Source organism: Chenopodium album, chromosome 27, assembly GCF_948465745.1.
Source record: "Chenopodium album chromosome 27, dcCheAlbu1.1, whole genome shotgun sequence".
NCBI lineage: Eukaryota > Viridiplantae > Streptophyta > Magnoliopsida > Caryophyllales > Amaranthaceae > Chenopodium > Chenopodium album.
The window spans coordinates 35,443,745-35,501,329 of record NC_137860.1 but is presented as its reverse complement, the minus strand read 5'-3'; the positions used below and the strand labels follow the sequence as shown (position 1 = coordinate 35,501,329).

General features: G+C 35.0%; 7 protein-coding genes and 1 non-coding gene across 9 annotated transcripts in view; 6 read left to right on the top strand and 2 right to left on the bottom strand.

The window, feature by feature from the left end:
* Positions 1–470: 470 nt before the first annotated feature.
* Positions 471–4,399, top strand: LOC145620568 (protein SCARECROW-like). Its single transcript, XM_081675262.1, has 2 exons — positions 471–2,605; positions 3,700–4,399. Exons 1-2 carry the CDS (start codon positions 477–479, stop codon positions 4,163–4,165), a joined length of 2,595 nt encoding a protein of 864 aa, XP_081531388.1. The 5' UTR covers positions 471–476; the 3' UTR covers positions 4,166–4,399.
* Positions 4,400–5,991: 1,592 nt separating this feature from the next.
* LOC145620303 (beta carbonic anhydrase 5, chloroplastic-like) lies at positions 5,992–10,243 on the top strand. Of its 2 annotated transcripts, none has more exons than XM_081674947.1 (9): positions 5,992–6,125; positions 6,470–6,540; positions 7,562–7,723; positions 7,840–7,888; positions 8,049–8,162; positions 8,264–8,317; positions 9,151–9,242; positions 9,372–9,477; positions 9,575–10,243. In XM_081674947.1, the coding sequence occupies exons 1-9, from the start codon at positions 6,081–6,083 to the stop codon at positions 9,770–9,772; spliced, it is 891 nt and encodes a 296-aa protein (XP_081531073.1). In that variant the 5' UTR covers positions 5,992–6,080; the 3' UTR covers positions 9,773–10,243. The 2 variants fall into 2 exon arrangements, with proteins under 2 accessions (XP_081531073.1, XP_081531072.1); XM_081674946.1 differs by lacking the exon at positions 5,992–6,125 and adding an exon at positions 6,194–6,371.
* Positions 10,244–19,106: 8,863 nt separating this feature from the next.
* Positions 19,107–23,457, bottom strand: LOC145621147 (uncharacterized). Its single transcript, XM_081675878.1, has 3 exons — positions 23,055–23,457; positions 22,613–22,734; positions 19,107–19,735 (listed from the first exon to the last, which is right to left on the bottom strand). The coding sequence occupies exons 1-3, from the start codon at positions 23,338–23,340 to the stop codon at positions 19,571–19,573; spliced, it is 573 nt and encodes a 190-aa protein (XP_081532004.1). The 5' UTR covers positions 23,341–23,457; the 3' UTR covers positions 19,107–19,570.
* Positions 23,458–25,186: 1,729 nt separating this feature from the next.
* On the top strand, positions 25,187–28,726 carry LOC145620232 (uncharacterized). The gene is made up of 3 exons (XM_081674869.1): positions 25,187–25,466; positions 26,018–27,301; positions 28,301–28,726. Exons 2-3 carry the CDS (start codon positions 26,064–26,066, stop codon positions 28,308–28,310), a joined length of 1,248 nt encoding a protein of 415 aa, XP_081530995.1. The 5' UTR covers positions 25,187–25,466; positions 26,018–26,063; the 3' UTR covers positions 28,311–28,726.
* Positions 28,727–33,296: 4,570 nt separating this feature from the next.
* On the top strand, positions 33,297–33,378 carry TRNAS-AGA (transfer RNA serine (anticodon AGA)). The gene has a single exon. It is a non-coding gene; the product is annotated as a tRNA-Ser (tRNA).
* A 6,420-nt stretch (positions 33,379–39,798) lies between these two features.
* Positions 39,799–41,963, top strand: LOC145620774 (peptidyl-prolyl cis-trans isomerase FKBP12-like). Its single transcript, XM_081675483.1, has 5 exons — positions 39,799–39,957; positions 40,309–40,342; positions 40,482–40,543; positions 41,202–41,254; positions 41,729–41,963. The coding sequence occupies exons 1-5, from the start codon at positions 39,870–39,872 to the stop codon at positions 41,828–41,830; spliced, it is 339 nt and encodes a 112-aa protein (XP_081531609.1). The 5' UTR covers positions 39,799–39,869; the 3' UTR covers positions 41,831–41,963.
* A 4,740-nt stretch (positions 41,964–46,703) lies between these two features.
* LOC145619539 (transcription factor bHLH143-like) lies at positions 46,704–50,600 on the top strand. The gene is made up of 4 exons (XM_081674252.1): positions 46,704–46,871; positions 47,795–48,444; positions 48,554–48,713; positions 48,807–50,600. Exon 4 carries the CDS (start codon positions 48,825–48,827, stop codon positions 49,968–49,970), a length of 1,146 nt encoding a protein of 381 aa, XP_081530378.1. The 5' UTR covers positions 46,704–46,871; positions 47,795–48,444; positions 48,554–48,713; positions 48,807–48,824; the 3' UTR covers positions 49,971–50,600.
* A 6,321-nt stretch (positions 50,601–56,921) lies between these two features.
* Positions 56,922–57,585, bottom strand: part of LOC145619397 (root phototropism protein 3-like) — a 3,732-nt gene continuing 3,068 nt past the window's right edge. Inside the window, exon 4 of the mRNA XM_081674080.1 lies at positions 56,922–57,585. This exon is cut by the window's right edge and continues 98 nt beyond it. Within this exon, the coding sequence (XP_081530206.1) occupies positions 57,123–57,585 (463 nt within the window). The 3' untranslated portion in view covers positions 56,922–57,122.

The window sequence follows — 57,585 nt, the reverse complement described above, 5'->3', positions numbered from 1 at the left end:
TAGGCCTTGTTCTTTTGAGCTGTTGAGGTCTGCTCTACTTAGAAACTCAAAAGAACAAAGCCTGAATCTACCGACCTGCTGACAAATATACCGAACTTACTTTAGTAGGTAATTTGAGTAGTAATTAATATAAACGAAAACAAACTAGTTGATGAACCTCATCTAAAATCCAAAAACAAAAAGAAAGCAAGAGAAGTGAATTTTGAAGAGGACAAAGATTATTCTCAAAACAACCCAAATATAAAAACAAGTAAAAAAAAAAAAAAAAAAAGTAATATTAGGAGTTGTAAGAAGGGTACAAGAATCAAGAAAAAGGTAAAGTGAATTCCCATGTTAAGGATGCCAAATAAAAAGAGTCTAAGAAAAATGGCGACAATGAGAACACATCCATTTCAATTACATCTAAATCTAATCTAATCTAATCTAATCTCATTTCTCTCAAAATACAACCACTCTCTCAATTCTCCTCTTTCTGTATGGCTGCTTCTTCTACCTTCTTTCCTGACCCTAATATCCTCTTCAACCCCTCTTTTTTGTTCTCTTCTTCTTCTTCTTCTAATGTAAATAACAACAACAACAACTTCTTCAATAATAATAATAATTCAAGTAATAATAATAATAATAATCTTAATCATTTTCATTCTTCTTCTTCAACTTCTCCATCTTCAAACAACTACTCCCCTTTTCTTTCTAATTCTCCTCATCTTATGTCATCTCCTATGAATAATAATAATAATAATAGTAATAATCAAGCTAATCTTGGTTGTGATTCTTCTTCCTCTAAGATGGTTCGAAAGCGAACCGCTTCCGAAATGGAACGCCCTTCTTCTACCCCCACTGAAGTTTCTGATCATCGCTTCATTTCGCGACAACTACACCACCAGCAGCAACAGCCGTCATTGCATCAGCAGCAATTTACGCCCGTCAACGACCCCGCCGTGTTTAACCCGACCGAGGGGTCGTTGACGGATCAACAACAGCCTCTTGTTTGTGGATTCTCTGGGTTACCTTTGTTTCCTCCTAGTAATGATAATAATAGTACTACTACTACTAATAGAAGTAGTATGAGTATGAGTAGCTTTTCGGGTTCGGGTTCGGGTTCGATTGTGGCGGGTTCAATGGAGGATCCAGGGTGGATTGATGTGGTTATTAAGGATTTGATTCAGAGTTCGAATTCAATCTCTATTCCACAATTGCTTCAGAATGTTAGAGAGGTTATTTACCCTTGTAACCCTAACCTTGGTGCTGTTGTTGAGTTTAGGCTTCGCTCTTTGGCGGACCCACTTATTGCTCCACCGCTTCAACCACCGCAACAACAACTACCACCTCCTCCACCTCATCATCATGCTGTTTCTCATTATCAGAAACAGCAACAAAATCAGAATCATCAACAACAATCCGGGTTTTCAAGGGTTAATAATAGTAATAATAATAACAATAGTATTAATACTAGTAGTGTTGCTAGTCAACAACCTGGGTTGCATAATAAGGCTTATTACAACTTGGGTGATATTGAGTATTTCTCATCTCTTGGTGGTGGTGCTCTTGAGTGTGGTGGTAATATAAGCTGGGGAGGCGCTCATACTACGCTTCCCCCTTCGCTTCCGAGACCACCGCAACAACAACCGATGAATGAAGGTTGTGTTGGTGGTGGAAGCTCAAACCCAATTCATAACCAAAACCAAAGCTCTCACCAGCCTGAGACAACGACAGCTCAGGCTGGTGAGGGAATCCTGGATCAGAATCCCGAGAATTATTTGGAAAATTCTCGGGATTCTGACCCAGTGGTGGGGTCATCATCCGCAGCAAAGGTGGGGACTGAGGAGTCCCCATCCGGTGCTGCGACCCCACCAACTCCCACGCCTCCGCCATCGCAACAAGTCACCGCGGTGGTGAAGGCGAGGGAGAGGGAGGAATTCAGGCAACGACAAAGAGACGAGGAGGGGCTACACCTCCTCACACTCCTACTCCAATGTGCCGAAGCTGTCTCGGCAGACAAGTTTGAGGATGCTAATAAAATGCTTGTAGAAATCTCCGAATGGGCCACCCCATTCGGAACCTCGGCACAGCGTGTGGCCGCCTACTTCTCCGAGGCGATGTCGGCTCGCCTCGTTAGCTCTTGCCTTGGCATCCACACTGCATTGCCTACAATCCCACATTACCAAAAACTAGTTTCAGCCTTTCAAGTGTTCAATGGAATTAGCCCCTTTGTCAAATTTTCACATTTCACAGCTAACCAAGCAATCCAAGAAGCCTTCCAAAGAGAAGAGCGTGTTCACATTATTGACCTTGATATCATGCAGGGCCTACAATGGCCCGGCCTTTTCCACATCCTTGCTTCCCGGCCCGGCGGGCCTCCATTTGTTAGGCTTACCGGGCTCGGTACGTCAATGGAGGCCCTCGAGGCGACCGGGAAGCGATTATCTGATTTCGCCGAGAAATTGGGGTTGCCATTCGAGTTTATTCCGGTGGCTGAGAAGGTAGGGAACTTGGATTTGGAGAGATTGCATGTTAGTAAGAGAGAAGCTGTTGCTGTGCATTGGTTGCAACATTCTTTGTATGATGTTACTGGGTCTGATACCAACACTCTTTGGCTATTGCAAAGGTAAAAATTGATCATCCTTCTTTTTAACATAATATTACATATAATTATGATTAATATAAAGTTTTGATCACCCCTTTTTATCTTAACATGAATCTAAAAAGTGTATGATGGGGATAGGATAAAGTAAGAATGAGTTTAAAAGTACTAATTTGGTTATAGTATGAACTATGTTAAAATGATTGTGTATTAGTAGTACTCTAGTTGATATTATAATATTTACATTGTCCTACATAATCGGGAAATTTGGTAACTTTTACTCTTATGTGATATAAACCTTTATGTTAAAGGGGGCATGAAAGTACTGTACTTTTTAATATTTGATACAAGTATAGATTTTGCTGGATTACTTGTAGAAAATAATTGTGTAAGCAAATTTACCGCTTTCTTTCATCATCCGTTAGGATGAATTAGGTTGTGTAATTCTGCTTATAATAGGTGCTCGATCGAGGTTTCGAGGGAAAATTAAGTGTGCTAGCGAGAGTATGTTGTTCATGCATTAGTACTTTAGTAGAAGGTTCTGAATTTGATTTGCTAACTAGTTTGAGGCTATGGAAGATTGATGAGTCCAAAGCAAAACTTGAAAAGTTTTGACATGCTTTGAATTTCATCATTGTTTTTGTGTGATTCTCTACATTATTGTTTGGGGCATGCATTGGACTTTTTTGGCCAATGATTGTTATTTGCCATCTAATTAGCATTATTGGTTACTTTTTGTTTTCAAATGAAGATTTTTCTTCCCTATCTAAACTATTCATCAAAAAAGGGTATGTAATGATGAAAATATACAATAACTCATGAATTAGAAAGAAAAATGGTTGTGGTAAGATGTTTTGTTTGTGTCAATGACTACAACGCCTTTGATCTCATTGTGTTTGTGACATTTGTGTGCTCCTAAAGTAGACCTTTTAGGTATCTCATCCGATTTTGAAACTTTAGAGGTTACAAGTATATTACATGAAGTATACAAGAAGTCTTCTACTTATGTTAATCATGTAAATTTCGAAACAATAATAACAAATAGGTGTATTAAAACCTACTAACTTTATAATGTTGTGTACATGATATACTAAATGAATGTGACATTGTGCTTGCAGATTGGCACCAAAGGTTGTGACAGTGGTAGAGCAAGACCTAAGCCGAACAGGTTCCTTCCTAGGGAGATTTGTTGAGGCAATCCACTACTACTCAGCCCTCTTCGATTCCTTAGGGGCAAGCTATGGGGAAGATAGTGAGGAGAGGCATGTGGTGGAGCAGCAACTGCTCTCTAGGGAGATCCGTAATGTTCTAGCAGTGGGTGGGCCGTCTAGGAGTGGAGAGCCAAAGTTCGCGAGTTGGAGAGAAAAAATGCAGCAGTCCGGGTTCAGAGGGATATCCTTAGCAGGCAATGCAGCTGCTCAGGCTACCTTGCTTCTCGGCATGTTCCCATCTGATGGATACACTTTGGTGGAAGACAGTGGTACCCTTAAGCTCGGGTGGAAGGACCTTTGTTTACTTACTGCTTCGGCATGGAGGCCTTCTCATGCTCATACAATGAGCACCGTCTGTACAAGGAGCCAATAGCTCTTTAGACCGTTAGAGGGATCATTCATGTAACATACAGGTTTGGGGTTAGGACTCGAAGATGTCGAGATCATAGTTATAGCTTTTCTTTTTCACCGAGTCATGTCGTTAGCTAGCTTTCTTTGTTAAAATGGACTTTAAAGAGCTTATATGTTTTACTTACATCGAATGTATGATGCTTTTTGACGTTAAACTTTTGCTTGATATATAATCCTTTCATTTTTAATGTCATAATTTTTCTAGCTTCTTCAAAAACTGTGATTATCAAGTCAACTTGGTTATATTGAAAATATACAGATTTTGGTTAATTTTAGAGTAATTAATTTAGATTAAAAGAAGTTTAACCCCATTAATTCAGGCGTAGGGATATAGATTAGCTGAAAATTTGGCTTGTTCTTGAGGATTGTGTATTGACGGCTAAGTCTATAAAATGTTTCTCTAGTGTTACATTTCAAGAGATTCTTTCTCTAGATTTCCCAAAACATTTATACTCCGTATAAACTTTTATCAATACTATTATACTAACCAATATGTCATCATCAAACGAGTTTTAATGAATTTGGCAAAACTCAACAAAGTTTACATGACTGTTGTAATTTTATAGATTTAATTTATTTAAATTTAAAAAACATTTTTTTGGAAACAATTTAAAAAACATGTATGAAGTACTATGTCTAAAATTTCCTTATAATACTCAAGCTAAAGTATATTGATTGATTTTTTACATGAAAAAAATTAGGTATATTGATTGATTGATATCATCCTCCAAATCAGCAGGCAGTTAGCATTAGGCTCTAATTAGATCAGTTCGATTCTTGTTTACATATGGTTCATACTATATACGTGACATTTTTTTTTCATGTTAGCATTAGGCTCTAAACTTACGGCAACCCTCCTGTATTCTGGCTTGGAACCGGCATCGAGTAAACTCACCTCGAATATCTTTCATGTTTCATCTAAGCATGTAGAAACTCCAAGTTTAATGGACTTGTTTAGCTATAAAAGATGGTGGAAGTAAAAATGAGTAACATAAACATAGTGCTAATGACTTTACTAGTGTTCTGTGTTCATATCTTTACCAAGCATTATTTTCGTTTTGTCAAGCTACAGAGTACTCAGTTTTGGTTTTTGGACTCTATGATATATGAAAAATGGACAGCCCAACTTGATGAGGATTGGGCCTATTAAATTGGGCCTAAACTTATTGATCCATTTTTCATCTGTTTGGCTTTATTGATTTGTAAGTTGTAACTCATAATTTATCATGGGCCAAATTAACCCAACTCAGAATAACCTTGACCTAGTGTGCCTTCTAGAGTTCATGCTTTCACATATAGGTTTAAGAAAGTAGCTGCTTCAGCTTCAGCCACTCGAATTTTCGATATTCCTTTTTATTTCTCATCAAACGAATGGCAAGATAATGGGACAAACGTGACATTGAAGCAAATAAATACTCGTAAAATATATAAATGAGTTTTCGAAGTGATCAAAGGCAAACATGAAATATCACCTCATGTATAACTCTATCCGTGACAATTTACTTATTTCATAGTTATTTGAGACTTTTAAGAAATGTAAAAGTAGAGGAAAAAAATACTCATAAATGAACAAATGTGAAAAAAATTACTCGTACTGAGTACTCATAGTTTAACTAAAACACGCATAAAAATTTTATGAGCACATTGTGTTTAATAATTCAACTGTTTTCGATTATAAACATTACTCATATAATTTACTCCTTTATTTTAAGCTATAATATTCTCCAATTCCCCCCATATGTTTAAAAGATTAAACTCGACTCGTACATAAAACGAGCCAAACCAAACCGAGCCGTTACCACATACTACGTAAGAAAGAGCAGACTGACATTGTTTTCTCCGTCTTTCTTGGAGAAAACTCGATTAGCAAGTAGAATATGATTAGATCTGATAACCTACCAAAATCACATCTGTCTTCTTCTGTAATTTCTCTCTCTTCCTTTTTTCTTTTTTTTTTTTTAATTTTTTTTTGATTAATTTTATGAACGAAGAACAACGAATGGGCAACTCTCACACCACTTCTTATTAAAGTTTCAAATTTTATTCTCCCAAATGTCTGCTACCACTTCCACTAATTTTCCTTCTACTTTTTCTTCTCTCTCTTCTTTATGGCTTCTCTTCGATCTCTTTCTCTTCCTTCATCCCTCGATTTTCCCTACAATTCCACTGTAATTTTTCCCTTTTTGTATTGTTCCCCTGTTTTTTTGTTCTGGGTTGATTGTTGATTTTTCTGATTGTGCTTATTTTTTGGGTTTTTTTGATGCAGATCTTTGGTTCCACTTTGAAATTGGGAGAAAATGAGCTCTCCCATTTGAGATTATCGACTAATTCTTCCAAGTAATCACTTTCTCATTGTTTGTTTTTTGTATTTGGTGCATCATTTGCTATATTACTGTTACATTATAGGTTGATTGTTCTTTGGAATTTCCTTTTTGATTCACGTTATTATGGGATGTGATGCTACACTGAGCTATTGAATTGGGTTAAGAAATTGGGTTATAATTTGCTTTTATGTGACCTGTTGGATTGATTTTGATGCTCACATGTTGAGGTACGGTGTCTATTATACACTCGAGTGTAAAATTAATTTAGTTTACGAGTAGGAGAATGTGAGAGGTTGTAAAATTACACCTGGGTTTTTGATGGAAACTGCCAAAGTCAAGATTTTTCTTCTTAAGAACTGAACTTTATTGCTAATGAAGAAAAAAAAAAAAATTAGTGGTTTTTGGAGTTTATCACAATGGGTTGTATATCAACTGCTAACTCTTGGTCCATGTTTGGAAACAGATAAAAAGGGGAAAGGGTATTATTAATTATTACCAATTTTAGTTGTTTGGTAAAACTAAAATAGAAATCCCTTGTATCAAATCAAGAATTGAGAGGGACTGCTGCCCCAAATATTAGTCAACGTCATTTTTGAAGTAACTAGAGCTTTTGAGTTTGCTGTTTTAGTTTTGTCAGTAGATCTTGCAATAAGCTAGCTCATACCATTGCCAAGTCTTTTTCTTTCTGTTGCGAAAACTTTGGCAGGGATGGAAGCTTCCCCCCCCCCCCCCCCCCACACACACACACACACAAATTGTTATACCTTGTCTATTGTAAGTTTTGTAACTTGGTTGTTGATACCCAGATTTCGATTATGTCTACGCAATATCAGTTAGTCATATACAAAATTGCTGTCCAAGTACATTTTTATGTTCAAAATTGTTTCTTGTCAGTGAAATGTCTTGTATGGAACCTGTTTGTTTTATAGATCATATGGTTTTTAGAAGTATTAGTACCCTGATGTAAATTGAGCATCTTTAGCTTAATTGAAGACATTTTTCATGTTGGAACTTGCTTTATGCTCACATTACAGGATTAATCCTGGTTTGAGACGAAAAGCTTCGAGGATATCTCTGGAACTGACTAAAGAGGCTGGGAATATCAAAGAAAACATGCCAGAAGAAACTGTGAATGGTTGTGATCCATTTTGTACCATGAAGCAACGGTTTTTGACCTTCAAGAAGGAAAAATACTTGTAAGTGTAATTGTGGTCTAACTGCTTTTTCTTTTTCTTAAGAAAGTACCAGTAGCTGGGGTTTTTTTTTTTTTTCATACTTCAATTTGTGATTTCTTCTTAATTTGAATATGTAGGGGAAACATAGAACACTATCAGAACCTTGCTGAGACTCAGTCGCCCAAGGTATGTAGTGCTTTCCATTAATGGACTCTTTTTTAAGGAACATGTTAGGTCAAATAACTTTCCCTATATACATTATGCGAAAGTTACTTCGACAGTAATTTATTTTCCACCTAGATTAAGAACTGAACATGGGACTGCTAACTGACAGTTTTGGGAACAGTTTACAGTAATTGCTTGTGCAGATTCTAGAGTTTGTCCTTCTAACATCCTTGGATTTCAACCTGGAGAAGCTTTCACTGTTAGAAATGTGGCCAATCTGGTGCCCCCTTTTGAGGTGTTGTGTTTGTTCTATTCATTATTAGAAAGTTTAAAAGGGTATATTGTAAATATGTGAGTTCCATATTGAATCTGATTTTGACTTTGCTGTTCATGCAGACTGGGCCCTCAGAGACAAAAGCCGCGCTTGAATTTTCTGTTAATGCTCTTGAGGTAAATTGCTGAGTTCTTTTAATCTTGAACCCGCTGTTTGAACTTAAGTGACAAACTTCTATTAATATGAACACTGGAAGACAAATCTTGATCACATTGTAAAGTAGTGAACAGTGTCCCTGCATATGCCTTCACTTGCACTATGTTTGGATAACAATAAACCCTTCCATTTTTCTTTCTGAAGTAGAAGCACTTTAGCACTTTGGACATAAAAGATCATTATGCTCCCTAAATTAGACCTTGCAAACAGGTTGTTTGTGTTGGGTTCGTTAAAGTTGAGGTGGGTATCTTTGGGTCATAAACTCATAATGTAATTAATTAAGGTCATTAAGGCTATTTTGAATTGGGTCAAATTTAAGTTTATCGCTAATTAGCTTAACAATTCAATGTCTCATATTACTTTTGGTGTCAATTCGGATCAATAAAGTTTGTTTGGGTTGAAATCAGGTTACATTGGTTCGACTGCAGTTCAGTTGGTCTTGTAATCACATACGAAGTATGTATCAGTAAGTCTAGCCTCCTTAATACATAGTATGTAGAAGCAATTGAAAGTAGCCTCTATCTACCCCCCACCCCACCCTTCCTAAAACCCTCTCAAAAAAAAAAAAAAAAAAAAAAAAAAAAAAAAAGTGAATTGCTTGACTGGAGCAGGTTGTGTGAAAAAAACTAAGTCCTCTGAACAGATTTGGAACAAAACCAAAATCTAATTTCCATAAGTCCTTGAAACAGCTCCATTCTTGGATAACTTGATGAAATCTCCTTTACATCTGTCAATTCTGTCCTAATAAGGGTCTTCTGCATGAAAGTCTGTTAATTGTTTTCTCATTTTTCAGGTTGAAAATATTCTAGTTGTTGGCCATAGCCGCTGTGGGGGGATCCGTGCCCTCATGAGTATGGAGGATGTAGAAGAAGAAGAAGACTCAAGGTTCCAGGTCTATCTAAATATTATTTTCCATGCAAACCTAAAAAAAACAAATTAAAAGAAGAGAACATTTGTCTTTAAACTTATAGTATTTAGAAGTGTACTAATATTCTATTCTTTATTACTTACTAGGAGCTTCATTAAAAGTTGGGTTATTTATGGCAAGAATGCAAGGGTTAGCACCAAAACCGTGGCTTCCAATCTACACCTCGACCAACAGTGTCGACACTGTGAGAAGGTGGACCACATTGACAAACTTTGATTTGATATGAATAAAGGTTTATAATTTTCAACCTGAATTTGTTTGCTAACTTCTCTGATTTGTTCTTTGACAGGAATCTATCAACCATTCACTAATGAACTTGCTTACATACCCTTGGATCAAAGAAAGAGTTGCGAAAGGTACACTTTCTCTTCATGGGGGTTACTATAATTTTGTGGATGGCACATTCGAAAAGTGGACACTTGATTACAATCATAATGTTGAGGACGGTCATACATGTTCTGTTAAATCCCGGGAGTTTTGGAGCTGATTTGAGCTTCATTTCCACTGCAATTCTATTCATTTCTTTTGTATTAATCAACTGTATTGCTGTATAACTAAGGTTTGTCTTTATAAGCTTTGTGATTTTAATATTCTTAATGGGAGAAAGGACTCCTATTATGTACATAGATCCTCTCTCGATACTGGAGAGGTCATGTACTCCTACAATAAGGGGGGGTTTATAGCGGAGATATTGCACTACCATTATAATCTCCCTCTTCAATATATAGTAATTTGGTACTATTACAAATTCTTCTCCTATATAGCATTCTTTCCAGTTGAGTGTGTGGTTTGTAAGATATAGTTGTAACTTATTTATAGACAAAAGTGTGATTGTTAGGGCATAAGATGCCAGTTCTATTAAGTTTTCAAGTTGTTGTTCAATCGGAGATTCATGTAATAAGTATTTTGAGAAACTTACGACAAATTTTCGTTTTAAGCAGCTACCATTTTAACGTTATCTTTGACTCCATTCATTTCATTGTGCTGTATACACGATAAAATATCAGATTGTTTTGAATGCAGTTACTCCATATGAGAGAAGGGACATACTGGTAAGAACAACTCTATTTACAGGTTTGATGCACCAAACAATGATTTGGACACACTGAATCAGAATTTCAGATACTGACTATTGGCATATGTCTTTACCTTGCCATTACACATATTTGCTCCGAAAACATAGATGAAACTCTCCATTGTTGGACCCGTGGAGATGCTCTTGTAAAACACAGTTATGACTCTTATGAGCTTATGACTGATGTTTGTGTAGGCTATTTCTTTTGTTATTACTAGGTTAGGTCCCGTGCCATGCACGGTTATTTTAATTACTCCATGTTTTCTTTTTACAAAATAATTTATGACATACAAAATAAAAAGTTAATATCTTTGTAGAATAAATTATATTCTGCCATAATTATATCTTAATAATCTTATGTAAAACGATTATTTATTTCCTTATTAATCCGTACTTAATTGCGGAATAACATAAGAAAGGTAAATATTATTGCTTGTTTATTTGGTTGACAAAAAAAAAACTTTTCTTTTAAATAACTTTTCTTCAGGGAGGCAGTTGCACATTGTCAGTTGGAAGATTTAGGCTACATTGGGCATGACTTTACTTGGTCTAATAATAGGGGGGGTTCGGAAAATGTGCAAGAAAGGTTGGATAGGTTCCTTGCTACTCGTGAATGGAGGGATTGCTTCTCGGGTTCCTTTGTTTCGCACCTTACTAAAAGAAAATCTGACCACCTCCCGATCTTATTGTGTGTAAAAGATGCCCTTCATCCCCAAAAAAAGAAGAAGAAAAAAAAGCAGTATCGGTTTGAAGAAATGTGGTTACGTGATGAAAACTGTGCCCAAATTGTGTCTGATGCGTGGGAAAGGGGGGGAGATTTATGTTCTAAAATTGCTTTCACCTCTTCGAGTTTGAGTGCTTGGAGTAGAGAGAAATTTGGGGACTTTGTGAAGGAGTTGCAAGCTTGTAAATCGCAAATGGAACATCTCATGAAGGAGGAACAAACAGAAGATGTCATAGCCCAAATGAGAGCTATTGATGATAGAATGGATGAGCTTGAGAGGAGGGAAGAAATGTATTGGAAGCAAAGGAGTAGACAAGATTGGTTGAAGCACGGGGATAAAAACACCACATTTTTCCACACGAAGGCAAAGCAACGGTTAGAAAGGAACAACATAAAAAAAATCAAGGATGAGGCAGGAAATATTTTCGTGGAGGAAGAGGACATTTCTGAAATTTTTGTGAATTATTTCAAGGACTTGTTTGCTGGGAATAGCCATATCGAGCCCGAACCTGTGATAGAGAAGGTGTCTCCCATCGTCAGTGATACTCAGTGTAGCAACTTGATGGCCCCTTTCAACGCTGAAGAAGTACGTGTTGCATTGTTTCAAATGCATCCGACAAAGGCTCCCGGCCCTGATGGTATGTCTGCAATATTTTTTCAGGAATTTTGGGAAATTGTTGGCATGGATGTGATTGAAAAAGTCCTTGATATTTTGAATAATAATGGTGATGTAGGTTCTATTAATCAGACTCATATTGTTTTAATTCCGAAAAAAAAAAGAATGTGAGTCTCCTGTTGATTTTAGACCTATTAGTTTGTGCAATGTAATGTATAAGATAGTCACCAAAGTTCTAGCTAATAGATTGAAGCTAGTTCTTCCTTTTATTATTCATGAGTCGCAGAGTGGTTTTGTCCCTGGGAGATTGATCACTGATAATGTGTTGGTTGCGTATGAATGCTTTCATTACTTGAGGAAGAAAAAAAATAGGAAAAAAAGGTTTCTTAGGTCTTAAACTTGATATGAGTAAGGCCTATGACAGGGTTGAATGGGTGTTTTTGGAGAAAATGATGCTGAAATTGGGGTTGCCAGATAATTTTGTTCGATTGATTATGAATTGTGTGAGTTCTGCAGAGTTCGATATATTGGTAAATGGGCAGCCGTCAAGATGTTTTAAGCCTAGTAGAGGGCTCAGGCAAGGTGACCCTCTTTCACCTTTCCTTTTCATCATGTGTGCGGAAGGTTTGTCGACTCTCCTTCGGGATGCCGAGAATAAGCAATTGCTCCATGGTGTTAAGATTGGTAGGCATGTCGATCCCATTAATCACTTATTTTTTGCGGATGATAGTCTTCTTTTTGTGAGAGCGACAGAGGAAGAAGTGGATAATGTGCTTAATATTCTTTCTACTTATGAAGTGGCTTCGGGACAGAAACTGAATATGGACAAGTCGGAAGTGTCTTTTAGCCGAAACATTGAGCAAGAACGGAAAAATATGCTTCAGATGAAGTTATCTTTTAAGGCTGTCGAAGGACATGACAAGTATCTTGGGTTACCGACCTATATTGGTAGTTCGAAGAAGCAAGTGTTCCAAAATATTCAGGATCGTGTCTGGAAAAAACTAAAAGGGTGGAAAGAACATTTTCTTTCACAAGTAGGTAGAGAAGTGTTGATTAAATCAATTGCACAAGCCATTCCAACATATGCTATGCAATGTTTTCTCATTCCGATGAGCATTTTGAATGCAATTGAAAAGTTGTATCGGCAATTTTTTTGGGGGCAAAAGGCGGAGGAAAGGAAAATGTGCTGGATTGCTTGGGAAAAGCTATATGTTTCCAAGAATGAAGGAGGCCTTGGTTTTCGAAACATGAAGAATTTTAACATGGCTCTTCTAGCAAAGCAAGCATGGCGGATTATTTCTAATGAAAATTCTTTTGCAGCAAGGGTGTTGAAAGGAAAGTATTTCCCCCATTCTGATTTTTTCAATGCCAAGTTATCGCCAAATTCCAGCTATACATGGAGATCAATTTTGGGTGCCAGGGATTTACTTGAGAAGGGTGCTAGAAAATCAGTGGGTAATGGAGCCACAATCCGTATTTGGCATGATCCGTGGGTACCAAATCTTCCTGCTTTCAAGGTAACTTCTACACAACCCCAGAATGTCAATGTGCCTTATTATGTTCGTGATTTATGGGTGGATGGTTCTTGGAATTATCAGTTGCTTCGGGATAATTTCAATGCTGTGGAGATGCAGGAAATATGTAATTTGCCAATCCCTATTCATGCTAGGCCCGACTCATGGATGTGGCATTACACTAAAGATGGTCAATATTCTGTAAGGAGTGCATACAATCTGATCACGCTAGAACAGAAAAATGAGAAGCCTTCCACCTCGACCTCAAGCTGCAGCTTCGACTGGAAGGTGGTGTGGAATGCTGATTTGCCTCCCAAGATCAAGAATTTTGCGTGGAGGGCTGTGAAAGGGGCAGTGGGTGCTCGTGAAGCACTAGTGAGAAGAGGTATGCATCTTGATCCAATTTGTCCTGTGTGTGGGGAAGAAAGTGAGAGTGTGCTGCATATGCTTGTTTTTTGTAAAGAGGCAAAGCTCCTTTGGTATTTGTCCCCGCTGCGTCTGGAGGTTGGCAGTTTTATTGGTAGTACTTTTGGTGAATGGTGTATGGCTGTGCGTGAGAAACATAATGACTTGCTCTGGTGGAATGTGTTTTGGAGTCTAGTTTGGGGCATTTGGCTTCGTAGGAACGATTGGTGTTTTAAAGGCTGGAAAAAGGAAGGGATTGAGGTAATACGTAAGGCAATTGGGTTGGTGGGGGACTTTGAAACAGCTCAAGGAAATCCATTGGAGGCTGCTGCTCAACCGAAACTGAATGATAGATGGTGTGCTCCAATGCGTGGGGTGATCAAGATCAATTCAGATGCTTCCGTCCCTAAGTCGAGTAATGTGGGATTGGGGGGAATTATGCGTGATAATATGGGGGATGTTATGGCTGCTACATGTTTGCGAGTTGAAGGTAAGTTTGGGGTTGATATTGCCGAAGCTCTTGCGATGAGACATGCTCTTAGCATTGCTATTGAGTCGGGGTTTCGAAGAGTTTGTGTGGAAACTGATTGCCTTAAACTCCATAGCCATGTCTCGAAAGGGACTACTCCTCCTACAGAATTTGGGCTGATTGTTCATGATATTCTGCATCTTGCCAATAGCTGCCAGTCTTGCTCTTTCACTTTTGTCAAAAGAGGTGGAAACCGAGTAGCTCATGAACTTGCTAAATTAGCTCTTTCCTTTGATAGATTGAGAGTTTGGCTTGAAGAAGTTCCTAGTAACATTGCTGATTTTGTATTGGCTGACTTAAGCCTTTTGAGTAATTAATAAAGTTCAGCTCTGTTCTCGTCAAAAAAAAAAAAAAAAAATAAAAAAAAATTCCTTAAATAAATCTTTTCTAATTATATTAAATTAAAAACAAAATACTAAGGACACACCAGGACATGACACGTGTCAATGCTGGTGTGTCTTTTAGTATTAGTTATTGATACCCTTAGATTGGTAGTTCAACTGTCATAACTCTACCCTTGTAGAGAAACCTGTCTTTGTTTTCGTTTTTTTTCATGTGGTAGATTCAGAATCATTCCAAGATTTTGCAAATGTATGAAAACCAGAGTATTCTATTCTTGGAATTTATTAGTGAATAATGACTATTCTATTCTTGATAGAGGTTCATTCCATTGCATTGCATTATTAAATATGGATACTTTTCCATCTTGAAAAGAAAAGAAAAAAAAAAAGGCTTCCAATCATTTCATTCCATTGTGAATGAAAATCATAAACAATCAAAGTAAAAAATGTCCAAATTTAAAGGCTATAATACACGTTTTTTGAGGAGTTTTAGAGGTTTCAGGACTCGGTGTCGAAAAGTCTTGAGAAACTAGGGAACACATCTCGGGGTCATATAATGTCGTTCGGAACCATATATGACCATTAAATGTTGTCGTAAATGTCCGTGGTATGCTTAAGTTTATGAAATCGGTGCAAGTTGTAAACTGATTAATTGACCGTTTAAAGGCTTACATGATTGTTCACCCACCCAAATGGACTCTCGGAGGATATTAGTGAAAACGGTAAACATTTCGGCAAATTTTATTTCCGGGCAAAAAAAAGTAAAAAATGTCCAAAATTGAAGGCTATATAATACATGTTTTTTGAGAAATTTTGAAGGTTTTGGGACTCAGTGTTAATGCCGTTTGGAATCATATATGACCATTAAATCTTGTCGTAAATGTCCGTGGTAGGCTCGAGTTTATGAAATCGGTGCAAGTTGTAAACTGGTTAATTGACCGTTTAAAGGCATAATGGAAGGTTCCACCCACCCAACTGGACTCCTAGAGGATTTAAGGAAACATGGTAAACATTTCGGCAAATTCTATTTCCAGGCGAAAAAAAAGTCAAAATTGTCCAAAATTGAAGGCTATAATACATGTTTTTTGAGGAATTTTGGAGGTTTCGGGACTCGGTGTCAAAAAGTCTTGAGAAACTAGGGAACACTTCTCGGGGTCATATAATGCCGTTTGGAACCATATATGACCATTAAATGTTGTCATAAAAGTCTATGGTAGGCTTGAGTTTATGAAATCGGTGCTATTTATAAACTGGTTAATTGACCGTTTAAAGGCATAATGGACGGTTCCACCCACCCAATTGGACTCCTGGAGGATATAAGGAAACATGGTAAACATCTCGGCAAATTTTATTTCCGGGCAAAAAAAGTCAAAAATGTCCAAAATTGAAGGCTATAATACACGTTTTTTGAGGAATTTTGGAGGTTTCGGGATACGGTGTCGAAAACTCTTGAGAAACTAGGGAACACATCTCGGGGTCATATAATGTCGTTTCAAACCATATATGACCATTAAATGTTGTCATAAATGTTCGTGGTAGGCTTGAGTTTATGAACGGTGCAAGTTGTAAACTAGTAAATTGACCGTTTAAAGGCATAATGGACTGTTCCACCCACCCAATTGGATTCCCGTAGGATATTATAGAACATGGTGAATATCTCGGCAAATTTTATTTCCGGGCGAAAAAAAGTCAAAATGTCCAAAATTGAAGGCTATAATATACGTTTTTTGAGGAATTTTGGAGGTTTCGGGACTCGGTGTCGAAAAGTCTTGAGAAACTAGGGAACACATCACGGGGTCATATAATGCCGTTGGAACCATATATGACCATTAAATGCTGTCGTAAATGTCCGTGGTAGGCTTGAGTTTATGAAATCGGTGCAAGTTGTAAACTGGTTAATTGACCGTTTGAAGGCATAATGGACAGTTCCACCCACCCAATTGGACTCCTGAAGGATATAAGGAAACATGGTAAACATCTTGGCAAATTTTATTTCCGGGCGAAAAAAAGTCATAAATGTCCAAAATTAAAGGCTATAATACACGTTTTTTGAGGAATTTTGGAGGTTTCGGGATACGGTGTCGAAAAGTCTTGAGAAACTATAGAACACATCTCGGAGTCATATAATGCCGTTTGGAACCATATATGACCATTAAATGTTGTCATAAATGTTCATGGTAGGCTTGAGTTTATGAAATCGATGCAAGTTGTAAGCTAGTTAATTGACCGTTTAAAGGCATAATGGACGGTTTCACCCACCCAATTGGGCTCCCGGAGGATATTAGGAAACATGGTAAATATCTCGGCAATTTTTTTTCCGCTCAAAAAAAGCCGAAAATGTCCATAATTGAAGGGTATAATACACTTTTTTGAGAAATTTTGTAGGTTTCGGGACTCCGTGTCGAAAAGTTTTGAGAAACCAGGGGACACAAATCGGGGTCATATAATGTCGTTTGGAACCATATATGACCATTAAATGTTGTCATAAATGTCTGTGGTAAGCTTAAGTTTATGAAATTGGTGCAAGTTGTAAACTGATTAATTGACCGTTTAAAGGCATGAAGGATTGTTCCACCCACCTAATTGGGCTCCCGGAGGATATTAGTGAACATGGTAAACATCTCGGTAAATTTTATTTTCGGGCGAAAAAGTCAAAAATGTCCAAAATTGAAGGCTATAATACATGTTTTTTGAGAAATTTTGGTGGTTTCGGGACTCGGTGTCAAAAAGTCTTGTGAAACTAGGGGACACATCTCAGGGACATATATTGTCGTTTGGAACCATATATGACCATTAAATGTTGACGTAAATATCCGTGGAAGGCTTGAGTTTATGAAATCGGTGCAAGTTGTAAACTGGTTAATTGACCGGTTAAAGGCATAATGGACGGTTCCATCCACCCAATTGGACTCCTGGAAGATATCAGGGAACATGATAAATATCTCGGCAATTTTAATTTCCGGGCAAAAAAAGGTCAAAAATGTCCAAAATTGAAGGCTATAATACACGTTTTTTGAGAAATTTTGGAGGTTTCGAGACACGGTGTCGAAAAACCTGGAGAAACTAGGGAACACATCTCGGGGTCATATAATGCCATTTGGAACCATATATGACCATTTAATGTTGTCATAAATGTACGTGGTAGTCTTGAGTTTATGAAATCGGTGTAAGTTGTAAACTGGTTAATTGACCGTTTAAAGGCATAAAGGATGGTTTCACCCAACTAATTGGACTCCCGGAGGATATTAGGGAACATGGTAAACTTCTTGGTAATTTTTATTTCCGAGCGAAAAAAAGTAAAAAATGTCCAAAATTAAAGACTATAATACACGTTTTTTTGAGGAATTTAGGAGGTTTTTGGACTCGGTGTTGAAAAGTCTTGAGAAAGTAGGGGACATCTTAGGTTCAATTTTTATTTACGAGTGAAAAAAGTCAAAAATGTCCAAAATTGAAGGTTATAATACAATATCAAAGTATGATAGTACACTGTGTTTTATAATAATATAAACAACCCATTTTTTTTTTTACGAGTATTGATGATACAGTAAGTAATGATTTTGAGAATAATAATCAACACCAATGAAAATGAAGAATTTCCAATATCTTAATACGACCTCAGTATGCCAAATTAGTGATTAATTGATTATTGAACCGTCTCTTGCAACTCTTTACTACCAATGCAACTTAATTCCGAAATAGCCAGATAGTTAAACCTAACTCAATATGAGGGCTTTATAGACCTATTTGTAGGCATTTCGTGGTTCCAAATCAATTTATATTACTTTTGAGGGACACCCCACACATTTCTTCAATTTTGAATTTTTTTTATTTTTTTATCCAAAATTGGCCATACACGTGGATTATAATCTTCAATTTTAAACAAATTTTGACTTTTTCGGACCTAGAAAGAAAAGAGTTTGGGTTGCTTCCCAAGGATCCTATGGCATCCCGGGATTCCGTATTGGTGGTTGAAACTGTCCTTTTTGCCTTTTATTATCAATTTGATCGTATACAATTTACACCTTCTTACATTAACTTCATATCACCACAAGGCTTTATATGACCGACTATGGTCATATATTGGTTCAAATAACATAATTTTACCCTCGGATGCATCCGATACAATCTTGAGATATTTCGACACCGGGTTCCAAAACCTTTAAATTTGGATGGTTATATTTTGTGTATGACAACCTTTGGACATTTTTAAACTTTTTGATCGATCAACCAGAAAAAAGAGGTTATGGTGCTTTCCATTAACGACTAGGACACCCCGAGAGGCCAATTGAGTGGTTGCAACTATCTACTTCGCCTTTAAATCGTCAATTTAGTCATTTACATACATGTCTTCCTTTGGCAACTTAAGGCCACCATATGCCTTTGTGTGATCGACTAGTGGTCATATATGGTTTTAAACAATATTATATGATGCAGAGATGCATTACATTTACTACCATCTCGAATGTTTTTGACAGGAGTTTTGAAATCCCTAAAATTGGTCCAAAAGCTTGAATTTTAGCTTTTAATTTTGGCAAATTTGGACTTTTTCAAACCCAAAAAAGAGAGTTTTTTGTGTTTCCCATACGTAAGTTGTCAACAAAGGGTCCAACCTGCCACTAGGTAAGAATTGGACTACCGCGACGGACAATATATTATAACAACATGAACACAATAGTCTTGGAATAGGAATTTTCGGTAAAGATGATATATTCTACTCGTAACATACTAACATGCAACGTTGGGCACTGAAAATGCTGGTGTACAACGAATAAGTTCTTTTTTCCCAAGTAGCATGCTGGTGTACAACGAATAATTATTTCAAAGACCAAAGTATTACATGCAGACGTAGTAAACAAACTGCAAGAAGAAACAAAATATAGCAAGTCTGGTCCACTACTGAAAGGCAAACATGTCAATTCCAATTGGTGATGCAACAAGATGGAACAAAGGGTTAGCCCACGGCGGTTGCACATAAGTAACAACACTACACGTACCAAATGTTCAATATATGACTCTCAGCCCTAACAGCATCTAACAGCAGTTCATAAGAAAATGTAAGAGAATAGGTCTTAGGCAGGTTTTCAGGCTGTTGTTTTATTTTTCTCCGCTTCAAGTCGTTGCAACTCTGCAAGTCTCTGAGCCCAATCTCTATCTCTAGCAACTGCTTCCATCTTACGTTCAATCCTTTTCTCCCTTTTCTTGCGATTTGCCTCCTGCACTTCAGCCTTTCTCTTCTTTCTTTCAGACTGCAAAATATGAAGCACATAACTATTGGCTCTGAATATTATATAACAGAAAACAGCAACAAACCTGAGGGTAGAGATTCCCCATAGCACATATACAAGCAAAAAAAAAAAAGCCGACCAATGTTTAACACTAAATTTTTTTTTTATCCCAATAAGTCATGAACTTTGAATTTGGCTACAGATGTTATACATTAGCATATTGTCACTGAGTATTGAATTCTCACACGAACTTTAGGCTAGCAGTAAAGATGACTAAAAGTCTAAAATACAAAAATCAAAATAACAAACAGCAATAAACCAAAGTGAAAATATGCCTTAGCCCTCAATCATACGACAATAATATCTATACCCTAAAGAACAACTGAGAGGGCCAAGCAAGAGTGAGGGGAAAGCCGTGAAAGACATGTATGCCATAACATGCAGAGGACAGCCTATTTACAGTTTCTGTCCTTCCATGTTTGATCATGTTATGCTACTCGTCTCTTAAGAGCTGATGAAAAAATCCAAAGTGTTCCAAATACTTTCCACTGGTGTATAACACCTAAAAAAGCATTCCAATGGAAGCAATTTCTTTGTGGTCTCAATGCTTATAGGGTTTTGCAGCTAATTTAGACAAGATTTTCCTGCTACTTTGAAAAAGATATTGCATTTATGGCTTACAGGACAAGATAGCCCTATGTTACCAGTTGACCACTGCAATGAATCAAAGGGAATCACCTCAGCAGGCTGTGCGAGTGTATGAAAGGAGGCGCAAACAAGGTATGGGGCAGGTGCACAATCACAGGCTGTCACAAGCAGACAAACAAGGGAATTCTCCACTAAATGGTGAGGCAAAAGGGCTGCATTCACCTTGCGCAGAACAGGACAAAACTCTTAATGATTAGGTTACTTGGGTAGGAGAGGCTTGGTATAAAAGGAAGAGGAATGTAATAGAGCAGACTTATGTTGAGAGAAGTAATATTAAGTAGCAGTAGAATAGTAGTGTAGCCTCCAAGGTAGAGTCTTTCACCATTGTAATCGTTAGTTTTAAATATCAATCAAAGAACCAAGCTTTATCTCTATTTTCCTCTGTTTTCTGTCATCCTTTATCCATTGAATATCGTAGTCTATAGCAACCACTTGGGAAACAAGAGACTTCTATCTAATAATCACTATTTAAGTTTTTTTCTTTTTCCTTTTGGGGGGTTGGGGATTTCTTTGTCAATGTTGGAAAAGGGTATTCAGAGCATTAAGTATAGGTTTTATCAAGGATGATAAATCGAGGGTGATCATATCTTCATATGCCCATGGCTGATTTCCAAAAATTTTAACAGAAATTTCTACCTGCCTTTGAGCTTTTAAGGACCTCACCATGATATTACATAAGAAGGTCCTCATATGAACAACCTTTACCATTTGTTAAGGGTACTTATTCTTAGGTCTCATCTGATCTACTTATCTAAAATACACGAATTGAAGTCTATATAACAACCCACATTCACAAGCATACAACCATTGCTACTCCATGTTTGCATGTCCCCCAAGCAATCTAAAGCTGTGTTTATGAACCACTCTTTGAAATATACTGCAATTACTAGGGGGCAAGATTCCTCAAAGAGGCACCCTACATGAAGAGACTCTTAAGTGTGCTTATTATAATTTAGACCTTCCAGAAAATTAAGATCAAAGGATAAAACAAAGAGACTCCTTATTGCAGGCATAATCCATCTTACTTCATCTTAACACCCATTTGCAACTGCCTTTCCAAAAAAGAATAAACAAATGCCTCTCAGGTAAGCAAGCAAATTAATTCCTAATCACCCATATATCAACCTATCACTTGCTTACACAGTTAGTACAGTAATTCCATCTTTCCCACAAGGTATGGTCCTTGATCAAAATTTCAAAGCAATAATCTAATCAAGCAGACAAGCATCATGAATATCAGGTGTTAGAGTGGGCACATCTGCTTTGGTCCTAAAACAGTCTCAAAACTGCCATCAACTAAAAGTATACCTTATCAATGTACTCATTCAATTTAGTGCCTACACTTTTCCTAACTCACCACCACTATCACAGGAATCCATCACATGACCACCAACAAACACAAAGTATAAATTTAACTCTAGAAACTGCTCCAAGAATATACCACATGATGACAGAGAAACACTTTGATAAGGTTTCTAAACTCCTCGTGGTGACAATAATTAGAAACAACTATGATGCAGACCATGCAGTCATGCAGATCTTAATCCAGGAGGTTGGAAGTAAATAAATAGCAAGCATTATCAAAAACCATAACCAACAAAATCTTAAGTTACCATTTTAGTTCATTCGTTCATCAGCACTGGTAAACCCAGTCAAAACACCAAATGACTGTGATTCAAAATCCAAATGGAACTTCGTGACCTATATATTGTATCAGATAACTCAAGTCGAATGTTTACTCCAACTCAGCAATGAACTAATCACTAGATTCCAAGTTTCCAGCTAATTAAAAAGGCTCTATTACTAGTCAGATTTGTTGGAATTTCAACTCCTCAAGAATAATGTGTTCATAATCCAAGAGTTTGACTTACAAATTTAGTGTAGCTCTATGCCAGAAGAAGTTATAATGTCTAAACAAAGTTCCAAAATTGTTCTCATAATGTGACGAGTTGGTATTCCAAGCTCCACTATGGTTCGAGTGTGGAACCTTTACAAGGATGTCAAATGACAGCCAACTAGTCCAGCATAAATGGCATACACTCGCACTTAATATTTTCATCTGGGAGGATCCTTCAGCCTCACTCACACTATATCATTACTTCTCAATCAATGACAAAAGGTTTCTCATATTAACAACCGTCTTAACAGTATAAAAATGCAAACAAGCAAAAGACCACTAAATCACCATACCTTGATAAATTCACGACGTTGCCTTCGGCGTTTCTTCTCATTCCTCAACTTGACACTCCCTTCATTGGGTTGACTTGGTGGAATAGCCTCCCCAGGTACATGTTTAACCCAAGCATATGGCCCTACATTACATTTCAATCAATTGCCATTTCATAATCTCACCACAAACTAACAAAAGCAATACCCAATTAGCAAAAAAGATTCAACATTCACATAATAAAAATCAAATAACTCAACTAACATTGCATCATTCATCAAATAACTCTACTAATCAAACAACCCCATCTAAAATACCACCTCATTTCAATCAAATTACCTTACAATACAACATTCAAGAAGAATCTAAATCCAAATTGAACCAATACCCATCTCAAAAATCAAAAAACCCTAATCAAATTTAACACATTTTTCCAAAAATTAAGAGAAAACAAAGGAAACCCACCTGGAGGGCGGAGGCTAGAGCGCTTGCGGCGGGAACTAAGGCTTGGGCGGCGCTTGGGAAATCGAGGATTGGTTAAATGGTCGTAAGGTTTGGATGCGAGAGAAGGGAGAGAATCTAGATGAATTGAGCGAAAAATGGAGTGCCCAAAAACTGGTTGAATTTTAGGAGAGAGAAATTTGGGGAGAAATTGAGAAGATAATGGTGATTGAGCAATTGAAGTTGAAGAATGAGATGATAGTGCTCTTGAAAGAGGACGAATGAGAGATCTTAGGGTTCCAAACCCCATTTTTGTTGCTTCGTCTTCTACCTTTGAGTTTTTTCGATCTTGTAAAGTTGGGGGTTTTCTGTTAAACCCTTCTTTGTTTAGTGATTGAGTGAGTGTAATGGACTAATGGTAATCAACTTATGGCCCGGATTTGTAACTAGCGGGTAGCCGGTTGTTAAGAGTGGCTCGGTGTTGACTTTTACACGATTTTTACGTAGTATAAGCAAATAACTGTATATTGTATGCGCAAAATGTAAAATAATGGAATGAGATTAACATGAATATGGTTAATAGAGACATTTATGGACATAAATTGATTGTTGAAAAAGAATTTAAAATCGATGGTTAAATGTCAATAAAAAAAAACGATAGTTAAAGATTTCCTGTGACATTGTTAGTATTAGTATGTACTCATACCAAATTCATGTCACTGGTGGTCTTTAACTACCAAACTCTTGATTTAGTTAAGGTTTTGGAGGGGCAATTTAACCTTTAATACGGAGTGAGAATTTAATTTACCAAAAAAACTTGCAGTCCCATAAATAGCTTGTTTTAGATGATAAGAAACGCCTCGGCTTGCATGCTATTATTTTTAAATCGAGTAATTGATCAATTAGGTACTATTTTTAAGTCATATTGACCTCAAATTTGATCCTTAGGAGACAAGATGACCCATAAACTTTAAATGAGCAAGTTTATCAATTTGAAAGTAATGGTACATTTTTTTATTAAGTGTGACCTCAAATTCAACTTGTAAGGGGAAAAACGTGTGACCTGAACTTTGCTCCGGGTAATACTTTAACCCATGGGTTATAGACTTAGGGCCTGTTCACATTTACTTAATTTCAGTTCAGTTCAGTTCAGTTCAGTTCCAATCAATTCAGTTCAGTTCAGTTCCAATCAGTTCAGTTCAGTTCAGCTCTTAATTTCTCTCTCACATAAAATATTCATTTCAGCTCAATTCAATTCACTTCAGTTCAGTTCAGTTCCAATCAGTTCAGTTCAATTCAGTTCAGTTCCAATCAGTTCAGTTCAGTTCAGTTCAGCTCAATTCAGTAAATATGAACAGGCCCTTATAGTATTAGACGCTTTACAAGACCAAAAACTTTTGCATGCCCCCAGTGTATAATAATTTTATTGTACATCGTAATTTTTGCGAAAAGTGACCCTTTTTCTTAACAAAAGTGACCCTTTTTTTTTTCACAAAGTGACCCTTTTTCTCACAGAAGTGACCCTTTTTTCTCACAAAAGTGACTTTTTCTTTTTCTCACAAAAGTGACCCTTTTTTCTTACAGAAGTGACCCTTTTTATCACAAAAGTGACCCCTATTTTACAAAAACGCACTAATATCCGCCGATGTCCCTGCCATATCCATTGGTGGCGGGTTGCATCTTTGTCATTGCATTTACATTAGCAACACAGTAATTGCAGTACAAAAATTTAACAAAACAGAGAGATATTTTCTTAAAATAGAAAAAGAATTAATCGCTCAAAATGATAATGCAATGCGTCTACAAATCCAGAATTCAATATAACATAAGTAATTAAAATCAGAAGAAAAAAAATTACATACAGGAAGAGGTTACAAAATCATAAAAGGCGAAAGAAATTTTGAAAAATAATCAAAATACCTCCATCATGAACTTTCAAAACAAGCATTTTAGCTTAATTAATTCGGAAAAATCAAAATCAGATCAAGTACTATTAACTAAATAACAAAAATCAATAAATAGAAAAGGAAAAAAAAACCTTTGAATCTGAAGACATATAGTGATAAATCATGGAAGATGAAGATAAAATGAAAGAGTAAAGAAAAAGGAGAGAGAAGAAAAGTAAGAGTAGAGAGAGAAACTGAAAGTAGAAAGAAAGATCCAGAAAATGAAAAATAAGGAAGAAGGTGCTTACTTTATTTGAGCTGATTTACAATAATGTTACGGGTGTGTTATAATATTTGTATTACAAGACTTGTAAATTTTTTTATTTGACTACACTACGATCTAAAAAAAGTAAAAAATCTAATCCTCATTAAATTTCATTTTTTGGAGCCTCGCTTATACGCTGCACCTCTCTCACCATTGAAGCGTACTCTGAGTTCGTCTTTGAAGCGCATCTGAGTTTTTCTCTCCTCCATTGAAGCAGCTTCTGAGGTAAGATTTTTTCTCTCTCCGTTTCAATTATCGAATAACAATTTCACAATCTAGGGTTTTGTTTCAATACTATCGTTAATTTAATTGTCTGTATAGTCAATTTAGGGTTCTTCTTAGGTGAATTTTTGAACTATAGGTTATAATTACTGATGATTATAAGGAGAAATTTCAAGTATGAGTTGTGTAATTGGCTCAGGGATTGGGCTAGACCTTTGTTTTGCTCATGTTCATTGAATTTGAGGTGGGTTTGGTATATTGGCAGAAAATTCCCCCTTTTTTAGGGTTCAATGATCAATAGGGGTCTAGACGTCTAGTGTTATACAAGATGACTTCTTTGATCTAATTAGCCAATTTTAGGTGTATTTTATGCTTTGAATTGTTGTAATTTCGTTGGAACTAATACGATCAAGTCATTCAAGCTTTGTTGTGACGGCGTTTGTATCCGATTATTCGAAATTTGTGTGATTCTGGTTTGCTTTTATTTTTCGTGCCGGTATTTGGGTGTTTTAGGTAATAATAATGATATTGATGTGGTTTTCTTGGGTATGTAGGTTGTGTGTGAGAGAGATAACAGAGAGAAAGTAAGAGAATCTGCAAATGGACCTTATAAAACAAGAGATTATGAAAAAGAGACAGGCTCTCTCTGCAGAGAGGCCAGAGTCGGGTGGGAAACGATTCTTCAAGCGGTCTGAGATTGAGCAAAAGCGCCTTCAGAAGGTTCGTGAGGAGGAGAAACGTGAGCTCGAGGAAAAATCTGTTCGTCAGCAGCAATCCTCCTCTTCCTCTGCTGCTTCCACAGCCTCACTCCTTGATTTAATATACTCTACCAAACCGAATACCGATTCCTCCTCTAAGAGTGTAACCTTGACTACTGATGAGCAGAACAATATTGATGAACTAAAACTTTCAAAACAAGAAGTGATTCGCCGTCTTCGGCTCTTAAAACAGCCCATTACCCTTTTTGGAGAAGATGATAATGCCCGTCTAGACAGGTACAAGAATGTCCTGAAGACGGGAACCTTTGAGGTTGACAGTGATGTGACGGAAGGCCAGACAAATGATTTCTTGCGAGATATTGTCGAATTGAAGAAGTGGCAAAAGACAGGGATTATGACTGACCGAAAGAGGAAAAGTGAAGATTTGGAGGATGGAGAGACAGGTAAAGGAGATGAGGACTTGAGTGGGGAGGGGGCCTCTTCTGGAGTTGATGCTGATAAGGACATAAAACTCATGAAGGCGAAATTTGAGGATTTGTGTGAGGAGGATAAGATTTTGGTATTCTTCAAAAGGCTGTTAAATGAATGGAGACAAGAATTAAATGAAATGCAGGATTTGTCAAGGCGGACTGCAAAAGGAAAGCAGACGGTTGCCACTTTTAAGCAGTGTGGTCGATACTTGACTCCATTGTTTAAATTCTGCAGGAAGAGGGCTCTTCCAGACGACATCAAGAAATCGCTAATGTTTGTCGTGGATTGCTGTATGCAGAGAGACTATCGAACTGCTGTGGATTGTTATATTAAGCTGGCCATCGGAAATGCACCATGGCCCATCGGTGTTACTATGGTTGGTATCCACGAACGTTCTGCTCGGGAAAAGATTTATACCAATAGTGTTGCCCATATCATGAATGATGAAACCACCCGTAAATATCTGCAGTCTGTCAAACGGCTGGTGACTTTTTGTCAACGCAAATATCCAACTGTGCCATCTAAATCAATTGAATTCAACAGCTTGGCAAATGGTAGTGATTTGCAGGCGCTGCTGATGGATGAGCAGCATTTGGAAGAAGGGAATCACGTTTCAGAGGAAAGGCTTCAGTTAATGCCTGCTCCAAGGTAATAGCTCATAATCATGTTGATGTCCTTACTTGATTAGAATGCTTTCTCGATAGATTATTGTCATGTTCTGTCTGTCATATTGCTAATATAGTTATCTTGTTTCTATTTTTTCGACATGGAATTGTTGTGTGAATTGATCAGGCCTGCTTATAGAGATGTTTGAATCTGCGTTTTGCTGGTTATTGTAGCAATGAAGTATTATTGATGCCAATCACTTGGCTCAAGGAGTCTGGCATGGGACTGTGGTTTCAATACTAGGTTGGGGTGTTTTAATCGATGCTTTGCTCGTTAGGATACAATAGTGTACATAATTGATAATTCTGCTTGATCTTTTCATTACCTCTGACTCTCTGCTCATAGGTTTTTCCGTTTTGATACACAGCATTGAAATGATCTGTTCAGTGTAATTAAGGATAGAAAATTGTGGACACCTCATATGATGGAGCTGAGTATGTTTTGCAAATGTCTTGAGCAAATCAATTTTTTGGGCTACCATAGATTTTTTCCCCCCTTGTGTGTGTGTTTTGTTTTTGTTTTTGTTTTTGGTTTTTGGTTTTTGGTTTTTGGTTTTTGTTTTTGGTTTTTGGTTTTTTTTTTTTCCCTGGTCATTCTGATGTCGGCGGTGTTTGCTTCCCTTGCAAACGCTGAAAGAAAAGAATTTAGCCAAGTTTGTGAGCTAATTTATCTCTCTTTCAAAAGTCAAAGTGTCTTATAAGGTGAAAGTTACATTCCACTGGTTAGTTACTTTGTAGTTGGCTGTTGTTTGACTTGGAAGGCTTCATTTTGAACTTATAATGAGCTCCCATGGTTATTTCACAAGTTCATTAATATCATAAGTTTGCTTCTAATTTCCAAGACTAGGTGCAGCATAAACCTAGTTCTTAATGCAAAGTCTGTTCAGTAGTGAGGTCTTGGCTTAATTGTAAGTCCATGATATTAGTTTGACACCAAAGGATCCCATGCCTTCCATCCTTAACCGCCTTGTTTTGTTTTCAGTGACGAGTGAAGAATGGATCCTTGCAGTAGCAAGCCAACTGCTATACATGAACCCTTCTGATCCCGAGGTGTCTGATGATCATCGTGATCTGCATGAACATTTTGGCAAGTATCCTGGTATTATATGAGATACTTCTACTTTGCCTCAAGCCTTGTCTGCCTGATGAACTGATTCTTTACAAGTTGGTGTAGCTCCTGTCCAACCTTGTAATTCGTACTTGTCACTCTGTCTTCACTAAAGTCTGGTGCATCAGTAGCTACAATGCAGCAACAGTTATCAAGTGAACATGTACGAAACCAAATTTCTGATGCTTTTCAAGTTTTATATTGTATTGTGTAATCTCTGTTCCCTTCTTGATATTGTTATCTGACTTAATTGTAAAATTAATACTTTTCATCTTCAAATGATCTAAGCACTGGATGTTATCATAATTTCTACTCTATATAATCAGATGGCTTTTACGTGCTTCTACTTAGTCTAAATTTCTCAGGGTGCACATCAGGGCGTGAAATCAGTTCTTGTAGCTAACAGCTTGAGCTCAATAAATTTTGGAACTTTCTTTGTGCGCTGTGTATGAACCTGAACATAGGATTGTCTATTCATTTATGTTCATGAACTTTTCTGTTTGTGCTCATGAACTACTCACCCATATAACCTGCATGAGCAATAACTTGATAAGATCATTTGTGTTTATTTTTAAAAGATTAGTCGTGTGTCATAGTTTTGGTTAATATTTGTGCACAAATATGAGATTCACTTAAGCTTATTGTATCTGGTTTAATATAGTTTTCCGATTGTTTTGAGTTTAATTTTGATGATAAGTTCAATGAAGGTAGACTTCGTATTACGTATCTGTACCATTGGGAGTTGGGGCATATAAAGAGCTTAGGGTTCTAATCTCAAATTCTCATTTCATTGATGTTGTGCAAGGGGAAAAACTTGGTTGTTTTGACAAAATAAAAAGTGCTGAAAATGGCATTAGTTGCTTTAATTATTCAAGAAAGAGGTGTACTCTTTCTTACAATACTACCTACCCTGTAGATAGAAAGTGGGTGCAAAAGGCTGGATATGAAAGGAAGATTTCCAGAATCAGTTGAACTAAACATAATTTCTTACACGAAGCAACCTCCTGGCTCAATATCTATAAAATCCCTACATTTGCCAAAGTAATTTCATCATACTTAGGAGATAAATCACCAGACACCAGCTTCTGCAACTAGTAATCGTTTTACGAAGTATTTTGCTTTTTTGAGTCATGGCTTACACTTATCAGTTTCTCCTCCTCTTACCAATTTTTCTCATAGCCTTATTATCCCGTATGAATGATATCAAGATTCATGCAGATGCTCGATATCTAGCTGAGATATCAGAGCTTCCACAGCCTGAGATGCCCTCATTTCCTGATTTAAGCAATGTGGAATTGCCTCCATTACCTGATCTCTCTTCTCTGCAATCTCTTCAGTTGCCAGCGATTCCTAATTTGCCTGAATTTTTCAGGAACCTCAATCTGCCACAGCTTTCCAATCCCTCTTTCCCTGCCTTCCCGGGTAATTCTCAAGAAGTTCCAACTCCTACGGTCACCAAAGCTCAGTCAACCACAAACCCTTGAACCAGCATACTAATGTTTATCTGTTGGTCAATCAGAAAATCGGACAATGTTTATACGAAGTATTTTCTTTTGGTTTAGGACAATAGGTGTTCATGTACTGATATAAAAGTGGATTGTGACAATCAATTAATGTTCGGCTTTTTGCCATATAATTCATTATTTATGTAATCTGTATGTTATTAATTGGTTTAATAAGAGCAGCTTCTTTGTTTCTGAAAATGTTTGTTATTCAACTGGCATCATGCAAGACATTATGTCATTATATCAGTTAATATCGTAAACTTATCATAGAAACCGTTTCAACATCTCGAACTTTAAAGTAGCTCTTGATCACAGGCTCACAGAGCCACATCACACTTCTTTATCTTCTGTTTCACCTAGTCGACTAGTTATGAATTTAAACCCTGTCCTGTGAGGTTAACAGTCTATCCCTGAATTCATCTTGTTGTTAAGCTGTTTGTGCAAATTCAGCATCATCCGGTTTCACGTTTTCTCCTTCCTAGTAATGTGCTACCATGAATGTGAATCAACTTTTTGGACTTAATGATCATGCACCTATGCTTATTTACAATCTAGGGAAAAATCCTTAAATTATTTTGTAGGTTGTGTAAGTAACTATTCGGATGTGATCCTGCTGTGCCTTTTGCAATTCTAGTGCACCCTACAATTTGGGTTCAGATACTTATTACTATTTGGGATGCCTGAGCTTAGAAATTGTCACGTATATCTTGACTTAATTGGAGTGCCGGAGAGAGGATGTGAAAGAGACTACTATTTTGACAGATAAAGAGTGTTTCAGTGAAATCATGACGAATCCTTTATCAAGGTGTGTAACAATCTGAGAATTTATTCTGGGAGGGAGTTGAAATTCTTTTGAACAATCATGTACCTGTTATCAGTTGGATTGAGAAACTGAATGAAATTATAACCCGTATACAACGTATGTAATTTTTATTAATATTAACATTACCCCAACATGTAGACGGTCTTCTGAAGATACTCAGAGAAGAGGGGTTGAATATCGTGCAGTTTTGCACCTATGATATTAAGGGTTCAGCTGTTCTGTATAAATTTTGCTCTATGATGATAGAAGTACTGTTAGTTTCCAACTTTCTGCTCAATCATGCTTACATTTTATGCAAATTCTAGACTCGAATTGTAGATCTTGCTTGGTGGTTACTCTCAAGAAAGATTTTTCATAGAATTAATTAGCCTATCATCTATTCATCTGTATTTACAATCCAAAATAGATTTTCAATAGGCAACATAAATTTCTGCATTAGAGAAGTTCAACAGACTGCAGGATCATCACCAACTTACCCTTTATTTCTCTTCAAATACCTGCAACAGATGAGAAATTCAAGTAAAAGTTATAAAATACATGTTTGGACAAATTATTCAGGTAGGAATTATTGTATGATTTCTTGATTTCTAACAGACGGAAAAAACAGTGCTTACAGCAAAATCAGGAAGAACAGAAAGTTAAAGAAGTTGATAGCAGAGAAACAAGTCAAATCTACCTCTTTATGATGGCTTTAATTAAAATTTGGTAGTGTGAAACAAGGAGTTGAGCTAAACAATACAATTTTCTCAACCAACAGCTTTTCGTCTTCTCTTCATTCACATCATTCGACTATATAATCCTACCTCTGACAATACAAAGTTCAGTAACTTTCCTGTTTTTTCTGAAACCATGGGTTATGCTTACTACAAAACCCGTCGTGCACCATTAGCACTAGCTGTCTTACTGATCGCGTTATCATTGATGAGTGACCATCTTATCCATGTGGTGGCTCGTCATCTCATGGAAGCAAGTTTGTCTGATGATATCCCTGAGGTTCCTGACCCCGAGACACCTGATGATCCTGTAGACGATCCTGATGACCCTGTAGACGAGAACCCTGTGCCTGCAGCTCCTTACAATCCCTTGTTGCCTCAGCCTAATCTGCCAGAAGTTCCTGGGGATTTACCTGAAGTACTGCCTTCTTCAGAGTTGCCACTCCCTACATTTCCGACTACCTCAACTCAAGCAGTGGCCACTAAACCATAGTCTGAGCATCATAAGCTAATCTATATATCTGGATATGCATACTTGCTTAGCTTGTTTATTTCTGTTGTGTTCTTAATATGCATGTGTTGTTTTCAGTTTACTATTGCACTATTGCAGTGATGTTGTCAGTGCTGTAGCTGTTATTACTTGGTTTTTTTGTGTAATTATTGATATGTTGTTATTTTCGGCGGATAAACACTTAATTTTATAAATAAGGAAAATGATATATGTTACTCTTTTTCATTACTTACATAGGAGTTAAAAATGAAAAATATTAATGAAATACCAGTATAACATTCAAATATTCAATACGATGATTTATGCGTGAGTAGCGTGACTTTGCCATGCATACTTATAGCCGGCCAATTGACCAGACTAGTAAATAAAAAAGACTCTTAGCGACAAATTGGTAAAAAAATAATTCCGGCGACAATTTGGTAAAACAATTAACCCTAAGTGACAATCTGGTAAATAAAATAATCTCAGGCGACAGTTTACCCAAAAAATACAAAAATTTCCGACAAATTACTCACTAATGCTTAATTTAGTTCGTTTTTATTGGTTTTTTTTACCAACCCTTTTAATGAAAATAACAATTTCAAGAAAAAAAAATGTTGAAGTATCAATTTTACTTAAGTTTCATACCCCTTATTAACGAAATTCTTTTAAAAAGGGGTTGAAAATAAATTTGGTATTGGGATTTAGCAAAATAAAAAGGGGATGACATATTAATTCAAAATCTTAAATGGGAAAGATAAATTTAAAATCACAAAAAACAAATTTAATTTAGATTTTTAAAGAGTTTGTCGACAAAAATAAGATTTTTTTGGTCTAAATGGCGCCAAAGTTTATTGTTTTTATCAAATTGTCGCATGTAGTTAGCTTTTTTTACCAAATTGTCGCTCGAGTAAGTTTTTTTTACCAATTTGTCATTAAGGGTCTTTTTTATTTACCAATCTGGTCAATTGGCCACTTATAGCCTCTAACAACCTACCAATTTATCCATTTCCTCAAAAACTAATAATATTCCCTCATTTTACACAAATCAAATTATAAAGAATTGATATTTTGCTAGAGTATATCGGAACAACTCTAGCAAGATCTCATGGTGACTATTCTTTTGCTCAGCTTAATTACAAATCACACAAATTATGCTTAGGCGTACCTCCTTTTGTCCTTATATTTAGCTCTCCATTCTTTTCCTTTTTTTTTTTTTTTTTTTTTTCCTATCAAAAACCAAATAAAACAAAACAAAAAAAAAAAAAATAAAGAATCCAAACAACGGTTAAGAAGTAAGTATGTTCTTGTACTATACATAAGCAATTTTACCATTGAAGTGGACGTGCCGGAGTGGTTATCGGGCATGACTAGAAATCATGTGGGCTTTGCCCGCGCAGGTTCGAATCCTGCCGTCCACGTTTTTTCAGTAAAACCATTTTTAGTTCAACATTTTTAATTTTATGGAGTATTCTCAAGTCTAGTTTAAATCATGTTTTCTGCTATAGTGCTATACATCTTTTTCGATTCATAATAAATACTCCCTCCGTTTTTAAATACTTGCTCCACTTTCCTTTTTAGGCCGTTTTTAAATACTTGCTCCATTTCCTTTTTTGGAAAGCTTTTACAATATTTAATTCATTTCTCACACTTAGTGGACCCAACATAATACTCTCTCTCCTCTTATTCTTCCACTGCTTTTGCTTTTTACAATTTTATATTCTATCAACTACCCCACTACCTCCTTATATTATTACTTTCTTCAATTTCTCCTAAAACTCCGCGCATGGAGAAATTGAGCAAGTATTTAAAAACGGAGGGAGTATTAGTATATAAAGTACTTCGTATATATCCTATTCTATAGTGTTTGACAGTCTTATATATGTGTATTTTTCTCATTAAAAAATTCCCACTAAAATTGCCCGTGATTTGATATTTTATTTTTCTTTTATATATATATATATATATATATTGAGGAATATTTTCTTTTATATTTTATCCAATCAAATTCAAATAAATTGAATACAATTTTTTTAAAAAAAAAATTAAAAAAGTGTGAATATCATTTAGCCAAAAACACATTAATTACTTTTCTCTTTTATGTGAATTGGGTAATTTGTTGCAAATTTAACGTTGTTATTAAAAAAAATAATTGGCCAAAAACATGAAATATATAAATAAAATTGAAATATTTTGAAAATAATTTAATGACACACAAATTAAGTAGCTAAGTAGATGATCGATTTATTTGGTAGGACTAACTAATAATTTTTTCCTTTCAAAAAACAAATAATAATGTTTAGAGCTCATCATTCTGCTCAACTAATTCAGTAATTTGCCATACAAAAATACAATAATGTACACCAACATAATTCTCTTTAGTCTTATATATAAACCCAAAACTTGGCCTTTCTTTTTTCTCAATCAAAACTAAATTACAACTCTAGGGTTAAGAAACTCAGTGCAAACAAACTAAACTAAGCTAAGCTCATACCTGGCCATGGCAAATATTCGTAACCCCGGCTTCCTCTTCGCTCTCTTCATGATCATGATTGTATCAAGCATTAACGTGAGCCAAGTAAGAGCTCGCCATCTACTCCAGCTGAGTACTCAACCTCAAACCGCGTTACCTCCCTTGGCAACCACCACAATGCCGAACATGCCACGACCCTCTTTACCAAGCGTTCCACCACAGGCATCGACGACACAGATGCCTTCGCTACCAAGTAATCCGGCAACTACCATACCATCACTTCCTACGTCGTTTAGTATCCCTCCTTTGCCAGGAGCAATTGCTTCATTATTGCCTACTAATTTCCCTACCTCTATTATTTCTTCTATCCCTTTTATGTCTCCTCCTCCATCCAAGTAATATATACGTGTAACACGATACATATGTATGTTGTACGTACGTGGTACGTACATGTTTGTTTAATTGCTTTCGATTAGCTTTTTTCGAGCATTAAATTTTATCTTTTGGGAAAATTAGTATGTAATTACTTATGCATAATCAAGTAATTACCCGTCGTGTATATGGATAGGAGAGTGATTGATAATATGTGTTTGTTAGTTTGTACGATCGATGATCATGTACTACTCGGTTTGAATTTTATGTATGATTGATTGTTGTTAATATTACGTATTATTGGATTATTAATTATGAATATTATTGATATCTACATATTAAAATAAGGAAATTTATATATTATCAATTATCAAGTGATGAAAATGAGAGGGACTATTAGTCTATTAGTCGATCATACCCATAACCTTTGTGTAATATATATTGTTGACACCGAAATTTTGTTAATTATTAGGTGTCAGATATATGTAAATAAGGAGATAATATAAAAAAATATAAGGTATATATATATCTTCAGAATCTCATAGATTATTATCTTTTACTCTACGACACTCTATATAAAGAGGGTCGTATCTAGGGTTTAATGAGGCTCAGATGGAATAAGTCACAAACACCACATCTCCTCCCTACTACCAAACATTGTAGGTACGTAGTATGGAATAAGCCGACAAGGCCCGTACTATAAACAAATATCAAAACCCTAACCCTTTGGAGAGAGGAATCAAGAGATCTACGAGAGTTGTAACCCCATAAATTATCAATGAAATAATTGTTCCGTATATTTTTCTGCCTCTTTATTTGTATTGCAGATTTGAATTTTTATGGTTTACATATATATTTATATGCATATTCAAAGATCTTTATGCAAATTTAAATTACTCATATATATATTTCAATAATACATCTTTTTCGATTCATAATACATATTAGTATATTAATTACATGATACCTATTAAAAATGAGAGGTAGTATATATGTAAAGTTATAAACTAATACGGAGTATAACATGCAGGGATGAAAATGTAGTGATTATAATTGAAAAGACATGCGAGTATGTGACAAAATATCGTACAAGAAAAGGTTGTGAAGTACTTTAGTAACAAGAATTTGAGAAATTCTTGTTCCTAAAGTACTTCTAATATATATCCTTTCCTATAGTGTTTGATAGCCCTATATATATGTGTTTTTTTCTCATTAAAAAATTCCCACCAAAATTGCCTGTGATTTCATACTTGTATTTATTTTTTCTTTTATATCTATCCAATCAAATTCAAATAAATCGAAAACAATTTTTTTTTTCTTTCTCCTCCATCCCTTACGATCCAATACTTCATCCTCATGCAAATCCATATACTTCATGTCCTTCCTAACTCCTTCCAACCAAATCATTTTCGGTCTCACGCTCCTACGTTTTTATTTCTCCACAGTCTCACTCTTCCACTCTTCAAAACGGTGCACCCTCAAGTCCCCGTCTTAAGTGCACAAACCAACGCAAGTAATTTTCCCTTATTTTATCTGCAATGCCCGCCACACCTACTTAAATGATACTTGGATTTAACTTATATTCATATACTTGTAGAGTTGTAGTACAAATGACTAATAGTCTAATGCTCCGTAAATAAGCTTGGCCTTGTTCAAAAATAGCTCATATGACTGACCACGCCCATGTAAATCAACTAACCGAATTCTTATAAATATATAACGAATCATCGACCTCTTCTCGCCATTTCTTTCTGATTATTAATTCCAATTCTATAATAATAGAACTGTGTTCGAAATGTACGACGTTATTACATATTTGAAGCACTCTTTTGTACAGAAATGCCATTCAAAAACAGAGAGACTGAAGAATGAGGAAGGTTTTGGTATTTTTTAAGGTAATCTTTAGGTTAGTTAGAGTCAAGATAAGTAAATCTTGTTTGGTCAAAATTGTTACATGTAATTTTGGTTACATGTTAGTTTTAACTTTTGTGTTACGGTTGATTTTGGTATGAAGAATGTTTTACGGTTGATTTTTAGTTTAATCACCAAGAATCTGATACTGTTGATTTGTGTATGGATAGTAGAGTGATTGATAATGTATGTATGGTAGTTTGTACGAAAGTTAATTTGAGTAACTAATAATCTATTAGTCGATCATACCATAACCTTACTATATTTATACGCATATTCAAAAATCCTTATGCAAATTTAAATTACTCATATATATATATATATATATATATATATATATATATATATATACTTCAATGCATGCTAATTGATCTACAATTCATGCCATAATCTTTAAGAAAGTTCAATATACGATGGATGTAAGCTAATTAACAAGAAAATGTACATTGTTTAACCTCGATAAAACCCATGTAGTTGCTTATTATAGACATATATATTATTGACCCCTTCAATAACCTACTGTTGTATATATATGATAAGAAGTATATACGAACTTAAGGAATAGTTTCTACCTCCTTAGCTACCCACACTTAAGTTTTTTTAGGCTCGATAAATTTCAGAACAATATTTTAATAAGTCAAAATTCTAAAAGTTATGGATTATATAGGAATGCTTAAAGTTTATTGACAAAAAGGATCAATTCTACACTTCTATACTTTAGTATTAAAAAACACAAATCATCATCCCATCATGCCATATATAAAATTTGTTTTTCACCAATGCCACATGTCACCTCACCTTTTTATTAATTAATCCTCTTTCTCATATATTTTTTTTTTTAAAAAAAAACACTAGCTTTAATTCAATACATTAATAGATGTTGTTTGATTCACTTTTTTCCTCAGCTTAATATCTTCTATAATTACATTAAATTTTTACCCCTTCTTCTCCTTTATAAACTATTCATTTTCCAATTAAAACATACTCCATATAAAATAAAAATTTATGTTGTACACCTATAAACATCCCGTGTATTGCACGGGCCATAAGGCTAGTTGATGACCAAATATATGACCTAAAACCCAATATTGTATTTGGACACTTCATATCAACAGCCACGTGTTAGACCTTAAATTCTCAAAACAATTTCATGAAATTCATTTTAATTTATTTTTTAAAATCAAATAACGCACTATTATTTCTTAGTACTACAATTAAAAATCAATGTTGTAGAACTAACAAGTTCTAACAACTTAATTAGGCAATAAGCGTGGCATAACCTTATCGAATCATTTCATTCAGCAACAACATCAAAATTCAAAAAGCTAACATGTACGTGAAATCTTATGATACAAGTAAGAGTAAATTGAACTAGCTTTTAGCCACTTAGAAAGTGCTACAACATTTCTTAGTTGAGCTAACTAGGAATAAAATAACCAAATAAGAAGCAAACATTCTTCAAACTTTGCTCAACAACAATACTCGTACCATTATTTTTTTTGTTAACCAACTTACCTACTTTTAAAGTCTTAACAACCATACTCTTTAATCTTCATATCATCATAACATAACTATAAATACCCCTTGCTAGTAAATCATTATTCCTCACAAAAATTTCATCCCTTTTAATTAATAACATACGCTCTTAAACGAATTCTAATATTATTAATTAGTTGCACATATGGCTTCTAAATTTTTCCTTGTAGCTATCTTCATCGCCGCCTTGTCGATGTCAAGCATCGAAGGAGGCCGCCACCTTCTCCAAACAACAACGACTCCTCAGACGGGGTTGCCCTCGATCCCAAACATGCCTAGTATACCAAATTTCCCTATGGCTTTCCCTCCAATTCCGAACATGCCTACTACAATTGCCTCCATTCCAAGGTTGGCTTTCCCTCCTATGCCAAACATGCCTTTTATCAACTTCCCTAATTCCATCCCGTCTCTCACGCCACCACCTTCCAACTAAGATTTCGAGTTTATACGTAATGTACTGCCTTCTATGGGGAAGGATATATATACGCTTGTTTAAGTTTTGCTCTTCTATATGCTTGGTTTGTATGGCTTTGTATTTGATGTACTCTTGTATTTAATTTCCTTTTATATATAGAATAATTATGTTATTTTCACTTTTAATGAAATAGTCTATTTTTACATAATGCACGCGTGAAGTTATTTTGAATGTAATGATAGCTCTATACAAAATAATATGGTCGTATATGAAATTGAAGAACATAAAAATTAAAAGTGCTTAATAGCTAGAAGAGCATAATTAAAATTTTGTATTGAAAGGATACATGTTGAATGAACATACATGTGGATTACAATTCTTTTATAAGAACAAGAAAGTTTTAAATGATATAAAAACTTTAAATGAATTATAAGGACTTAGGGAGCATATTGCACATTATACTCCCAAACTATAATAAGATCATTAATTTAAATCAAATATATCGTAACAAATTAAAACCTTCTCACTAGTCACTACACTTTCACGCAAATAAAATACCAAAAATAATACTACGGAGTATTGCAAATTATTTGGAACAACTTACTAGTACATAAAAGTGAAATGTAACAATTAATTTAGAGTATGGAGTGAGTAATCCTCAATTAGCTAAATTCTAATAAATAATTATAATAAGAAAAGAGTACTTTATGTTAAAGATTGTAATTAACCTCATATTCATTTTAAAAATACGAAGTATTCCCTTCCATCCTATAATATCTAACACAGTTAGCATTGTACATGTGTCAATACACTAGTTTAACTTTATTTATATGTATATATTTTTTTGACAATATTTATATATAATTAAATATTAATGAAAATTATTTTTTAAAAAATATTATGAAATTTCATATTAATACCTATTTAACAACATATATTATACTCATAACAAAATAGATTTTTATTATATTAGTAAAAAATTATGATCAACATAGGACGAAGTAAATAATGCTTATTTTGAAGGTGGATTCTTGGATCGGGTCAGTCCGTGTCAAATTGACAAATGACAAGTGTACCCCTCCTCACCCTCAGCCCAGGTGAATATCTAAACCGGTTATAGCCCGTTACTCTCTAAAAAAAACCTAGTCGCAAATTCGCAATCATCAGAGAATAGTGAAGAAACACCCGATCATCAACCAGAAAAAATGGGAATAGAGAAGGAAATTCTCAGGCCAGGCACCGGTCCCAAGCCGGTATCCGGTCAGAAAGTCACCGTTCACTGCACTGGTTATGGTATATTCTCTCTCCTTCCCTTTTCTTGTAAATTAATTTCTTAGGGTTTATTAGTGTTTTTTTGTCAAAATCATATTTGTTATTCTTTAGCTAATTAATTCTTGTTTATTAGATTATGCTATATTTTTTTAATGCATACTAATAAGTTTCGGCGAAAAAAATAAAGTTAAGTTCGCCAAAAATTAGTTAGTGCCATTGAAAAATTGATTCTTGTATAATATGATTTTTTTTTTTAAAGTAGTTCTGATTTTTACTACTACGAGATGGATTATATTGTGATAATGAATTTGCAAATTTAATTGTGGTTAAATTTGCTGATTATGGTTGTTTAAATTGTGAAAAATGGTGCAGGGAAAGATAGGGATCTCTCTCAGAAGTTCTGGAGGTATAATGGGTTTTATTTCTTTTGTTTTAGCTAGTTTGAGCTGCAATATCAATTCTAAATTCTAGTTAGATGTGTAGCTTATTAATACTTTACGATTTCGTTACGCTAAATCGTTTCGTTCACTTGGCTTTTATAACAGCACCAAGGATCCTGGGCAGCAAACATTTTCATTTAATGTTGGCAAAGGAAATGTGATTAAAGGTATGATAGTGAAATATGTATTCCCTTTATTCTTTAATTCTGTATGATGTGTTTCTAAATGCGTACTTTGTTGTGTTTTTTATTGCTTGTTGCTAGTAGTATTTACTGTGACATCTTTTATGTCAAAACTAGTTTCTGTATTGCGAAAGGTAATTTGTTTTCTTGATGTGATTTGGTATGTGATAAGAAACCGAACTTTCTGATAGCTCGAGCTGAATCTTGCTAATTGTGCTTCGTTGGCTTCCTCTATGTTGTCCTCATATTTTGAAGCACAACTAAACAAGGAAAAGCTAACTGTGAACTAATATGATTAACTAATGTTTGAATAATATGATTAACTAATGTGTGAATAATATGTTAATTATTGGCAAGTCCAAAGTTTAAAATTTCCTCCTCTGCATTTTATCCTAAGATTCATATCACAAATATGATATTTCGGCTGCTGGAAACCTGGTCAGCCAAAAAAAATTGATCTGACAAGTGCAAAAATTGTAGATATCTATCAGTTGAATGTACCTCATGTATCACTTCTGCTGCCAAGCTAATGCTTTTAATGAAATTGATTACAACCTTATTATCTTCTGCATGGTTTTGTGCTACCTCGTTATTGATCTCAAATATTCAGCTAGTTATTGAGTATTGTTTGTAATGGTTTTAGGATGGGATGAAGGTGTGCTCGGAATGCAAGTGGGTGAAGTTGCTCGTTTAACAGTAAGTATTGCTCCTCTTTTTATACTTTGTCACCAGTGTGTATCCCCTGCTGGGTACATCTGTTTGGTTCCAACACTACGCTAAACTAGTGCTGGATAAAATGTGGCATAATCCAAAGTCCCAACTTGAAACCAACCCAAACTGAAATTAGTTTTTGAAAGTTAAAATAATTTTTTTCTAGCATTTTGTTCTGATTTCTAAATTAACATGACTGCTTATTATAGACATAATCATATAAGTCATATTACTACTTATATTAAGTTGATTATACAGTTTATATCTGATAACATCTGAAATAAAAAGGCCAACAATTACCTGAACAGGCTTGAACCCTCCACTTAATACATCACTTACTCTGTATTCTTCAGAGGCTTCTCTCTTTAATTGTTATGTTCTACATAAACAACTTTATTCTGCAAGTCCTTTGGCTAATAAGAAGACTGATGGATCCAAAATTATTGTTTAAATTTTCAGTGCACTCCGGACTATGCTTATGGCGCTGGCGGATTCCCTGCATGGGGAATACAACCCAACTCCACCCTGGTGTTTGAGATCGAAGTGTTGAGCGCTCAGTAATTAGCTGCTTACATTTTCGTAAAACCATTTTCACAAAACCAAGAATAAGATGTAGAACTATGGTTGTCTGATTATCTGCTTGACTTAACATGGATGTGCTATTGTGCAATGCTATTATTGGTCTTTGTGTGCACCTAGCCTTATAATATCAATTGTTCTACCTACGAAGTAGACAAGTAGTGTATTTTCCAATTCATTCAGTTATTTACAAAATGCAGTGACGGTTATGTGAGGATTGATTTACGAAGGGGAATTGTAGCCTTGTAGGAGGGTCAAGGGTGGATTTCTGGGCCTTTCAATTGCACAAAAGCTCGAAAGAGATGTGCATCGGTTGGGTACCTTGTTCATTATTGATTATGGTTAAGTCTTATTACTCAACGTTCAAGGTTCAGCTGTTTGGGTGCCTGAGATCCCAGAAATTTACCAGATCTGATTAACTTTAACCATAATTATGCAACTCGTATCTAAAATGAATTATTTATACAGAAAGTTAATTCCTTTTATAAGCATAAAGATGGAGATTATTTGGTGGAAGGCTATGTTTAATTCGACAAATTTATGTTGATACCGGAAATTACCCTAGTAGTCATTTTCATGTATCGGATGGAGGATACAAATCATACACAATCGATGGGTTGTCTAGTGCCTACTGCCTAGGCTCCTGATAATGATGCAGCTCGCAATAAGTTTTGTTACAGTGAATAAAATCTAGCAAACTCTCACAATAGTTTGTTATAGTGAAAATAATTTTGATTTAGCAAATAAATTTTTAAGAATTGAACATAGCTTTAGTCATTTAATCTCTGATTCCAATTTGATTAAAAATAATAGTTAATGTATTTATAATCATCACATTCATAATCAACAAGTTGAAATTGCAATAACCAAAAGTATGATGCATTGTGATAAGGTTTGTAAGTATTGAGAATTAAACATTATCACTTGTTGATTGCCTTTATTTTTTTTATAGAACAAAATAAATAAAACATAAAACCACTGAAAGCATTCATCAAATATAGTATACCAATTAGTCAATCACATCCCCTTCTATATATATATATACGTAATTACGTATGTTTTTTTTTTCCTTTTTTTTTCTTTTTTTTTCTTTTTCTCTCTAAGTAGCACTAATTTTTTTTTATTAGATAAAACCCTCATATTTAATTGTCTAGTACTTGAAGAAACTAATTTTTGATATCCCATTTTCCGCATATTAGTCTAGAAGTGACTTCTTTCGGCTTAATGTGTAATAATTTGTCTACTTTGTCTCTAAAAATTAAATATTTTGTAACATTTTTTTTAAAAAAATATTTATCTTTGTTCAAAAGGGGAAAAAAAAAATTTATTTTCATCAAATATATAATGAATCTTTTATAATCATAGCCAATAAACAAAATATACTTTTGAAAAATAAATCATGATTATATTCTCCACGAGGTGGTTGACGAAAAAAATCACTCACCTCACGCCTATGGGTAAAAATTAACAATAGGATAGTTGATTGGCCAAACTTTAGATTATGTAATTACATTAAACTAAATAATCTAGAGTATAATTAATTCATCTTTGACTATAATATGATTTAATTATCATCACATTAAAGAGAGAATTCCTAAAATTAAGGCTTTTAATTTTGAAATAGTGAAATGAAATTAGTGGGACCTATTAATGTCACCAAAATGGTAGACCTTATTATGTGATAAATGAACTTGCTTAGCTACTTTGATGTTTGTTCCCTCCACTTGAAGCAAATGGCTAATGACACCAAGCGTGTTATTGTTAATTATTTAATTCATTATAGCTTAATTGAATTTATTATCATATATATAGGTGGTGAATTATCAATTGACCCACAAGGATTAATAGATTTTGAGGTGAAGAGATGAAGTATTTGTGAAGCTTGATCATGTTTTAGGCACGAGTTACAGTTAAAAGAATGATTTAATTCTATTAAGTTCCATGTTTAAGTCGGAAATTATTAAGAAAATATATGAATGATAGTTCACTCTCTAAAAGAATTCAATTTTACATATCATAGTTACTATTATTATTTAACATACAACAATATATGCCACTAATACATATAATCAAGATACATACTATCATACCACTATAAAACACGTCGCACCACAACTAATCAAAGAATTGCTACCAAGCACCAACATCATACTTGAATCTATTTCTTCGTTTGAGATTGGATCTTCAAGCAACTCTCTAGGGTTTCCCAAGAGAATTGTTTTCATTTTGAATTATCTCCACTCATAAGAATTCAGATCAAGCAAGTATAAGCGATTATCAATAACCCTATTCCGCCGGCCTAGAAAGCTAAGTACAGGGCAAGTTTGAACACGTAGTACGGTACAATTTTAGTTCAAAATCAGTCCAGTTTGAAAACACTCAATAAAGCCCAATATTATTTTACGGATTTGAGCATAGGATTTCTTACAAAGGTTCGGTCCGGACATATATATATATATATTTTTTATCACCTCTACAAGCATGTTGAATACTACTTTTATATCTCACTAATAATATTGCCTAGCTTTGAAAATAACAATAATTACTAATTCGATTGTCTTTGTCAAGTGTCAACTACAAAGTACATTTTACACTGACATACATTATTTTTAGCCTTTGAGGGTATCAATCTATCAATGAATCAATCTCCATGTCAAGTTTAAATCCTCCAATTAAAGATCATCAAAAGTGATGTGGGAAATTTGTTTAAATCTTAAATTTGGATAATTGGATTAAGCATACATTTCTACAAGGTTAGTGGAGAGTGAACCTCATTTTAGGATTAAGAAATCAACTACGTGTACTTGTGGAACAAATGGACTATTTGTAGTATAGTAATAGCATCATGAATTAATGACATAATGTACTTTCTTGATTGGTAATTGGACTTCTCTCATTTCAACTATGATAGAATAATATAGTTAATAGCATGAAACTAGTCCACGGGTTACACTGTACCTCAATCCTCATGGTTTTTTTTATTCGATATTTACGGGTTAGATACTTTAAGAGTAAGGGAGGAAGGATAAGTAATCCCTACCCTCAAAGTGTTTTTAGTGCGATTAAACCTCATCAATGTGCAATCTAAACCAAACTTAGCTTAGTGTAAAGAGGATATACACCACATAAAATTGAATACTTTTTGTTGTAAAACTATGTACAATCAATTTAACATATGAAAGCATAATATGTTTGATGTTACATATGACTGCCTAATTGGCGGCCAGTATAAAGTTCTTTGGCATTCATCCATAGATGAACATTATCTACTGCACGTCGGCACATGTACAATTGCATAAAAAAGAAACAATTGAAAATACAACACATGCACAAATTTAGTATTGTACTATTTGTTGCAAGTACCATGCATAACAAATTAACAATTATAGATTTATGGAATAACTTTAGGTGGACATTTTCTAGTAGGGATAAAAGATACATAACTCTATCTACAACCATACATGCAACAATATAATTATACCCAGTTATATTTTGTAGGTTTAAAGTTTAAACCTTGTTATTCATAAAAAGTGCTAGATACGTAAAAATACGAGTTTCAATCAATTATACTTTGCAATCTGTAAAACTTTATATACAAAATAAGAGAAAAGTACTAGATAATTAACTTCAATCAATTCTATTGACAAATTCAATTTAATTAGTAAAATTAAAATCAAGTCAATTAGTAAAAATAGTTTAAGTAAAAACTAAGTGGTAATAAAAATACTTCTAATCAATAAAGCTTTGAAAGGATGGTATATTATACCAGAATACATCAATCTCACACAAAATAATGACCTAAAAATCAACTTCCCAAACTTTACATCTTATTGATAAATTGGTTTGACAAATTGACATGGATGTCTCACCCAACTTCATCAACTTATCCATCATTCTTACTTAAAAAGATGCTCACCACGGCACCACCTACTAGTTGTTTTTTTTTGGACTTCCTCGATCTCTTTCATTTTTCGTTCAAATTGTTGAACATGCAAATTTGGTAGATTTTTATAGACTAGAATAATAATAACATACCACACATTCACACCACCAACTTTTTACTCCACATATACTATAAGGGATTGTTCTATTAACCTGATTTATACTTATCTTATCTTATCATATCATACCTTATATGAACTTATAATTTAAATTTAGGTAACCTTATACGTCCTAAGTCAAACTTTTGGAAACGAAAAGGGCATAGCATGTTATCATTTCATCAATTTAAATGTTTTTTTTTTATTGGTTTCTAAAAGGGTACAATAATCTAGAAATGCATGCTAAAATTATACGTCGATCCATGTAATTAATGTTTATTTTAAGCTAATATTTCTTCTTTTAGGGCCTATTCTCTTCAGCTTAATTTCAGTTTAGTTCATTTCAGCTAATAGTTCAGTTCATTTCAGTTCAGTTCATTTCAGCTCCAGTCAGTTTAGTTTAGTTCAATTCTTAATTTCCTTCTCTCATACACAATTCATTTTAGCAATATTCATTTTAGTTAGTTCAATTCAGCTTCAGTCAGTTCGATTCGGTTTGATTTAGTTCATATCAGCTCAGCTCAGTAAATCAAAATAGACCCTAAGTTATCTCATCCAACGCCCCAGGTTATTCGTTAGCTTTTACCTAATAATATTACTATAATCTTTATTCTTTAATGGCATGTCATTAAAGAGTTTGGCAAAATATTACCCCCGTGCGGTTGACACTTTTGACACTGCATACAAAAAGGTTGGGGGTAATCCAGTGAGATCACATTTTATCCTCTTTAATTTAATCTTTAATTTTAACAACATCAACAAAAAAAAAAAAAAAAAAAAAAATCTCTATAAAATCATCCTTCTGCCTTCTCACCCCTTTTTGACTGTTGTATTCTCACCCTCTTTCTCTCTCTCTCTTCACCCACCATTTCTCCTGAATTCTTTCTCTCTCCTTTTATTTGCTGTTTGCAGTCACTAATTGGTTCATTTGATCAAACTACTCAGCAATTTACCATCTTGTTCATTCACCTGAAAATTAGTTGGTAAGTTTTGATTTTTGTTATGAATTTTTGTTTGGTAAGATCAAAGAAATTAAGAATTGATTGTTTGTTTGTTTGGTGAATTGTAGCTGAAGAAAGAATAAATTTACCCTATAGTTAAAAACCCATGTTTGTTTTGTCTATTAATTCTTGAATTTGTATGGGTTTGAAAGAAATTTATGATTTTGGGTGTACCCATGATCTCAAATTGTGGTTAGTGAATTTTGAGGATTAGGGTTTTTGGTAATTGATATGATACTGAAGAAAGATGACGGAAGTTAGATTGAATTTTGATGTTTAGGTATTTACTGTATAATCATCATACAAGTACAAAGAAGAAAGAAAAGTAATTAATTGGTAATTTCTTAATTTATGTTATTTATCTATTTATTTAATTATTAGATAAATTCCAGCTTCAAAGTTTGTGTGCATTTAATTGTTATTTAAATTGCAGCTTCAAAGTCTGTGTTTATTTAATAATTGTTCTAATATCAACCTCAAAGTTTGTAGCCTCAGCGTCATGAATTTGTATTAGTATCATAGTATGTGAATAACTGAATATAGTTTATGTATGTTGTTTGATGTTTTGGAAATTTTGAGTATGAATTATACTTTGTGGCTTATTATACTTATAGCATGATTGTTTATTACCTTTCTGTTTAGTGTTTACTGATTGAAGGTCAGGTTGTGTACATATTTAGCTGCCTTTCCACGAATGGCGGAGTTTATACTGGTTATTGTTGTTGGCTTGTAGCTCTTTCATCCCCTTTAGACGTCGGAAATCACACTGGTTGTTGTTGTTGGTGGTGTTGGTGTTGTTTTGGCTCTTTCATTCCCTTTCAATGTCGGAATCCATATTGCTTGTTGTTTCTGTTTCATATAGAAAATTGTAGATTGTTGATAATTTACTGTCATTTTTCTTGCAGGATCTTTATTTACCTGTAGGTTCTGTGATTTCGCAAACTTCAGGGATAGGGAAAAAACAGCATGTGTTGGTTCTGCACTTCCATTGATGTACACCGTTATGTTATCTCTTTGAACTTGTACTGTAAGGTTATCCTGTAAAGTGTCACCCTTTTTCCGTTGATCTTCAAATAACTCATTAACTGAATATTTCGTCATTTACCATGGGATCTAACCACGTCGCCGTCGTTCCCTGGTTCTGGTACATTATTATCTAGATTTAAGAATTGATATTGAGTTGTTCTAGTTTAGAACTTGTAGTATTTTTGTGTCTTCCTTAGAACTTGTAGCATTTCTGTGTCTTCCTTCATTTTCAGCGTTTAACTACCATTCCACTAAAATATCCCTTTGGTGTAATTCTCCTTCAGTCATTCGGCCTCTTTTATTTCCTTAGAAATCATCCTTCCTTGTTTGAAGCAGTGGTAGTAGTATTTCGGCCTCTTTTATTGCTCATTTTGAGGGTATTATCTGAAAGGATTTAGTAGTAGTTATGGTGTGTCAAGGAGCAAGCCAGTCAAGATTTCGGGCATTGAAGCATGAGAATGGGATCGCAGGAAAAGCAACCATTATAGTTAGAGTTATAGCTTGTTTTCAACTTTTGCAGGATTGCCAGGTATGTGTCGATTACTTTCTTTCAACTCAATTTGATGCATTGTTTTCTGCTAATGAAGATGAGCTTTGAGTATCTTTTGATGATGCAATTCATTTTTTGTTGCCTGCAGGCTGAATATTTTCGTCATTTGCTTAAACCTGTCACGTAGATTGGATTTGCACTAGCGGTTGTTTGTTTTCTGTTGAATATTTCGTGTTTTTTTCTTCTATATTATAATCTTGAGGGAGAGGCTGAATATATCATATTGAAGTGAAGCATCTATAATATTGGTTAGTATTTAAACTTATTACCATTCATTCTCATGAATAATATTCATCTCGTTTGTGTAATAGTTAATAATATTTCTCCCTTTGCAACATTAGGTGGGTTTTTTCAGTTTAATGGTCGAGCTGAGTAGCTCTTGGCTTTGTCAGCAACATTTTCCTTTGGAATCATCTGCTTTCAGAAACTGCATGATTGCACCCGTTGAGCACAGGCAACACGAGTTTTTGCCTGCTTCTAAAAACCCTTGCAGGGTTTCAGCAAACTTGGACTTGAATGGATTTGGGTATCCTGGATTTTCCGAAAGAGGCCTTACGATCGAAGGTTATGGCTCGATACAAAAATCTGTTCCCCATTCTCAGACCCCACTCACTCAAAATCAATATCACGGAGAACAGAATCCTCTGTTTCCAGCTAGAGTTGGTGGTGGTGAGAAGCCATCGACGTGTGAATTACCTTCTGCTCAACAGAAGAAGTTTCTCATTTTTGATCGGTCAGGAAATGAAACTAGACTTATCTTTAGTTCTCTGTGTCCTCGGGTGGAGAATCTTACAGCTCCACTAACTACTTGTCCTGCTTGGAATCTTCCCGCTGAAGAGTCATTTGGCGAATGCCACCAATATCTTGCTGAAAAACAAGGTAGAATAACCGAACAAGCTTGGACTAAGACACCTGCTTTGTGTGAGGAGTCAGGTGAAAATGAAATTATTAATGAAATCAGTGAAATGCGTGAAGACACAGAAGAAATTAATGCCTTGCTTTATTCGGAGGATGACAATGATGATAATGATGATGGCTTGGACGATGATGATTGTGATGGTGAGGATGATGATGAAGTGAGTAGCGGTCACTCTCCATTGGCCAAAGAGATCAGAGATTGTGAGAAGCAGGAGGACCAAGAGGGTGAAAAAGATTTTTATAATGAAGTGGCTAGTTTAGAAAGATCTTCAAAGCGACAAAAAGCCCTTAACGGTGGGTTTAATAGAATGCGGCATAGCCCTGCATACGAGGATGTTAATGATGGGGGTTTCATCAATGCTCTCAGCGAGAGAACGTGTCCAACGATTGGAACTAAGAGACCTAGAAAAGATAAAATCCATGATACATTGAGAGTTCTTGAAGGTATAATTCCTGGTTTGAAGAGCAAGGATCCATTAGTCATCCTAGACGAAGCCATCAGTTATTTAAAAGGTTTGAAGTACAATGCTGAGACCATGTCATCAGGAGATCCAGATAGCTCCAGCTCCTACGAACCTCTAAACTGAACGTCCTCCTTATTCATAGTCCAAGTTATCCGTGTAACGTACTACACAAAGCCAGAGTGAGGAACTCCGCTTGTAAGTAGGTCCTTTTATGCTGTTATTTTCTTCTGCTGGGATTGTACATAATTGTGTAATAAGCACATAGCAAGAGGGTGCAAAGGTGAGATCTACGGCCTCAGATCAAATCCAATGGTGGTCATAATAGCACGAAATGAGGCCTCGTTCATTGTCGTTGTTGACGAGTAATGATAGTAATACCTTTTCGGGTGTCGAAAAAGTCTTGGAATAGAACGCATGGGGGATGACTAGTGCTTGTTTGTGCTGGAAAATGACCCAAGGCAGGGACCCTGAAATTTGAAGGAAGAAAGACTAATATGGCTTCTTAGCAGCATGCGCATTAAGTTAAAAAAGGCCCCCACTTTTTTTTTTTACCTCTTATTATTCTTTCTTGAGCTTTCATTTCTTTAAAGAGGGCCCCTTTATCTTTTCTTTGCTTTTCTTTCTTAGCCTGAATTGATTAGGCCCCATGCTTTTCATAAGCCCTTGTCTTAAAAGTGTTCTCTTAGTGGTTTACTTAGTTACTGTCATGAGTTTGTCTGTAATATATAATTATGTATGTTGCTTTTGTGATTAGTATATTTTGATCATGTACCTTATTTGCACTCGGCCGAAACGTAGAAAGACGGAAAAACCCGGCTAATATTGAATATCAAGCGTTCCCGGGGTTACGTTTTAAGTGGCAAATTAGTAATTTTCTGTAATCGCGACGTATTAGGGTATTGTACTATTGTATTGTAGTGCAAATTGTTTAGTGAGAAATGAAATGAAATGTCATGTTACATCTTTTGTGCACCAGAAGAGGCTGTCTCCTTGCTATTTGGATGAGGGATTTTTGGGACCCAATAAAGATCATAATAGATTTGTAATTGAGAATTGTTGGCTAAAATGTGGGGTTACATACTTTTTATATTATAAGAATACAAATTGAAATTATGGTTATATTCATGGCGGTGGCTTATTTATAATTTTGTGCACCCACCTGGCCTTGCTTCTTATGGTTTTTCTTCAAGTCAATGATTAGGGTATTTTAGTCTTTTTTTCATTGGCTGCTTCTTTTCTCATGGATCTAATCATCTACTTTTATAACTTAGCTATATCTATAATTTGACCTAGGAAGTGAATGACAGAAATGCATATGAAACTAGATATTTTTGGTATGAATGAAATCTATTGATTTTCATTATTGATTTTAGAATCATTTACATACATGTTTAGTACAACATAACAATAATTGCATGTGTTTTTTTGATTAGATGTGTTTTCAGTGTTTATAGAGGTTAATATATGTCTTGATAATCTTTTAAGACCTCTATTATTTAATTACATAGACAATTACTAAAGATAAGTCTATTAGATTAAGATGATTTCATTTAGATTGCATTCAAGTGCCGTGTCATTAAGATAGATTTGGGTCAATTTCGAGTATAATGTCTATTGATTATAATAAACGGTTCAGATAAAGTCATAATCAGTTTCGAAATATAGTGATCTAAGTCGAGTTGGTATGGAGTCTATGGACCACATGGTTTCATCTATCGACCAACTTCACATATCTAGTTTTGTGTATGGTTTCAACTTTTTTTTTTCCCGGGAATATATAGTTTCAAGTATAAATCAGGTCATTCACACTCAATCAATTAACCACTTTGAATATATGGTGTGTACGAATTAGATAGATTAAAAAAAAAAAAAAAATTACTCTTCCATGCATGACTAATTCTATGTTAAATCCTTAAGAATGTGAAAATGATTAAGCTAGTTCTTGAATTTACCTAATATGATGTTTAATTGTCTATAATTTGGACTTAGTACAAGTTACAAAAGAATTATATGCATCATACAAGATACAACTCACTTCAATGAGTAATCTTTTCACCCTTTTTAAGGCTGTCTTTTGTGGACTACTGAAGAAAATTTTATAAAGTTACAAAAAAAATGAGTTTGATGTGGTGACAATAAGTGCCAAAGATTTCGCGTGATCGCAATTTACCAAAAAGTATAACTCACTTTTAAGTCACTGCATTTTTTGAAAAAGAAATAAATTTTAATTTTATTTTTGACAAGGTTACTTTTAAAGCCTTCAATTAAATTAGAGTTAATGCAAGAATGATGTTGTTTCTGTTCATGATTAACAAGTTTAAATAGTTTCTTCCATTTTGTCAAAAAAGAAAAAAATAGTTTCTTCCATTAGCTTTTTATAAAGAGAGGCTCCTGCTTAAAAGGGAAATAGTCTCCCTTTTTATTTTCCTCTTTTTCTTTATTTCTTTGCTTTTTTCTAATTTTGGGAATAATATTTTTCTTGATGAAAATCGTATTCTAGTTTTAATTTATTCCGAAATCCTAAATATGTTATACGATGTACTCTCTATAAAGTTATAATTAAAAATAGCCATAGATTTTATTTAGCTATACTAGAATAAAGTTAGTTTTATAATATTCCATATGTATCGGTTTGTCAATTAACAAGTACGTACATACGAAATATAAAATTAATTTTTGTAAGAAAACAAAATTAATCAACAGTGTAATACACAAAAACATAATAATTTTTTGAAACAAAAAAAAAATTAAATCTTTTGTGAATAAACAAGAAAAACGTGCTTAAAGTTAATGCATAATCCGATTAATAGTCAAAATGTTGCAAATATTTTTTAATGAGAGGGATCATTAAAATGAAATGGTTTATTCAATTATATAGGTGACAAGTAATTGGTTGTAATGATTTTGAGCATGTGCGTAATATTGCGAAAAAGCAATGCTTAATGTAATCCTATTTTCTTTAGATACAAGTAGAGCTGTCAAACACTGATCCAACCCGAGAATTCAACCTGAACCTGCAATGATTTGAACCCAACCTGTACCCGGACAATGGGGTGAAACTAGTGACCTGTATCCCGACCTGAACTTGACCATATGTTAACCAACAACCGATTTGATCCAATACTTTTTGACCTGAACCGAACCAGCTTCCGACCTGAAAGTAACCGTCAACCGATATAATCCGACCCAACAACAATCTGTACCCGAACTAGTACCCGATTCATGGAAGGTTTAATAAAATTTATATGTCTTTTATTCAACAAATATACTGGTACAAATCTCAAAATTTCCCGTTCCTCAAAACCTCAAAATTCCCCGTTCCTCAAAACCTGTACCCCAAAAACCTCAAAATTTCCTTAAAAAGCGTGGATTATAGCCTTCAATTTTGTAATTTTTTGACCTTTTTTCGCCCGGAAATAAAAATTGCCGAGATGTTTTCCATGGTCCCTAATACCCTCCAAGAGTCCAATTGGGTCGGTGGAACCATCCAATATGCCCTTAAACGATCATTTTACCCGTTCTTAACTTGAAGTGATTTCGTAAAATCAAGCCTACCAACATTGCTCCAACAAGCAACGGGTGACGCGAAAGCATATAGCGTTAACTCCGTCGTTGCTTGTTCAGCTTCAAGAATAGAACGGACGTTTATTACAACATATTATGATCATATGTCAATATGTGGTTTCAAACATAATTATATGACCCCGAGATGTATCCCTTAGGGTCTCAAGGCTTTTTGCCACCGGGCCCCGAAACCTCAAAATTCCTCAAAAAGCGTGGATTTATAGCCTTCAATTTTGGAATTTTTTGACCTTCTTTCGCCCGGAACTAAAAATTGCCAAGATGTTTACCATGGTCCCTAATACCCCCCAGGAGTACAATTGAGTCGATGGAACCATCCAATATGCCCTTAAACGATCATTTTACCCTTTCACAACTTGAAGTGATTTCATAAACTCAAACCTACCACGAACGTTTATGACAACATGTAATGATCATATGTGGTTTCAAACGGAATTATATGACCCCGAGATGTATTCCTTAGGTTCTCAAGACTTTTCGCCACCTAGCCCCAAAACCTCAAAATTCCTCAAAAAGCGTGGATTATAGCCTTCAATTTTGTAATTTTATTGACCTTTTTCGCCCGGAAATAAAAATTACCGAGATGTTTACCATGGTCCCTAATATCCTCCGGGAGTCAAATTGGGTCGGTGGAATCATCCAATATGTCCTTAAACTGTCATTTTACCCGTTCTTAACTTGAAGTGATTTCGTAAAATCAAGCCTACCACGGACGTTTATTACAACATATAATGATCATATGTGGTTTCAAACGGAATTATATGACCTCGAGATGTATCCCTTAGGGTCTCAAGGCTTTTCGCCACCAGGCACCGAAACCTCAAAATTTCCTCAAAAAGCGTGGATTATAGCCTTCAATTTTGTAAGTTTATGACCTTCTATCGCCTGGAACTAAAAATTGCCAAGATGTGTCACATGGTCTCTAATACCTTCCGAGAGTACAATTAGGTTTGTGGAACCATCCAATATGCCCTTAAACGGTCATTTTACCCATTCACAATTTGAAGTGATTTCTTAAACTCAAGCCTACCACGGACTTTTATGACAACATATAATGCTCATATATGGTTTTAAACGTCATTTGTCATTATTGATCAACCAAACCATAACAAGACTGTAGTATTCCAAAAAGGCAAAAATATGTATTGCCAAAAAAAACCGAAAATAGCAATTTTACAAGAAAAGTTGAACGCTCATTATTAGGCCCAGCTCGCTCAGCTCGGCTCGGCTCAGCTCGACCTTGAAGTGAGTCAAGTGACTAATTAAGCTTGGCTTAGGGAGATTGGGAGAATGATTAAGCGTTAGAATAACTAAATGGATCAATGTTTTCACATTGCAGAAGGTTAGGGCCCATTAATCAACAAAAACTTTATGGCCCAATGGGCTAAAGTAAAGAATGCTAAGGCCCACCTATATAAAGCCCATATGATAAGGTGTGAGCTAAAATAAAGCCCAAACTCAATCCACAAGTAGTTAATAATATATGCTATGTAATTTTCACCATTGTTAGAATTGTAGCATCTTAATTGATTCTCTAACAGCCAAATAATGAGATTTAGATATTTAGAAATATGCATGGAAACGAATCTAGTAAGTAACTCATATATATGATAGTGAGTTATCTTATAGAACAACCTCGAAATAAGGTGTGACCTTGCATAAATGATGATCACTTTACACGTCCTAATACTTATGATACGGAGTATAATTTCATGTATACTTTATATTAAACTTAAAAAACGATAACAAAAATTTAGAAACTATGAAGCGAGTATAATCATGTACAATGATATAACAACCATAACATATACGAGTAGTTTGTAGTTTTGCATCGCGACAAAAGAATGAAAACTCCAATTCACTAATGAATTGCAATTCAAGACAAAGAACATGATTTCACTTAAGAATATATTGTATAATGGGTAACTTTTTTAGAATATGAATTGTCAATTTTTTGTATCCTAATCAATCCAATTTACCAAAAGTTCTTAATTTCTACTGAGTTGATAATCATATATGGAGTACTTGTGAAAGGTCTTAATAACAGTACACTAAAATCATCATCTTTCATTTTCAAGGGTCTTTCACTCTTGAATTTATGTCCAATGTATTTCCTCTAATTTCGTCATATCACATCATAAATAGAACTATTTTGGATTCTATGTCTATCATATAATTGCACTACATATGGTATGTTTTAAATTATTGTAATTTCTTTCAATATGCAACGTACATTATTTCTTTTGGGCACTGCAATTTGTCTCTAATAGGTTGCGTTTTATAGTTGAGTTTAATAAAATTTGACGGTTAATTTAAACATTGCTAGTCAATCATGTATTGGGTGTTTTACCCTCTAGTTTTGTGCGCGCACCAGATTAAAGGTCAATTGGAAACAACCTCTCTTACCTTAGAAAGGGCGGGAGTTTTACTAGAAACACTGCCTTATAACAAAAAGCTGTAAGAAGTTTTCACATTATCTGCAGAAGAATATTCTGACAATTTTATGGATCTGAAAGTAATGTGGTAACTCTGGTGCTTAATATTTTGCTGCAGGAAGACAGACTGTTAGTAGTACATCAGTAACATAGGAAAAAAAACATACATTTTCAAAGATGATCTATGAAGTTTCTGTTATCTCAAGAATTAATGAAGTCTGTTTTCCGAACTAGTTACTAGTTAGGCAATTAACAAGGGACAAAAACTCTGAACTACTAGTCTACAACCAACATTTTGTTATCTGTAAGTAGCGTATAGGTAACGAGCAGGACTATATTCCAAATGAAGGCACACTTCTGAGTTCTGACAATCGTCCCTATGATGCACCATATGCAGCCAATGATGCACCTGTCATTTTGCATTTGTGTTATACTAGGGAAAATAGACCCCCTGTCTTCACTCTTTAGAGCTTTATGATCCTACCTTACTAGAAACTATATATACTATAAAAACTGAAGGCAACAACGACAGTAATACTCGAATCACATGTAATGTACTAAGGTAAGGCCAAAGGGCCAATCGTTCTGGTGTATGAATGAATAGGAAATGTCATGCATCTTAGAGGAACTTACAAAATAATCGAGACAGGAAAACATATGTTTACTTATCATGGAACCCACTGCATTTGGTATTTTGCTTGGCTTTTCTTCTGAGAAGGGAGAAAAGAAAAGGGAACAAAATCACCTGCTTTTCAAAGAGTTTTGTCAATTTTTTCGTCTATTATGAAGATTTCGACTTTCATGAGTGTAGAGTGAAGCAGGATAGGCCAGCAATGGATCCTTAATGTTTTAGTAATTCCGGAACTAGGAAGTTGTATGTGGTTGCTTGTCTTGAAAAGTTATTTCGTTTATGACCAGATATAAAAAGAGTTTGTTAAGTGGTCAGATAATATGAAACGGAAGAAGTATGTTATACTGTATAAATTTCAGCTGTTTAAGTCATTAAGTGCATTATTTATCTCAGTTGTATTCTGAAATATAATCTGAAGAAATTGGATCAGTGAAAACTTCTGCAGTCAATTTCATTCACCCTAAACACTGACATAAACTTACACAGTTACACACACTCACTCACAAGGCAACCAATTCTCTCCTCTTTGAATATATGGTAGAAAAAAAAGGAAGGCATTTCAAAATAATGGACATGGTAAGAGCAAAAAAAACTATTGTAAAGAAAAGGAAAAACTTTTCACAAGACTTAAGAAATGGAATTTCTCCACCTTCTCGGCGTTTTTCTGGTTTGTTCTGCTGCTGGTTGATCAGACCCTTCATCATGAGAATCCATATGATTCATCTTTGCAAGTCTACTTATCTTCTTCCACCCACTAGTCCACGCTGATGAAGAATGTTGTTTTGGTTTAGCCACTATCTTATCAAACTGCCTTTGTAAAGTCTCCATATCGTTCTGAAGTTCTACATACTTAGACTTTACTGTCTCCAGCTCAAACTTGAGTGTATTAATGTCCTTCTTTGCTGATGACCACCCTTCTTGGAACGACTGAGGAGTACCCTCAAGAAGGGTCTTTCGGGTTGAGACCATGGGCTGAAATTGAGACTCTACTGTAGTGTTGTCTTTCAGGGTGTTATTGGCTATCGCGTTGCTAATCTTAACCTGTTCTGAGAAGAGGACTTGCACCACTACCCTTAAGGGAAGCCTCTCA

Excerpts from the sequence above, each read along its gene's own strand:
- LOC145620774 (XM_081675483.1), top strand. The coding sequence starts at position 39,870 with ATGGGAATAGAGAAGGAAATTCTCAGGCCAGGCACCGGTCCCAAGCCG. Across the intron at positions 40,343-40,481 it reads CTCTCTCAGAAGTTCTGGAG|CACCAAGGATCCTGGGCAGC; the intron begins GTATAATGGGTT and ends CTTTTATAACAG. Across the intron at positions 40,544-41,201 it reads CAAAGGAAATGTGATTAAAG|GATGGGATGAAGGTGTGCTC; the intron begins GTATGATAGTGA and ends TAATGGTTTTAG.
- LOC145620232 (XM_081674869.1), top strand. The coding sequence starts at position 26,064 with ATGGACCTTATAAAACAAGAGATTATGAAAAAGAGACAGGCTCTCTCT.
- LOC145621147 (XM_081675878.1), bottom strand. The coding sequence starts at position 23,340 with ATGGGGTTTGGAACCCTAAGATCTCTCATTCGTCCTCTTTCAAGAGCA. Across the intron at positions 22,735-23,054 it reads CTCTAGCCTCCGCCCTCCAG|GGCCATATGCTTGGGTTAAA; the intron begins GTGGGTTTCCTT and ends AATGTAATGTAG. Across the intron at positions 19,736-22,612 it reads AACGTCGTGAATTTATCAAG|TCTGAAAGAAAGAAGAGAAA; the intron begins GTATGGTGATTT and ends CATATTTTGCAG.
- LOC145620568 (XM_081675262.1), top strand. The coding sequence starts at position 477 with ATGGCTGCTTCTTCTACCTTCTTTCCTGACCCTAATATCCTCTTCAAC. Across the intron at positions 2,606-3,699 it reads ACTCTTTGGCTATTGCAAAG|ATTGGCACCAAAGGTTGTGA; the intron begins GTAAAAATTGAT and ends TTGTGCTTGCAG.
- LOC145620303 (XM_081674946.1), top strand. The coding sequence starts at position 6,312 with ATGGCTTCTCTTCGATCTCTTTCTCTTCCTTCATCCCTCGATTTTCCC. Across the intron at positions 6,372-6,469 it reads ATTTTCCCTACAATTCCACT|ATCTTTGGTTCCACTTTGAA; the intron begins GTAATTTTTCCC and ends TTTTTGATGCAG. Across the intron at positions 7,889-8,048 it reads CTGAGACTCAGTCGCCCAAG|TTTACAGTAATTGCTTGTGC; the intron begins GTATGTAGTGCT and ends TTTTGGGAACAG.
- LOC145619539 (XM_081674252.1), top strand. The coding sequence starts at position 48,825 with ATGGTCGAGCTGAGTAGCTCTTGGCTTTGTCAGCAACATTTTCCTTTG.